This window comes from Cnephaeus nilssonii (assembly GCF_951640355.1).
Source record: "Cnephaeus nilssonii genome assembly, chromosome: 9".
Classification (NCBI taxonomy): Eukaryota; Metazoa; Chordata; class Mammalia; order Chiroptera; family Vespertilionidae; genus Cnephaeus; species Cnephaeus nilssonii.
Window position 1 is genome coordinate 79,491,806 of NC_137080.1, and position 72,089 is coordinate 79,563,894.

Sequence of the window (72,089 nt, forward strand, 5' to 3'; positions counted from 1 at the left end):
GGGTAGTAGGGGGTGAGCAGGCCAGCAGGGGGGGGTGGGGGCAGTTGGGGGCAAGCAGGCTGGCAAGGGGGACAGTTGGGGTGAGCAGGCCTGCAGGGAGGGGGGGCAGTTGGGATAGGCAGACTGGCAGGGGGGACAGTTGGGGGCAAGCAGGCTGATGAGGGGGGCAGTTGGGGCGAGCAGGCCAGCTAGGGGGTCATTTAGGGGTGATCAGGCCAGCAGGCAGGTCAGCGGTTAGAGCCAGTGGTCCCAGATTACGAGAGGGATTGGGCCTAAACTGGCAGTCAGACATGCCCCAAGGTTGTCTCAGATTGGAGAGGGTGCAGGCTGGGCTGAGGGACACCCTCCCCCATGCATGAATTTCATGCACTGGGCCACTAGTATATAAATAATATCTCAGTGAAATCTCCTTAGAACTCAGAGATAAGCCAATAGATGGAAGAGGAAGAAGAGAAGGAGGACGAAGAGGAGGGTACTATGATAGCTGATGTTATTGAACCCCCTATTTTGTGCTCCGTCCTAAGTGCTTTACACAAGTCACATCATTTCATTTTATCAACCTACCTTTTAAGGCAAATATCACAATTATCCCATTTTAAAAAATAGGAAAATGAAGTACAGAACTTTTCTCAAACCAGCTGCTAATTAATGCGGTTTCCCCATTCATAATAAGTTCCATAATCCATAAAGGGCTCAAATGACACAGTCTATTTCTATGTCAATGGGTCCACCAACTATTTTTTGTGAGTATGTAAAATTGATATTCTGGATGGGAGATGAAATTATGCAAACTGCTGAGCAACAAACTCTTAAAATGAAAATGAGTTCCTTTCAACAATATTTATGGTTATAGCATTTTGCTTGCCTTAAACAGCTATCTATCTATATATTTTTATAGGCCCATTAGCCCCAAATTATCTCATGTCTAACCACGTCAGACAGGTTTGGTAAGAACTAGTAAGTTCATGCAAACATCTTGCAATATTAAAGATATAAGGAAAGAAATCTAGGCCAAATGTATCAGATTTTCAGGTAGATATATACAATATAATTTTATTTAATAAGCTTTACTGATTTAGAATATAGGAAAAGCAAAGATGGGCCAAGTTTCCTCTTTACTTCAAACTACCACACAAGGCATTTAAGTACACAATTTGTCTTCTTAAGAAGCTATAATTTTATTATGTGTCCAAACTCCCATATACTTTTAAGAACATTTCTTCTTTTTTAAAAATCACATTTTGCCATTCTCAACCAATTTCTTTTTTAAAATTGAGATATAACTGCCATATAACGTTATGTAAGATTAAAATATACAACATACTTGACACATTTATATTGCAATGTGATTGTCATTGTAGACTTAGCTAACACCTTTATTGAGTCCCTTAATTATTCCTTCTAGTAATGGAAACAATTAAGATTTAGTCTCTTAGCTTAGTTTAATGTGTATAATACAGTTTTGTTGTCTAGAGTCACTGCACTGTGAATTAGTTCTTCAGGACTTATTTATCTACTAGTTGAAAGTAGGTATTCTTAAATAACATCTCTTCCATTCCCCATTCCTCAGTCCCTGATAACCATCATCCCACTCTTTGTTTTTTCAGATTCAGTTTTATTTAGATCCACATATAAGAGATATCACACAGAATTTGTCTTTCTCTGCCTTTTGACTTATCTCACTTAGCATAATGCCTTCAAGGTCCATACATGTTGTTGCAAATTACAGGATTTTCTCTTTGACTGAGTAGTATTCCACTGGACATACATACCCATCTTTTTTACCCACTCATCTATTGATGAACATGTCTTGGCTGTTGTCAACAATGCTGCAGTAAACATGGGAGTGCATATATCTCTTCAATGACCTGTTTTCATTTTGTTTCGATGTATACCCAGAAGTGGGTTTCCTGGATTGTGCGGTAGTTCTATTTCCAATGTTTTGAGAAACCTCCATACTGGTCTCCATAGTGGCAAAACCAGTTTGCAATCCCACCCACAGTGTAGCACATCTTCACCAACACTTGTTATTTTTTGTTTTTTTGGTGATAACTATTCTAACAAGTGTGAGCCCAGATATCTCACTATCCTTTTGATTTCATTTTCCTGGTGATTAGTGAAGTTGAGCACCTTTTCATGTACCTGTTGACCACATGGATGTCTTCTTTAGGACAATGTTGATTTAGCTTCTCTGCCCAATTTCTAATTGGATTGTTTGGGGTTTTTTGTTATTGGGTTGTATGGGTTATTTATCAATTTAGCATGTTAACCCTTATGAAATACATGGTTTGCAAATTTCTTTCAATTCCATAGGTTGTGTTTTCATGAAAGTTTGTTTCTTTTGCAGTGCAAAATTTTTAAGTTTGATGTAATCTCGCTTGTTGAATTTTTCTTTTGTGCTTTTGTGCTGTTGGTGATTTTGGCGAGCACCAATGTAAAGGAGATTTGTTCCTATGTTTTCACCTAGGAATTTTGTAATTTCAAGTCTTATGTTTAAGTCATTGATCCATTTTGAATTAACTATTGTGAGTAGTGTAAGATAAGGGTCCAATTTCATTTCTCTGTGTGTGGTTATCCACTTTTTCCAACCTTATTTGTTACAAAAACTATCCTTTGTCCATTGGCGCTCTTGGCCCTCTTATCAAATATTAGTTGAATCTATATGCTGAATGGATTGATTCTGGGCTTTCTATTCTTTTCCATTGGTCTATATGTCTATTTTATGCCAGTACCATACTGTTTTAATTACAATAGCTTTGCAGTATAATTTAAAATGGGGAACTGTGATGCCTCTGACTGTGTTTTTCTATTTTTCTTTTCTTTTTTTAAATTGTATCCCTTCATTTTCATTTTCTGCTATGCTACCTCCCTGAATTGTGCTTTCCTACCTGCATCCCAGTAGTTGCATGTTCAACTTCGTTTACCTGATGTCTTGATCTGCTGTTGAGACACTGCTGTAAATTCCTAATACTAGACTGTCCAACTATCTCCTGGGCCATGTTTTTCTACCTCATTATTGCTTTAGCTATTCAGGGTCTTTTGTGGTTTCATACAAGTTTTAGGATTGCTTTTTCTATTTGGGAGAAAAACGTCATTAGGATTCTGATAGGGATTGCATTGAATCTATAGCTTGCTTTGGGTTGCATGAACATTTTAATAGTAATAAATCTTTCAATCCATGAAAACAGAGTGTCTTTCCATTTGTGTCTTCAATTTTGTAGTTTTTATTGTACAGATCTTTTGTTTGTTAAATTTATTCCTGGGTATTTTATCATATTTGATGCTATTTTAAATGGGACAGTTTTATATCATTTTGATGTTTCATGTTTGATCATAGAAATACAACTGATTTCTTCTATTGATTTTATATCCTACAACTTTCCTGAATTCATTAACAGGATCCAACTGTTTTTATTTGAATCTTTGGGATTTTCAATATTTAAGATGTATTATCCAGAAATAGCAATGATTTTATTTCTTCCTTTCTGATTTGGATGCCTTTTATTTATCTTGCCTGATTCCTCTAGCTAGTATTTTCAGCACTATGTTGAATAAGAGGGGAGAGTGTGGTCACCCTGTCTTATTCTTGATCTTAGAACACAAGCTCCTAATTTTTCTGCATGAGTATAATAGCTATAAATTTGTTGTACGTGGTCTTCGTTGTGCTGAGATATGCTCTTTCTATACCCAACTCTTTAGGTTTTTTATTATGAAGGGATGTTGTACTTTGTCAAATGCTCTTTCTGTATTTTTTGAGAGGATCATGTGATTTTATTTTTTTATTATATTAATGTAGTGTATCACATTTATTGATTTGTTTATGTAGAAACATTCTTGCATCCCAGGGACAAATTCTACTTGGACATGGTGTATAATTCTTTTAATAAGTTCTTGAATTCAATTTTCTAATATTTTGTTAGAAATTTTTACATCTATGTTCATCAGGGACATTAGTCTAGAGTTTTCTTTGTTTATAGTGCCATTTTCTGAATTTGATATTATGATAATGCTGACCTTATAGAATGAGTTTGGAAATGTTTCCTCTTCAACTTTTCTTGGAAGATTTTGAGAAGGATTGGCATTAATTCTCCTTTAAATGTTTGGTTGAATTCACCAGTGAAATCATCTGGTCCTGGTTTTCCATGTTGGGAAGTTTTTGATTACTGATATAATTTCCTTATTATATCTTCTTCATGGGTTAATTCCTTTATGGCTATTATGCAAATTCCCCCTCGGTAGTTGAACTGGGAGACCTGGAGTTTGATCCCTTGCTATGATGTGTGCTGACCACCGGGGGGGGGGGGGGGGGGGGGGGGGGGGGGGTGGGTGGGAGGGGCGCGTGAAACAAAAGAAGGCCCGCCAGGGAAGGAAGGACCCTGTTGGCAGCTGAAAGGCCCTGATTGGCCCTGATTTCTGGCCAGGCCTAGGGACCCTACCCATGCATGAATATTGTGCACCAGGCCTCTAGTTATACACTGAGTGCCCAGATTATTATGATCTCTGAATGCATAATAATCTGGCCACTCAGTGTATATCCTATATAATAAAAAGCTAATATGCAAATTGTCCCCTCGACCCAGTGTTCGACCAGCAGGCAGGCCGGCCAACCGCCCATGTCCCCTTCCCCTGGCCAGGCTGGCTGGACCCCACCCATGCACAGATTCATGCATTGGGCCTCTAATATATATACATACTGAGTGGCCAGATTATTATGCGTTCAGAGATCATAATAATCTGGCCACTCAGTGTATAATAAACTCCTTTTTCTCTTCTTACTACTTTGGCTTAATGCTACCCCTGCTTTCTTTTGTTTTCTACTTGCATGGGATATCTTTTTTCATCCCTTCACCCACAGATGAGTCTATGTGCATCCTTAACTCTGAATGGGTCTCTTGTGGCAGCATATAGTTGATTCTTATTTTTATCGATCTAGCCACTCTGTGCCTTTTGATTGGTGAATTCAATCCATTTACATTTAGAGTAATTATTTATACCTATGAACTTATTAATGGCATCTTATTAATTGCTTTCTGATTCTTTTGTATTTCCAATGTGTTGTGTTTTTTTCCCCCCTCTGTTTCTGCCTATCTTTGTAGATTGGTTATTTTCTACTTCCCCACCCCATTTTTTTTTTTTTTTGATATCCTATAGGTTTTTGTTTTGTGGTTACCTTGGGGATTACATAAAACATCTTGTACTTCTATAGCTCTGGGTCTATTTTTGATCATCAGTTTATTTGGTTCATTAGATTCCACATATGAGTGAGATCATGTGGTACTTATCTTTTTCTTTTTTTAAATATATTTTATTGATTTTTTACAGAGAGGAAGGTAGAGGGATAGAGAGCTAGAAACATCGATGAGAGAGAAACATCGATCAGCTGCCTCCTGCACACCCCCCACTGGGGACGTGCCCGCTACCAATTTACATGCCCTTGACCGGAATCGAACCTGGGACCCTTTGGTCCGCAGGCTGACGCTCTATCCACTGAGCCAAACCGATTTTGGCAGGTACTTATCTTTTCTGACAGGCTTATTTTGCTCAGCATAATACTCTCCATGAACAGACTTTTGAACCTCAGAGGGAAGGCAGGGGAGTGTGGGTGGGAAGAGATCAACCAACGAACCTGTATGAATATATGCATAACTTGTGGACACAGACAATGGGGTGATGGTGGGGGGAGGATGAGAGCAGGCTGGAAGAGGTTAATGGGGGGCAAAGGAGGACCTATGTAATACTTTCAACAATAAAAATTTTTTAAAAAGAAAGAAAATGATTTCTTTTAGGCTCATAGCTATTTGGCCCCAGTGGAGTTGGTAGAAAAACTTTCCTGGTGCCACCCTTCCCTCAGGGAAATCCTGTACAGGGTTGACTTATCAAACAGAAACAATCTCTTCTACAAGGGAAAAGGATGACTGTGTGTGACAGCCTAGCTACCAGAGCTGGGCAGGATGTGGCTGGAGAAACCCATTTCTCCCCACCAGGACCTGGAGTTCTAAGGTGGAAGTTTTAGCCTGAGGGTAGGGTAGATACTGGGAAACAGGAGTTAAGAATTTCAAAAGGTGTTAAAGGGATTGTGCTCATCAGATAGTCTACCCATAAACCTCTGGGAGTGCCACACCTGGAAATGTCCCTACCAGGTCCATAAACACCTTCAAGGCACCAGTTCTTTTTTTTTTTTTTTTTAATCTTTATTGTTGAAAGTATTACATAGGTCCTTCTTTTCTCCCCATTAACTTCTTCCAGCCTGCTCCCATCTGCCTCTCCTCCCCCAGGCCTTCACCACCCCATTGTCTGTGTCCAAGAAAGCAGGCTACAGTTGGTGGGCAAAGGACAAACTATAAACCTGAGCTGTAGCACCACTTTCTCCAGGGGAATGCTGGAGTCTCCCTTCAGCTAGGCTGGACTTCTGCAAACTTTCCAGTGTCACGTTGGACATAAAGTCCCTGATTTTTTTTTGCCTGACAGTTGCAAGAGTGGTCTAGGAAGTTTCCCGGCTTCACTCTTTCCCCAGCTATTAACCTAAAAATAAAAGGCCAAAGTGAGAGGCAACAAGTGTTTGAAATTAAAAAGAGCAACTGCTGGGGAAGCACTGATTCAGGCAGAAACCAAATAGGGTTCCAAGAAGGAGGTGGAGTAGGGGGCATTCATGAGAGAAGGAAGAGGGATAATTACATGGATAGAAGGAAGGGGTTTCTATAGATGCAGATAACCTAACATAGCAATCCTAATTCTAAAGAATGTCTACACTTTTCAGTCTGGTAGTCAAAATGTCTGCTTTCCTCTTAGCTTTGCAAATAGTTGTTTGGAGTACAATGCTCCTTCAACCCAGTCCAAACGTTATTTCACCCACTTTTAACATTTTGAGGGTTTGAGGAATGAAATATGCATGGCAGTTCCCCTGAGATGGCAGCTCCGACTCCATTTTAAAGTGGCTTCATTTATATTATGTGTCACAGCTGATACGGAGGTTTATTGGTATCTTGCCAGCTGCACTGGTAGGTGAAATTCCTCACAGGACTGTTGGAATAAAGTACTAGCCCCCCCCCCCCAATACCCATAATGCTATTTTTGTTCAAGTATGGATGTCTAATCTATTGATTAAAAAGGAGGATATAAAGGAGAAACATCTGTGCTGCCCTGTTGCTATCACTCCTTCTGTGGTAGGCAGTTAAGACCTGAGCAGAGCAAGGATGATGGGCCAGATACAGAAAGTCACCAGGAAGGAAAGCCCTGGGTACCTACCAAAGGAGGATTGATTGTAAGGTGGGACCTTGCCCCCAGGGTGACCCTTCCTCCCCTAGCGTATCACTGGTCACATGGTTTAGGACCCCCTGACCTTTCCTCCCTAGAGATAACATCTAGGCCTCAGTTGTATTTCAGCTCCAGGCCCAGAAAAGCAACAAAACAGACATGGCTGACTTCAGGATGAACAACATTGAATAATGACACCTGCCCTGGTGCCCACCAATCTATCAGTGGAGAACTAGACCCTGAAAGTATACACCTGGAAAGCTGCTGAATTAAGATTTTCCCCTGTGATCTCCTCTGAAATCTTCACCCTTAAAACCCTCAAGACAAAGGATCCAGTGCACTCTCCCTCTCCTGGGAGCACACCCTTCCCTCTCCTTTCCCACTCTCACCCCTGCCCCAGGTGCATTACCATTACCCACTTCACTCCCAAGCTTTAAGGGCCCTTCCTTTATACTTATAACTTGTTTCCTAAGCCCATTCTTTCTACAAATTACTACCTGTAATTTACCCAATAAATGTTCTCTTATAGTTGGAGTCTTGGCTCTGAATTCTTTCCTAGCCAGAACTCAAGAACCAAGGTCCAGTCTGACCCCACTGGTCAGACACCAGGTGCCATTCCCGCCACTTACAGCACTTCCACATTCACTTCTTTATATTCTCCATAGTATCTTGCTTTGTCCAGTGTTATTAGCAAATTAATTAAAAAATTAGCAAAATATAATGATAACAACCATTAAGTGCTTATAACATTGCAAGCACTGGGTGTTTTAAATGAATTAAGTTATTTAATAATAATTTCAACATTTCATGGTTATTAATATTACCCATTTTACAAATGAGGAAATTGAGGCTTAAAGAGGATGATTAAGTTTTCTCAGTTAGTGAGTGGTGAAGCTGGGCTATGAACAAGGGTGGCTAGCTCTAAAGCCCACCCCCTAAAACACTATGTGGCTACTTTTCCAATTATATTAGCACAATCAGAAAGCATGAGGAATTAACAGTCATTAGAACAAATTTATTATTTTGTAAGGCTATTTTTTTTCCTTTTGGTATATTTGGGAGATATTTTACTAAATTATGACATTATACTTCTAAAAATTATTTGAACATTTTATTTTGATATTGTGGCATTTGATAATGAAAATTAGGTAAATTAATTTTCTGTTAATTAAATCTCCTATTAGAGAGTATAAACTAATTTTAATAATGGAAGATAGTGTTGGATGTTGTAATATGTATTATATAATTCTTAGACTACATAAAGGCAATTTACCGAAAGCTAATTATGAGCAATTCCATGGAAGGCTATTGAGAACAAAAATACAAATCACTACCTAGCTAAATAGTGTTACACTCTCCAGACCTTGTAGTAAAGCTTAGTCCTTCCCTAACCCATCATTACCAACATTATTAAACTAATTATAGAGAACAGCAATCAACTTAGTTCCTCTGTAGAATTAAATGATGGGCTTATTTAATACTGAAGCAGGTGATAAGATCTTTGAGGACATTTTCAGTATAACATATTTCAGTCCTGCATAATTTAGAGTAACCAATCAGGAAAGAGGAGTGATCTGTGTTCCTATATATACTGCCATGCTAAAGATCAAAATATGCTCATCTCCCTTTGGACTTAGGAACATCTTATCCCTCTCTCTGCTTATCTCAGGTAAAACACTTGTATTATTTAATGATAAGAGGTATCCTTGGGAGAAAAATCTTTTATAGCCTTTAATTTTATTATCAACATTACCACTAGTAAATGGGAGTGTATTATTATTAGGATTTATTTAAAATACTTTCTTAGCATTGCCTTGGTCTAATGCACCAAATAAACCAAAAGATGGCTCAATATTCTGTTTATAGTTGGCATACCACTTTGTAATGAGGTTGTAGATAAACTGGAGTACATTCAGGACAAAGCCACTAGGTGCTCAGGATACTCAAAAGCCCATGGTAAATAAGTTGAGGGAGGCAGGCTGTCCAATTTTGCAGACAGGAGCCCTAATGGGGCAGTGGTAGCCAACTTTCATAGTTGATGGTCATAAAGAAGATAAGATGTAGAACAAGATTTAATAGAAACAGAAGGTATTTCAAAAATAAACTTTTAATATAAAAGAGGGAATGATTATAAAAGTAACACTTGGCAATTGTTTAATAATCATAATAATGATAGGAGAAAATTATAGAAACTAAAAGTAAAATTGTAACTACACATCTATCACTCTTTAGAGGTATTTACTATTATTACTTTGGTGTATAACCTTGCATATCTGTGACTTACTTTTTCAGTGATGCATTAAAGGTTATGACCTAGAGAAAAAATTAAAAACACCCACACAGGATTTTAAACTAACTTCCTTGCAATTGGAAACACTCATCAGTGATATGAATCATTACAGATTGAAGTTTTACTCTTTTCCTTTGGTTAGGTCTCAAATTCTTGTCTTTCTAAAGTATTAAGAAAGATTGCTACTATGTTCCTGGTTTCCAATCTAGGAATGGGTAACACAAGAATAAAGCCTACATTTGCAGGTAAAGGATGACACTGATTTTTATTCCATATGACCAAGAAAATTTATTCTTATGGAAAGTTTCAATCTACAGAAAGTTATACTAGTCCATTCCTTAAAATTATCATCATGTTTTTTCATAAAGTAAGCTATTTTACCTACTCATAAATCTCATAAATGCTTCATTTTTTTTCCTCAGAGACAATGATGCTGGTGGGCATTTGCTTCTTGGTACTGCTGCAACAAGCGGCCAGCATGGTAAGAATTTCACTTATAAGATAGATTTTAAATTCTATTAAGAGGAGTATCTTACCCATAGTTCATGGTGAATGTGACATCAACAACATTGCAAATCTCCTGGGATGGGGACAAAAACCTCGGTTCTCACTAATGTGTATTTTTACAGAAATCGGTAACTTTTTTTACTCATTAACACTACTGAGCAATAAGACAGTAGGCCAGCAATTAAGGAATTCATTTTTATCATGAGTAGCTTTTTCAGTAGAAGGGTTTAACAACTGCTTGGAGATTTAGTTCCTAGACCCTCAAAAATATATTTGATATTACAATGTTCTAAACAAATATGAAACTATCATTTTGGCTTCCTAAGGCTAGCTTAACACATTTTAATTTCGTTCAATTCATCAACCACTTATTTAGTGTATACTATACGAGACATGGCGCCAGATGCTGGGAATAGCGCAATAAATTAGATTAGCATAGGACTGCCCACATAACACCTCAGAGTAGTAGAGGATTAATGAGTCAACAGGTAACTTGAAAAGTATGACAAGTGCACAGTGAAGGTTAAAATGGGGTTCTGAAGAATGTTATTACTGAACATTTGCTATTTAAAAAAAATTCTAAGCATTTTGTCTTTTTCACCTCATTTAGTCCTTGTGGTAATATAATTAGTAGGATTTAGACCAATAATGAGAGAAGATAGAGGTGGAGAAGGGAAAGTATTTGAGGAGAAGGTTGCATCTAGTTGAAGTGCAACAGATAAGAGAGCATGGGAATTTGGGCATAAGCCAGTTTGGAGTATGAAGAGGTAAGAGACAATATTTTTTGGTGCGGTTACAAGAGATGCAATAGGGGATGAGGCTGGAGTAGTAAGAGCAGGCCCAGGTCCCATTGGCCTTATTAGAAATTTTAAGTGCAATCAGGGAGTGTCTGAAGAGAGGGTGATAGAGAGATTTGCATTTCAGAAAGATCACTCCATCACATGGCAGGGGGCAAGACTGCAGGCAGAGAGACTAGTTGGGAACTTGTTCAGTAATGTAGGTGATAAACTATGATAGTGGCCTCTACTTAGTTCTGAGAATGAGGATCTAATTCCAAAACACGATGTGGCTACTTTTCCAATCTATGTTAGAAGCCACAGGACTTAGACATGGGTTAGACATGGAATGTGAGGAGAAGGTGGCAACATCTGGTCTGTATCGCTGGGAGATTGGTGGTTCCATGCACTGGAATGGGAAGCACCTGATGGTAAGCAGGCTCTGAGAGAAGCCAAGGATGAATTCCTCTGGGGCAGGTAGGTTTCAGGTGAGGCGTGGATAGGATCTGAGCTGGAGATAAGAGGTTTAGGGATCATTGGCATACACGTGGCATCGAAACTACAAAAGTGGGGATGGAAAGAAACCACAAAAGTGCAGAAACTGTAAAGTGAAAAGGAAAAGAATTGTGAAGAATACAAAAATTGAAGGGTGAACCACAGAAAGGGAAGCTGACAAGGAAGGAGGGTGAGAAGAAAGAGAAGAAATAGGAGCATCACAAAGCCAAGGGGAAAGTGATTCAAGAAGGTTGTATGCGACATTTCCCAGTGCCACCTAGACAGGTAGGTAAAGAATGAGAAGTTTCCATTATATTTACCGCCGATGAGGTTGTGATGATCTTGGCAAATGCCAGTGCAGTGGGGTGGTGAGGACAGAGGACAGAGTGCAGTAGGTTGAGAAGCAAGTGTAACGTGAGCAGGAGAAAGATACCAGCTTTGAGAGGAGAAAGCCATATCCCTCTCCTTACTAAGTGGGGAAATTCAATCAAGCAGCACAAAGTTTGGCTTATAAGGTTCCACTTCCTTTTATCCTCTTTGGGAGAGATGTCTTGGCATGTGGACTATAAGATCAAGCAGGAAAAAGGAAGGTAGAACATACCCTTGAAGCTGAGTGATTCTTGCAATTTGACTTTGTATTTATTTAAAGGGGTAGTGTTTTACTTCTAAAGAACTGAATCTTTTTACAGATTAGAAAGTTTTTGAGGAAACCAAAAAGAATAATGCAACTTCCATATTTCTCAAAAGAAGATAAGTAAAAAGTTCCATCGAGTTATATGCCTACAAAGCTTTCTTAGTACAGTCACCAACCACGGAGTGATTGGTATCAACACATGGGAAGAAGTTTAAAGTTTGGAAATGCTGTTTCCTAGTCCTAAGTTTAGAAGTGCAATTTCCTTAGTTTTAGCAGTGCATTCCATGGCCAGTTTGTCAACTTAGAAAGACCCTAAAATTTACTTAGTGTCAGAGAATTTGGTTCAAGTTCTGAGTTTTTGGCTCACATGATTTTATAAGTTTAATTTAAAATTAACATATTTAATTTTCAGGGTCCTAATCTGTAAAATAGCATACAGTTTTAGTCAACGTAGCCATTTATTCTGAGCAATACCTATTAAGGAGTGGTTTATCTGGTCTAGAATATCCCTGAACCTTGTTTTTTTATTTAAATTTTCAGTGGGGATAATAAATCTTACCACAATGCATTGCTTTGAGAACTGAGTTCTATAATAGTACTTCCATGAAGTGTAAAAATTGAAATTATTTTACATATTAAAAGATGCAAAGAAAGAAAATGTGATCTTCTTATGAGCATCACCAGGGTTGATTATAATGAATCAGCTACTTAGTACTCAGAGTGTGTTGACTTCCAGAAAATCCATTGCACCCTCCAAGAATCTTGGTTATTCTTTGTTTTGGCTTCTTTTCTCAATGGTGGGAGCTATATATTTAAAGGTATTTTTGGCACTCAGCTCTCACTGTCCACACAGCACTTGAAACCATAAATCACTGTTTTTACTGCTGAGTTTGGTAATGTTGTAATTGGAAAGGCAATATTAGTGCATATGAGAAGGTGAGTGCCAGGTGATGTCTAAGTTAAAGGTTGCAGTAAGCAACCAGTGGGTTAAAAAGATTATCAATAGATCCAAAAAGAAAGAAAGATACATGAGTGTACTAATAGTGAAATGCTTAATGTGGAAGCTATTTTCTAAAGAAATGATGGTAGCTTTCATATGTTGCTCTCATTATTAAAATAGAGCCTATAAGCACAAGGAATATGTTGTCTGTTTATTAACTTGCACTTCCAAATTTAAAGTAATAGGCGTTAGGATACAATGAAAAAAGAGATCCTTACATAATTCAGCTAACCTACCTGAATCTCGGTTTTATTAATGGGTAAAAATAAGAGAGCTTTTTTCACTCAGAGTCTAGACAGGGAATTCAACACAGATGTCTTGTTTGGTGTTGTTCCAGCGTTATTGATATACTAGAGGCCCGGTCCAAGAATTTATGCACCAATAGGGTCCCTTGGCCTGACCTGTGGGATTGGGCCAAAACCGGCTCTCTGACATCCCCCGAGGGATCCCAGATGGCAAGATGGTGCAGGCTAGGCCGAGGGACCCCACTGGTGCACAATCAGGCTGGGGAGGGATGCAGGAGGTTGGCCAGCTGGGGAGAGACCATGGGAAGGCTCCGATCATTTCTTGCTCATTCGCAATCAGCCTGACCCCAGCAGCAAGCTAACCTACCAGACAGAGAGTCTGCCCCCTGGTGGTCAGTGCATGTAATAGAAACTGATCAACCGGTCAATTGTCTGCCCCCGGTGGTCAGTGCACATCACAGTGAGTGGTTGAGCGGCCTTAGCATATCATTACCATATTACACTTGAATTGGTTGAATGGCCAACCAGACAACCAGACACTTAGCATACTAGGCTTTTATTATATAAGATAATTGACACATAACTGTGTGATTTAAAGTGTCTCAGTACTGATTTGATACACTTACATACTGCAAAATGATTACCACCATAGCTAATACCTCCATCATATCACATAATTACCATTTCTTTCTTCAACACAGATGTTTTGAATGAATGAGCTGTAACAAAGCAATATTTACAGAGGAAGGATCAGGGTTAAAGGAACAAAATAACTACTAGTGGCCATGGAAAGCCTTTTAATTGCTAGGCCTGCTGGACTAATGGAAGAAATAACAGGATTGAAATGGAGATATCTCCTCCCAGAGATGGAGTGTGGAAGTAGGAAGGGAGTGGGCAGGAAATGCTGTGACTTCTACTCCTTCCCATTCTCTGTTCTTCCTGTGCCTTTCATTGGATCAATCCATACAGAAAGCACAAGCCAAGGGAGCCCAGGTGGTGCAGGCCAGAGGGTCAGCACCAGGCCAGGGGATGGGGCAGAGAGGGGTAGACAGGGCACTAGTCCAGTAGCATAGGAAACAGAGAAGAGCCAGAGTAGCATTTATTAAATGATTTCCAGGGTTTCTTTCAGCATAATTTTTTCATGAAAAAAATACACTGTTTTCTAATTATGCTCTTATTAACACAGAAAAGCATAATTTTTGAGCTTGGCTTAAACATAAGTGTGCACACAATTCATAATATATATAAGATACTGAATATAGTTGACAGATACACTGCATATTTTTTATATAAATAATATCTCGATATACTACAATCATATATATAATATTATCATAATAATAAAAGGCCAAGAAGTGTCACAACCAAAATGACCAAATGACCAGTCGCCATGAGGAGACATTGACCACTTCTTGGTCCCTCCCCCGCTCCGCACCCGTGAGCGGAGGAGGGGCGAGACTAGGGACTGGCAACTGGCAAGCAGGCTGAACTGCTGACCTCTTGGTCCTCCTCACAGTGCGTAGGCTCTGATGGATCAGCGATGGTGAATGGGGAAATCAGGGTGGGTGGCGGGAGGACCAGGCTGGCTGTCAGGCCATTGGAATCACCAGCTCATCCCTGGCTGTTCGGGTGCTCAGGCCTGTGGGAAAGTGGTTGCCAGCAACTTCATCTCCATTCATGTGTGCCAGGCCAGCCGCTGATGGAACACGCTGCCCCCTTGGGGCCACTCACGCCAGGACGGGTAGGTCGTGGGATGCCCCGCAGCCTCCGTCAGTGCCTTAAGCCCTAGCAGTGGTGGCAGCAGTGGCGGCAGCGGTGGTGGCGCCTGCATCAGGGGCCCTGAACAGGTGTTACATTCCATCAGCAGCCGGCCCAGCGCACGTGCATGGAGGTGAAGTCTCCAGCGCCCGCTTTCCCGCAGGCCTGAGCCCTGGAGCAGCCAGGGATGGTGATCCCAACGGCCTGACACCCTGGAGGCAGAGGTGGAGTTCAGCCTGAGGACTGGCAAACAAGCAGAAGATGGCCCTGATTGCAGCAGGCTAGGCCTAGGGACCCTACCCGCATGATTTAATTGTGCACTGGGCCTCTAGTCTATATATATAAAAGCCTAAGCTACCGTTACGACTGATCGACCAAACAACCAATTGACCGGTCGCTATGATGCGTACTGACCACGAGGGGGCAGAAGCCCCCTGGTGGTCAGTGCATTCCCACAGCCAACCTCCCAAAGCCAGCCAACCTCTTCCAGTCCCTCCCCTCGGCTGACTGGCTGGCCCCAATTGGCCCCGATCGCTGGTCAGGCCGAGGGACCCCACCCGTGCATGAATTCCACAAATTCCAGCACCGGGCCTCTGATATTTATCCTATATAATAAAAGCCTAATATGCTAAGTGACCAGTCGTCCGGTCGTCTGTTCAACCAATCAAAGTGTAATCCTATCTAATAAAGAGGGAATATGCTAATTGACCCTCACACCATTGCAAAGATGGTGGTGCCCACAGCCAATAAGAAGGGAATATGCTAATTGACTGTCCTGCCCTCAAATATGGCAGTGCCCACAGCCACAAGATGGCAGCGCCCAGTCCCCTCATCCCTGCTGGGGCAGCAGGTGTGCGGCAAGGCCGGGGCCACCCCAAGGCAGGCCCAGCCGCTCTGCGCACCTACCTCCAGAGCCCCCCAGTTACCTCAGCCCCCCAGCTGCCCAGGGCTGGCCCGAGGCTCAGGTAACCAGGGCTGGCTGAGGCTTGTGCCAGGTCACCTTCCACCCCTGAGGGCTCCTGGACTATGAGAGGGGACAGGCCGGGCTGAGGGACCCCCCATCCAGTGCATGAATTTTCATGCACCGGGCATATATATACACACACACACTAACATTTTCTGAAGTGTAGTAAATATTTTTGCTGGATATAATTTAGCTCAAATTCTGGTTTTGCAGAATTCCAGATACTGTTGTTTTGTTCTATTGGAACTTTCTGATACTAATTAGGGTACTGATGTGGCTTTAAATTTTTTCAGGTTACCAGATAAGGTCATAAATAAGTGTGGGGTGTGGCTACAGTGTTTGGACAGGTTCAAGCCTTGGACTGATGAGAGGGCACAGTCCTCAAATGGCCACGTGCAAGTTCCAGCTTGGAGGGCAGAGCCCTCCCAGCACAATTATAGCCAACAGCTGTAGTTGTAAGCTTGAACCTATGGCCCCACATGCCTAAGTGATACAGGCTGCAAGTAAACAAAGTTTGATCAGGTGCATGTAATTGAGTAGGATTGAAACCCAGGAGACTGTTGTAAACATCTTGACCACGCCCTTACTTTGCCTCGTGGCATTGGCTATAAAATAAAGACACGGCTTGTGGGCGTTGGCACTGCTGGCTCCCCATCAGGGAAGCAGCGTCCCACCGAGTCCCAGCTTTCTTTCTCTTGTCTATCCTTTCTCAATCCTTCATTGCCCCCACTCAGGTTCACCCTTGGCCGTGCTGGCGTGGCACAAGTGGTGCCCAAACAGGGCCTGACTTCGGGGGAACTACAATTGTTAGGTGAAAGGAGGCTCCAGTAAGGCGTGCGCAGAAAGAAAACGTAGAAAAATAAAAGTAAAAGCTGAAAGCAAAAGTAAGGTGAGGAGCCGAGGTTTGGTAATAGCTTGATGTAAAACATGGGGCAATGCTTATTAAAGCATTTTTAAATTTCTTAAGGAGAAAATAAGATACAGATAAAGTGGAAAACTAGAATTAGAAGATAGTACAGGTAAAATTTTGGTAATTTGTTTGCTCATAGGCACTGGACCTCGTGGGGTTTTGCGGGTTAAGTTAAGGTGTGGAATTTATGAGGGTTGCAACCCAGGGATATTTGGGCAGGGGCAGCCAAGCCTACCTTATAATTCACAGGTAGAAAGTAAGTGGTAGAAAGTAAGGGCGTGGTCAAGGTGTTTACAACATTCTCATGGGTTTCGATCCTACTCAATTACATGCACCTGATCAAACTTTGTTTACTTGCAGCCTATATCACTTACACATGTGGGGCCACGTGTTTGGACCATAGGTTCAAGCTCAAAAACTATAGCTGTTGGCTATAATTGTGCTGGGAGGGCTCTGCCCTCCAAGCTGGGACTTGCACGTAGCCATGAGAGGACTGTGCCCTCTCATCAGTCCAAGGCTTAACCCTTTGCACTCAGATGTCGAGTGTGACTTGACACGGTTAGCAGTAGAATAAAGGAATCAAAAAAAGCAAGCGAGTGCAAAGGGTTAAACCTGTCCAAACACTGTAGCCTCGCCCCACAAAGCAGGTCTTATGGATCAAATTAATCTATTGTTAAAGGCAAAAAAAAAAAAATGTTGATATTCAAAAGGACACTTTCAAGTTTGCATAAAAATTCTATGACTTAGACTACCAAAGCATGGTCCCTGAGAACTTGTTGGCCCCTCCTAATCTTCTTGAATCAAAAACTCTGAGGGGTGGCCATAGCTGGTTTGGCTCAATGCATAGAGTGTTGGCCTGTGGACTGAAGGGTCCCAGGTTTGATTCCAATCAAGGGCACATGCCGGGGTTGTGGGCTTGATCCCCAGTGGGAGCTTGCAGGAGAAAGCCGATCAATGATTTCCTCTCATTATTGATATTCCTATCTCTCTCCCTCTCCCTTCCTCTCTGAAATCAATAAAAAAAATATTTTTAAAAAACAACAACAACTCTGCAGGGTGGAGCCCAGCAATCTGTATGTTAACAAGCCCTCTGGGTGAGTTTGATGGTAAAGTTGAAAAAACACAAAACTCAACATTTTTTTAACTTCCATGTTGAAATAAATCAGTTGTTTTGTTATCTTGATTTTCAGTATTGTAACATTGTTCTTACTTTTTGCTTCATTTTAAAGTCAAATACCTCAGTTTTATCTTTATTGACTCAATTTCCATCAATCCAAATGGAGATTATTAATAAGCACAATGACCTTAGAAGGATGGCAAGTCCCAGTGCCAGCAACATGCTTAAAATGGTAAGTCCTGTCTGATTGATAGATTGTTATCAATTAGCATCTAACCACTTAACAATGAATATTAAACTATGACATATATGTACAATACTCTGATCTCTTTATTTCCCTAGAAAAGTTACCATATTGGTTGGTAGTTAACACTGCATTTGAATTGGAAAACATATTGACTCTCTCAATATAGGATGAAAATATAATTAATGGGCAGTGAAAGAAACCTTGTAAATTATATTACTTGAGTAATTAGATGCTAAACAACAAATGAAAACTAAACTATATAATAAAATATGCTGTATAGGTCTAAACATTATATTCTTTCTGTTATTGGTGGGGTACCCTCTGTGTCCCACCTCTGTTACTGGTGGAAAGGGAATTCTTGTGATGTCATGAGAAAAGGAATTTTCTGAGACCCCTACAGGAAAATGAGTGATATTTACTTGCATGGAATTAAACCCCTGGGTTTCCAAGGTCCCATTTCTCTTCATCTCACCATGGAAAAAGTCCAGCCTTGTCTTCATCAGAGCTAGAATTTAAGCCACTGCCTAGAGTTTCTGCCCGGCATTAAAGCACAGTCCAGTGCAGTCCAGCATCTGGCTAGGTCAGCTTGTGTTCCCAGCTGTGGTCCATTGCCTGTAGGGTCCGTATGGCCATGGGCCATGCAGCTGCTAAATCTACATGGCTTTGGGGGTGCACAGATGAGTGATGGTCAAGGAGCAAGAGAAAGCAAGGGAGCAAGAGCACAAGGGCAAACAAGCAAGAGGAACAAGTAAGAGAGAATTCTTTGTCTGGGGATTATAACCAGAAGCTTAACCAATCAACCCTTCAGGATTTCACATGTTTGCAGTGTCTCTGCCTTTTTAGCATCTTTTCCTCAAGTTAGTACCTTCCTTAATTACAAGGAAGCATCTTACCATATGAGATCACAGATTAAATATTGAGGAATAATTATCTTTTCCCCAAGTTAGTACCTTCCCTACATCACCCCAACTTCACTGCACATGTGCCCAGCTTCATTCTCCCAGTGATTTGCAGGGAATGGACCGCTGGTTCCCTGGGGAGTGTAAAGTTGCAGCTTCCTGGTTAAGCTGCCCAGTTGACCATGCCTATTATGTCTGACCTTCCCTTTGCTTTCTTCCTACTATTAATATTAATAAACTAGTTAAGAGGGTAACACTGCTCTTCACCTATGGTCAGGTCATATGTTATAGAATGTGTATAGGTTTCAGCAATACACTAGTAAAAGGAGCTTACACAGAAGGTGTTGATTAACATGTTGGGGAGCCTGGAACCCAAAAGGTGAGGAAGTCTGAGATATTTAGACTAAATGCTATCCCAGGAGAATATAATCACTGACTCTAGGCTAATTACTTAATCTGAAGGAGCCTCAGTTTTCTTGGCTATTAGTGGAAATGATCATTAAACTTTGCTAACCTTTCTGAGCATCAGTATAGAAATGCTATCCTATCTAATAAAAGAGAAACATGCAAATTGACCGTACCTCCACTACACCCACAAGCCAATCAGGAGTGAGTATGCAAATTAACCCAACCAAGATGGTGGTTAATTTGCATATCCAGGTGCAGAGCGAAGACTGAAGACAGCATAGAAGGAAGCCAAGCATTGCAGAAGGGAGCGAAGCTGTGGAGAAGCAAGCGGGGCGGTGGGGAAGCAGGCAGGGCTGCGGAGAAGGAAGGGAAGCAGGCGGGGCTGCAGAGAAGGGAGGGAAGCAGGTGGGGTGGCAGAGAAGGCTACAGGAAGCCCTATTCTTGCAGAAATCTTCCTGCAATGGGCCTCTAGTTGTAAATAAAATGCCATTAACATATGAGATGTTCAGTAAAAAGTAGTTACTGTTTCTCTTCCCCATTCAAGTATTTAAAGTGCTATCATATGATGAATTAATTTTTTTCTGAATTTCCTCAAAGACCTGAGCTAGAATTAACAAATCATAGGTATTTGTAAGTTATACTGTATATACCTCAAGAGATTTAAAAAAAGTCTACTTAGTAATTAGCTGTCTTAGGACATATACTTCCATTACAGACAAAATGTATATTTTTTGGAAGAGAGTCCTATAATAAATGATAAATAGAATACATTATCTTTCTGGTTCATGCCATTTCTGAGACACTATGAAAGTTGTTGCTACATCTAGGCTATAGGAAAATAATGTTGACAAATAATGTTGCTACATTATTTGTCTGTAATGGAAGTATATGTCCTAAGACAGCTAATTACTAAGTAGACTTTTTTTTAAATCTCTTGAGGTATATACAGTATAACTTACAAATACCTATGATTTGTTAATTCTAGCTCAGGTCTTTGAGGAAATTCAGAAAAAATTTAATTCATCATATGATAGCACTTTAAATACTTGAATGGGGAAGAGAAACAGTAACTACTTTTTACTGAACATAGGAAGGAATTTTTCTACTGACCCATATGTTTAGATTTATTTCTGAGGAAGTGTGTTGTGCCCAATGTACAGGACAAATACCTCCTGACCATATTAGCTAATTGACATTACCTTCTCAAAGATACAGGCTGTCTGCTCTATTCTGAACACCTCTTCATCTTAGATTGGAACTTTTCCCACCTCTCTCTAGAAAGTAATGTATAGCAATTTTGGTTTAACTTATCTGAATTATGACAATACTCAATTCCTTTTTGGATTTATTTTCCTATATTTTTCCTTTTTTACATATGAGATAAGGGTAGACATTTATTTTTCCATATATTTTGTCCTTATATTTTATTTAGTACAGCACCAACTTATTAATGCTTGCTATAGCATCTGGCAATATATTAATGTATATGAAGACTGGGGCAAAGGCAACAGACATTTTGAAGAAAACAGCACATACTTAGTTCTCATTTCTAATTAAATATCCGTAGCCCCAATCTGTGCTTATCCACCTAATTGGGTTTAAAATATTTTTCCCTAAAATATTAATCTGTGATCCCATATAGTAAGATGCTTCCTTGTAATTAAGTGATTTAGAAAAGCAAGAAATGTTTCTTTAGGTAGAACAATAAGAAATACTAGAAAACAATTCATCATATAGGCATTTGTTTTAAATGTGATCGTATACATCATGATTGTCTCATGAAAACATCAGATTTTTATTTTCAAATGTTTGTCATTTATGTCCAGACGTGGAATGATGTAGTTGCGAGGAATGCTGCAAAGTGGGCAAACAAGTGTACCTTGTCTCACAGTCCTTCATCTGAACGACAAATCGACTGTAAGTCACTCTTCCCCAATCAATAAAAACCAAAAATTAAGTTAAAATTCACCAAAGTGGTGAGCTATGGCAGCTTGGGAATGGTGATGTAGATTTTGTCTGTTGGTTTTAACGTCATGACCTATCCTCTCACACACAAACCTTGCTTCCTTTTGCTTCCTTTCTTGTATTCCTTTGTTTTCTTCTTTTCTTTTTTTTTTTTTTAACTCTTTCCCTAAAATCTCATTATGCCTGCTACTCCAAGGGAAAAAAAAAAAAAAGGAAAATGACTCTAAGTTAGAGATCCAAGGCAAAAGCTATGGGGGAAGAAGGAAGAGACAACAAAAAACATTGTTTTAAATGTTTTTTTCTGAACTTGAGTTCATTTAGACACTTATCATTCTTATTTAGTCACATGCCAAGTTTATTCCTGAAACCTTCTCATTTACTACATTGTAGTCAAAGTTACAAGACCACAAATTCCTGATGAAAAGAATTATTTCTTTTAATATAACTTTCCACGGCATAAGTGTAAATTATATTAATGAAGAATTAACTCTCTCCCTTACTTCTGAGGTCCTCAGTTTGCTTCACTCTGCAAGCCCACCATATCCAAACCTGTCTTATACTTTTTTGCTAAAATCTGATGGGCCTCCTCATCACCACTCTTGCATTCATGGCTTTGATTTCATTTTCCCACAGGATATACCATCTTATGTCTGATCTATTTGCTGTCTGCTTCACACGTGCTCCTCTTAATTCTCTAGCTAAAGAGCAGAAGGTCAAAATCATGTCCCCTATATGCATACACTGAAGGCATAACAGATAATGATATATACTTGTTGTTTCTTAATTCATTTACTAGTGTTGCCAAAATGGTATCTGTGACTGTGTTAACACATACAATCAGCTTGAAAATGAATCATTATTTATATATTTTTATAAAGCTATTCATATGTGGGGGGGGGGTGGGGGCGGAGGGAGTGATTCCAATTCACAGAACTGAGCTTTGGAAATTGAAATTAGATTTCTCCAATCAGTCAGTGAGAGATTTGGAAGGTGATTTTGATCACAAAACTATAATACAATAGTCTAATAGTTTTCGATGAGAATTATTTGAAACTACCTGTTTAACTATTGTTTCATTGTCTTTTCTAAATTTTAGTCACTGACTGTGGAGAGAATTTATACATGTCCACTAGTCCCACATCATGGTCAGATGCAATCCAATCTCTTTACGATGAAGTTAAAGATTTCAAATATGGATTTGGAAGTACTCGCGCAAATACTGGCCATTACACCCAGGTAAAAATGAAATGACAAAAGTTTAATGTTTTTTGTCCACTGTCCTCCCAGAATTATTTTTTTCTGAGCAGTTAATTCAGGAGATGCTAATCATACATCTTAGCTATGCAACCTATATGTGAGTGTAAAAGTTGCCCTACTTTACAAAATATGTGCTACCCATTAATGTACATAAACATCAACCCATTATCTCTTGGGGATACCCACCAACTCCATCTGCTTATTGTGATCATTGGATTTTTTAAATGATAGCTCTGAGAATAAAGTGATGAATGACCCTAATTATATTTAAGCAACTCTTTGAACAAGTCTCAAGCTATTTTCTCTAGACCATCACAGGATGAAACACTGAAGAGAAAAATAATAAAAATAATAATATAAAAAAATAATAAAAAAAATAATATAAAAAAATAACATATATGCAAGTTATTTTTAGTCGTTAAATAAGTATTTTTGTATTATATATATTGGGCCCCTAAGATTATCTGCACACACACACACACACACACACACACACACACGGCAAGATCAATAAAGGTTCTTCTTTTTTCCTGCAAAAATCAAATTGCCCTTAGGTGACTATCTCCTTATTGCCCAGCATCCCATTGTCCATATATTTATGAATTTGAGTGTGATTCATTGTTATAACAAAGGTATCATGCATATATAAAGCTTGTTTGATGTTAAATGAAGCCCTATAGCTGGAAGAGAGATTTAAAAAGAGTAATCATCAAGTTTATAAATTTAAAAAATCTGAAGCAAACATTTTTCAGTTTTTAAAATTCCCTTCATTGGTAACTTCTAATAAGCAATTAAGAAACAAGCCAGACAATGTGAACAGCATGAATTTAATTAAAATGACTATTTTAAACTTTTCTCTTACAGCTCGTTTGGGCCACTTCCCACCAACTTGGCTGTGCATCGGCCCACTGTCCTCACAACAAATTTCAGTATTTCTATGTTTGCCATTATTGCCCTGCGTAAGTACAGCCCAAAGGGCCACTTTTGGCATATGGTAGGCCAAATGGCCTGCACCTTGAACTATAATCCAAACCCCTTTCATCAATCTGAGGTTGTAAGGTAGCTTCATGGAGAGCTTTGAGGGTGGTTTTGAAGAAAGGAGAAAATTGGAAAAGACTGGAAAGGCCAAGCAGTGCATTCTAAGGGATGAAAGAGCCATGGGGATATTGGTAGCAAAGTGCAGAAAGGATGGGCTCCGTGGTCCACAAGGTTCAAGGACAAATGTTGGCTCTGTCACTTACTAGTTGTGTGACCTTCAGTTCACCAATAACTTAACAACTTGGAGCTCCTTCTTCCTTATCTATAAAGAGACAACAGCAATACATTTCTTGCAGTGTTTTTCTGAGGATTAGACATAATAAGCTATTTAAGTGCTTAGCATAGCTCATGCCACCTATTAGAATCTTAATGAAATAAAAATTCATCCAGTAAAGAAGTAAGAAATACTCTGTGAGATGGAAGATCCCAAAATACTTAGGAACCTTGTTACAAACCTGGTGGCATACCTTTGGTCTACTGTGAAGATGGTGGAACCCCATCTCCTTTTTTCTGTATATATTTAAATCCTACCAATTTACCTTGAAATTGTCTTTGTGGACCCAACCTTCATAAATCTCTCCCTTTGCTGACATGTGACTCTTGCTATGTATTCTTCTCCCATGGCACAATCCTATATTTCTTCATGTTGTCACTGATTTTGTCCTTCAACTATTCTATCGCCAGCGGAAACGTGTTGAATACCATCAGGACCCCATATAAAAGAGGAAGACCATGTGAAGACTGCCCTCATCATTGTGATAATGGGCTTTGCAGTAAGTACTATTCATTCTGCATCTTTATGTGGTGATGTCTACATGGGCATGGCCTTGCTGAGTATAACAGTCTCAGAATCTGCCCTGTTATATGAATGACCTCATTCTATTTCTGCCCGCCCCTCCCCACTTTCCTACTTCAGTCGTTTTGATCTTAGCAATAAAATGGAGCTAAAGCCCAGCTGGTGTAGCTCAGTGATTGAGCATTGACCCATGAACCAGGAGGTCATGGTTCAATTCCCGGTCAGGGCATATGCCCAGGTTACAGGCTTGATCCCCAATAAGGGGTGTGCAGGAGGCAGCTAATCAATGATTCTCTCTCATAATTGATGCTTCTCTCTCACCCTCTCCTTTCCTCTCTCTGAAATCAATAAAAATATATTTTTTAAAAAGAGAGCTAAAAATCAAAGTGGTACATTCAGCTGCCACTTGAGAGTGGTGATACTAAATTTAGACTTTGAAGTAGTCATGCAAAGCAAAATAAACTATGCCAATGTGGAGATGAAATTGCCCTTTAAGCCCTTCTGGTAGTCAGTTCTCAGTTAGGGTGGTGAAAGGCAAAAGTACCGAAGCTCTTTATACAACCTCAGAGAGGCTCAGGCTTGATTTGCTGTTGCTCCTAAATAAAAGCCTGGGACTAAAATAAAAGGAAACTTGATGTTGTTCTCCTCAGTATGGCCACCCCTATGCACACACACACACAGTCACACTCACACACTAGCATACACTCACATATTCTGCCAACTACATCACTTGCTTCCTTCCTCACAGCTGCATTTCCTGGGAAGCAGGCACCTACAAAAGAACTTTAAGCACATGCATTGAATGTTCCTGCCAGTCTTCTAGGAATCCCCAGACACTACATACACGTATAATTGTATGCACACCAGAGCTACTGCTAGTATAGGATACTAATCATTTTCATGGCTTGGTAAATGAGGTCTGAGTGGGATTTGTCTTCCATTTGCTGCCCTTGCCCCTTTGTACAATCTATTCATTGCACAAGTAGATATGGCAGCACTCATACCCACAGGGCTAAATAAGTAGCACCTGAAATATATTGGTAATTATTTTATTTCTGTTACTATGCACCTTGTAGGAACATGGTAGTGAAATTTGTTTGATTTCATGAAGTTCTGAGTGTGTGAACTCTCTATCTGCTACATCAGGTATATTGATTAAGCAGTTTAAGATTATTACCTCCCATGTGTGTGGTGAGCTTTGAATAATCTTACCTAATAATAGACAAACATGTAAATTGACCGTACCTTTGCTATGCCCATAGCCAATCAGAGTGACTATGCAAATTAACTCAAAAAAGATGGCGGTTAATTTACATACATAGGCGCCCAGCGTCTGTGTCCCAGGAATATCCTGGCACCCAGGTCACTGTGAGGTAAGGCCTGGGCAGGAGTGGACCCCCTGCAATCAATCGCAGGGAGCTGAGGGTCTGCTTTTGGCCTGGGCAGGAGCGGAACCTGTGATGATCGCAGGGAGCTGGGGGTCTGCTTTCGGCCTGGGCAGGAGCAAACCCCCTGCAATCAATCGCAGGGAGCTGGGGGTCTGCTTTTGGCCTGGGCAGGAGCGGAACCTGCGATGATTGCAGGGAGCTGGGGGTCCGCTCCTGATCGCAGGGAGCTGGGGGTCCGCTCCTGCCCAAGAGGCTTTCGGCCTGGGCAGGCCTGGGCAGGGGTGGAGCCAGTGATCAGAGGGAGCTCAAGGGCCCCTGCCCAGGCCTAAAGCTTCAGCCAGAGGCTTTAGGCCTGGGCAGGGCCCAGCCCGCGATTGGTGTGAACTATAGGGGAAACACCTTTTGTAACTGCACATTGGCTAAGCTTCCTGTATGCCACTGGTAATATTCTTAGTAACTTGGGTAATAAGAATCCAAAAAGGTCATCTAGGGTTTTTCCACCACAATTCTGGAGAAAAAAACGAAGGTCCATGCTGGAGGGCTAAGAAATGTCATATCCTTCCCTAGCCGGTTTGACTCAGTGGATAATGCCTCGGCCTGCCGACAGCAGGGTCTGGGTTTGATTCTGATCAAGGGCATGTACCTAGGTTGCAGGCTCCTTGCTGGCCGGGGCCCAGATCAGGGCTCATGCAGGAGGCAACCAATCAAAGTGTTAATCTCGCTTTGATGTTTCTCTCTGTCTTTCCCTTTCTCTTCCACATTCTCTAAAAGTCAATGGAAACATATCCTCAGGTGAGGATAAAAAAAAATAAAGAAAGAAATGCATATCCTATGAAAGACATCTTGAAAATGCCTAAAGAAAGTTGTCATTTTTTCTTGGTGAAGGGACTGGAGTCCTTGTTGATGAAAACACCTTGGTGGCTGTGGTGACTGGCAGTGGCTGCAGCAGCGGGGTGATGGAGCTGATGCCTTCCCCTGATCAGCCCAATTGCCTCCCACAAAGGGAGGCCAGACTGCGGCTTAGGTCCTCTCCCAACAGGGAGCGGGCCTAAGCCATCAGTAGGACATCCCCTGAGGGCTTCCAGTATGTGAGAGGGGGCAGGTTGGGCTGAGGGACCCCCCACCCCCCAGTGCACGAATTTCGTGCACCAGGCCCCTAGTAGAATATATAAAGAATAAATGGATTTTCCCTAAGATAATATAGTTTTGGATAACTAATACTTTAATCCAAGAAGCAGCATTTAATTTACTTTTTATTTCATTTTAGCCAATTCCTGCATGAAGGTGGATAAGATAACGAATTGTGACTATTTGGTCAGAAAAGTAGGGTGTGATGCACAAATCACAAAAGAAAAATGCCGGGCCACCTGTGAATGCCCTTCTTCAATAAAATAAAACACGTTTTAAGGCTGATTCTTCATCTCAAGAGCAAAGTGACTCCACGTAAAAACAACTGTAAAAATGTCATTGTCTTTTTCTAAATGATCAAACAAATTTTGAAAAAGTCTTCTATTGACTATGTCCTCTTTCGCCCATTCAATTGTATGATATATGAATAAAGAAAACCAGGTAACAAAAACAGTACATTTAGTATCTGTGAACTATAAATTAAAAATGTAATGCTGAATCTATTAAAATTTCTTTAGTCATAATTGGTAACATGTGCTAAAAGCTTTTGCGCAACTTATGAATAAATGTATTCAAAGCTTTTAAAACAAACTCTTTCCTTCACTAAGGCATTAAGCAGTCCATTGATGAGCATATGCACTTGTATCCTTGAAGAGCTCTGTTTTGGCTGGTGTCCATAGGACAAAGATGGCAGGGGAAGATGCCGATCCCAATGATAATTTAAAATACATACATATCTAAGTCTGTTGGCAGCAACATGAAAGAATCTGCTAAAGTGATAATTCACAAACACTTACCCAGTCACTAGACCTAAATTAATTCATAATTGGCTCACCCAGTTCAGGGGGAGGCCATGGCCATGTCCTAAGAGAAAGGACTCAGCAATGCCATCATAACACATTCCATGAACCTTTTGTTAAGCCTTCACTCAAAGGAACCCAGGCTATCTATCAAGGTAACTGGCAGGAGTGGAAAAAAAAATTTTTGTGGTTTATTAGATCTGGACTTAAAACTAATGCTGATCTCCAAAGACTTCAAATACCACCACAGCACATAGATCAGAATAAATCTTAGAAAGGTCAAGACAATAAAGTCCTGGCCCAAGTGCATCTCAGAGTAGCAGCAGTAGAACTGCAGACTGATCCCATGGGTAATTCTCCAGTTCCAAAAGATGGAGTAAAAACCAATACACTTAGCCTGGCCAGTGTGGCTCAATGGTTGAGCATGGACCATGAACCAAGAGGTCATGCTTTCAATTCCCAGTCAGGGCACATGCCCGGGTTGCAGGCTCTATCCCCAGTGGGGTGCATGCAGGAGGCAGCCAATTGGTGTTTTACTCTTATCAAGGTTTCTCTATCCCTCTTCTTTCCTCTCCCTCTAAAAAATTCAATAAAAACACATTTTTTTAAAAAATCAATACACTTAGAAAGTCTCAAATTCACTACATTGGTTTTCTGACCCAAAGATTAAGGGCTATCATGGTAGCAAGGGCCAAGTGAAAGTCCATGGAACTAGCAAGATAATAAGCCAAAAAGAAATTTAAGTGACTGGGATACTACAGAAATTTATGTTACAATCAATACAAAATTCAGTGGTGGTAATTGTGACCCCATCCCTATTTAACTTGTCTATTTAGCTAGTGTAAAGGATAAATGGCTTATGGATAATAACTGTAGACCAGTGAGCAATTCTCAACCTTTTTCATCTCATGGCACACATAAACCAATTACTAAAATTCTGCAGAACACCAAAAAATATATTTTTCCCAATCTGACAAAGAATAGGTATGCTTTTGATTCATTCACATTGGATGGCTACTATTGTATTGGTTGTTGTCATTTTTTTATTTGACCATCTAAGGAGAAAGTGGTTAGTGCCTCTGACTAAATAGGTATTGCATGTTTTAAAAATTCTTGCAACACACTGGTTGAAAATCGCTGTTGCAGTGGACTATTGCAAACTTAACCACACAGTGGTACCACTCACAATGGTGATTCTATATGTCAAATCTTTATTACAGAAAATCAACAGATTCCCTGGCACCAGGAATACATCTATAATCTCACAGTTGCTCTTATTCTATTACAATCAGCAAAGATAATCACACACAGTCTCCCTCTATATAACAAGGCAAATAGTACATACTATACCTTAGTACATAGTATACCGTTGTTATCCATCTACTCTACCAATAGTGCTTCTATTAGATTCACAAGGCATCCTATTTAGTGCCACAGTACTCCATACTTCTGTTTTAATAGCTCTGGCAAAGAGATAAGGTTTTGTGTATATTGTGTATATTTCAGAGACCAATATAATGAACACCCGTGTGTTCACCTGCCAGCTCATGCAACAAAATATTGTGAAGTTGAAACTCACTGTAACCACCATGACCCCTTACTCTTCCTGCTTCTATCTTGAATTTGTTGCTTCTCATGCCCATGACTTAGTCACTACATAGTTTTCCCATATCTGTATTCTATATGTGTATTAAGTATTGTTTTTCATATTTTTAAATTTTATGTAAATGCTGCCCATACTGTACATACCATCTACAGCTTGTCTTTTTATCTCAAAACTAGAGGCCTGGTGCTGACTGGGGCTTTCCTTCATTCCGCACCGCTCCCAGGTGGTCAGTGTATGTCATAGCAAGCGACAGAACTCCCGGTCTCCCAGTCAAACTCCCGAGGGGACGATTTGCATATTAGCCTTTTATATATATAGATTGCTTAGGAGGTTTATTTATTCTTATGCTATCAAGTTGTTCACACTCATTTTCACTTTTGTATAAACATTTAATTGTGTTCTCCAACACTAGATATTCATCCTTTTTTTCATGTACACTTAAATTGTCTCCAGGTTTTTACCCTGATATATAAGTTTACACTGAATATTTTTACACATGTTCTTGTAAACATGCTCCAGCATTCTCTGGGACTAAAATTGACAGGACAAAGTAATTTGCATCTTCCTCTTTACTGGAACTTGCCTAATTATTCTCTGAACTAGCAGGACCAGTTTACACTCCCCATAGCCAAAAATAGGATTTCCAGTTTCTCCATGTCCATAAAACACGTGGTTTATTGTATTTTTTAAATTGGCAAATATAATACCCTATTATGGTTTAAAGTTTTATTTCTTTAACTATTAGTAAGATGGCAAATATTTTTATGTTGGACTTTTGGCAATTCCTCTGCAGTGCACTGCCTGTTTTCAAAGTGTTAATATTTTTCTTTTTTTTAGCCCACACAGAGCTGAGATTAAGAAATAGTTATATAAGGAGATTTAACCTGAGCTTCTCTTTTAGTTGATGAGAAGCTGGGTTTGAATTGAGTCAGAAGGAAAGAGCCTTGTAGGCTAATGGTATTGCTTCAGGCAGAAGCCGTTGTTGATAGACAGACTGTTCTATGCAGAATAATCCAATGTCATTTTGATGGGGAGTTTCCATAGAAACTCATACAGAAAATGCCATGTTATTACTCCTGAACAACACCTGTTTATATGGTTTTCCTACATGCAAAATTATTTCATTAGATTAAAAACAAATGACAAAGCTCTTTTTAAAATATTGATACTACCAAATAGCCATTTAACTTCCCATTTACCTTCAAATTGACTTTTCTCCCAAAGCGTGTGTGTAAATATGCAGCCTCATGATTCCAACTCATAAAAATGCCCTAAATCCAGTGACAGGTCTAAAAACTCATTGCAGTTGTGTCAGGGTATTCTAGTGTGAATGTATACATATAATCCTTGAATTTGTTAAAGAGGAACAATATCACAGGCTCTACCGTTCCTGTCAGACATAGACAGTCCCCAATAAATATTTTGAGTGAATAGTGAGATTAAAGAAGGATACAGAGGGGATATTGCATCATCAAGTTCCTTAGTTGCAAACTACAGAAACCAAATTTTCTTCTTAAAGAGAAAATGGGATTTGTTGGACGGGTACCAGGCCGCTCAGAGAATCAACCCAAATGTCGGGAAACAAGTCCAACCAAGGCAAGCTGATGTCACAGGTAGAGGGCACCACAGGAACCTTCCAGTTAGAAGCCCTTCTGCTGTTTACAAGCAACCCCCACGTGTCAACTCCTGTGTATTTTGCATAACTGATCTCTAAATTCCAGATGTGAGGATACAATTGACCAATCCCAGGTCACAGGCTTGAACTGCCAAAGTGAGGTGGGGGAGGGCCGGAAATATCCACCCAACTTGAGTTTCCACAATGGAAAGCAAGATTTTTTATTTAAAAACTCTCTCAAAATAGAAAGTGTTTGAATGTGGGTAGGCAAAAATGACAGTAAGAATAATAGTTACATTTACCGTGTCCCTACTATGTCCCAGGCTTTGTCTTTCATATGCACTGTGATTAGGAACCTCATTATGACGTCTGAAGTAAACAGTACCCACATCTATTAGAGAGCAAAACCAACCACAGAATTTGACTTACTCAAGTTTATCAGTAAGCATTGCACCTGGGATGAGAAGCCAAACAGTTTAAATTCAAGACTGAGGTACTAAACATTGAACTGCACTATATACCCCAGTTGCTTCCAAACACCTCCTTTCCTTGCTTATCCTAAGGCCTGAAGCTTCCAACTACAGTTTGGGTTGTAATCCTCTAATCAGAATCATTAGTGATCCTCTGCTAAAAACTTCAAAACCTATGGTTCATCTACAGTATGAAACATTTTGCCATCTTTAAAAATCAAGAGGTAAAACTGATATTCTAAGACATATGGTTAAACTGTAATTGAAAAATAAAAAAATACGGAAGTCAAATAAATAAGATATATGGTTAAGTTTTTAATGAAAGGGTATTATAATATGATGTTACTGACATTAAAATATAAGACATATGTAGCTCTCAAAACATATTTACATATAAATATATAGAGAAAGCCCAGAAAGATGAACACCAAACTATTGGTATGGGAGCGGCAATAAATGGTTACAACGTTTCGCCAAAACCGGTTTGGCTCAGTGGATAGAGCATCGGCCTGCGGACTGAAAGGTCCCAGGTTTGATTCCGGTTGGGATCGATGTTTCTCTCTCATCGATGTTTCTAACTCTCTATCTCTCTCTCTTCCTCTCTGTAAAAAATCAATAAAATATATTTTAAAAAAATGGTTACAACGTTTCAAGTGCTATGAATGATTTAAAAAAGACAAATTTGCTTATAGCTTTCATCATTTGAAAACTGAAACTAAACCTAAATATACATATGTGTGTCTGTATACATATACAATTATTATATTCCTATGAAGGGGAGGACTTTTTCTAGGATGTGAATAATCCCCAAACAACTTGGCAGAAGAGTGCCAAAACCAATTAGTCAAATACAGAGAACAAGCAGTTTTAGAGTTAGACAGACTTGCATTTTACTTCGGGGTTCTGAAATTTTCAAATTGTTTTAGACTTTGGAAGTCATTTGGTGTCTGGCTTTCCCGCTTGTAACATGACATTAAGAAATGAACCCCCCTGGCTGGGCTGTTTTAAGGATTATAATTAGCACGTGAAAGAGCCTAGTAGGTATCGGGTGGCCGGGGATGTTAAGGCCACCAAACACTTACTCTAGTACATGGGTGCCTGAGGCTCAACAAGCTGAGGCACATTGATAAAATGCTATGGGGAAAAGACCAAGTTCTGGAAAGAAAAAAAAAATAAATAAATAAAGGTCTGTCATATTTTCTGGGAGGTCCTCGGTTCCAGCCTTATCTTTGAACAGCAGCTTGCCTGGCTTCTGTGACTTCCTTTCACTTAAGCTGTCTACTCCCTTGGGTGCAACGGCCACTGTACTAATCGGGCGGGATCTCTCTGGAACTGAGGTGCAAGTTTCTGTCCCCTGCCCTCCTCCACTACCTCCTTCTCTTTTGTTCTTTATTTTAATTGTTACGGTGGGATAGCAGCTACTGCATACATATTCATTACTAGTGAAGCAAGGGAAGCATGTTTGGGACATATCTTTTCTTGGAAACACTGTGGAGAGTGACTCCCCCCCCACCCAGTTACAACTAACATTCAATAATGTATTAGTTTTGGGTGTATAGCATAGTTGTTAGACAATTATATGATTTACAAAGTGATCCCCCCAATAATTCTAGTAGCCACTTAGCCTAACACACAGTTATTACAATATTATTGACTTTATTCCCTACGCTGTACTTCACATCCCTGTGACTATTTTGTAACTACCAAGTTGTACTTCTTAATCACTTCACCTTTTTCACCCAGCTCCCCAACTCCCCTCCCACCTGGCAACCCTCAGTTTGTTCTCTGTTTCTATGAGTCTCTATTTTGTTCATTTATTTTGTTCTTTATATTCCACATATAGGTGAAATCATATGGTGTTTGTCTTTTCTCTGTCTGAGTTATTTCACTCAACATAATACCCTCTAGGTACATCTATGTTGTTGAAAATAGTAACATTTCATTATTTCATTATATTTGGTTGAATATATTCCATCGTTTACATGTACCACTACTTCTTTATTCAGTTTATAGATGGGCACTTAGGTTGTTTCCATATCTTGGCTATTGTAAACACCACTGTAATGAACATAGGGATGCATGTATTCCTTCAAATTTGTGTTTTGGATTTCTTCATATATATACACAGAAGTAGAATCGTTGGATCATCAGGCAGTTTCATTTTTAAAATTTTCAAGAATCTCGATATTGTTTTCCATAGTGGCCGCTCCAATCTGCATTCCCACCAACAATCCGTGAAGGTTCCCTTTGAGAGAGAGGCAGGAGTAGGTGAGTAGGAAGGAAGAGATCAACCAAAGAACTTGTATGCATATATGCATAACCTATAGGCAACAGGGTGGTGGAGGCCTGGGGCAAGGGATGGGGGCAGACTATAGGGGGTCAATGGGAGAAAAAAAGTGGACATATGTAATACTTTCAACAATAAAGATTTAATAAAAAAAGATTTAATAAATAAAGAGAAACAAAGCAGTAGTGGTCTTATTTTGATCAGTCATTGATATCAAAATAAGCAACTCGAATGAAAGTTTATAATAACAACTGTTATCCAAATGTACATATATTCAGAAATTGAGATAAAGAAATTGTGTCACTTACTTGAAGCCACACAGCAAGTTAAGGATCAACGTAGGATGAGAACATGGCTTACTCATTCTTGATCAGTTCACATTTACCTCACCCACTGAAAGGCTCTGAAGCGCAAGAAGAGAGCTGTCTGCAGTCATTGACACTTCTGAACCGCCCTGCTCTCCAGCCTCTTCCTTTTGTGGTTAGAACTGTCAGGAGAACTTTCATCATACAACTGTTTAACATCTGCCAGATCTTTGGTTCTTCCAAGCTTTGTAATTTGAGCTTGATCCTCAGCTTTACTCAAGCCCAAGAGATCCTGATGATAAGCATTTGCTGACTGGAGTAATGAGAGAGTGAACAGCACTATTAAAGTTACGGTTGGGATTCTATATGTTTGTCATTTAAATGCAGTTCATTACAGTAAGGCTGTCCCTATTTCCCTGCATGACATGATTGGATTGCCTTGTGAGCTGTTTTTTTTTTCTTCTTCGAGACTGCCCTTAATTTAATTCACTCAAATAATATTTATCAATTGTCCACTGTGTGCTAAACGCAGTATTGATTCTAGATAACAAAGATTTGCTAGTGAAAAAGGGGATGGGATCACCAAGTACAAATTGGTAATTATAAAATAGTCATGGGGATGTAAAGTATAGCTTAGGGAATATAGTCAGTAATCCTATATAAAAAGAGGTAATATGCAAATTGAACATCACTCCAACACAAGATGGCTGCCCCCATGTGGACACAAGATGGCCACCACAAGATGGCCAGCAGGGGAGGACAGTTGGGAGGGACCAGGCCTGAAAGAAAGGGCAGTTGGGGGCAATCAGGCCTGCAGGGGAGGGCAGTTGGGGGCGACCAGCCTGCAGGGGATGACAGTTGGGGGGGACCCAGGCCTGCAGGGGAGGGCAGTTGGGGGTAACCAGGCCTGCAGGGGAGGGCAGTTGGGGGCAACGAGGCCAGCAGGGGAGGGCAGTTGGGGGGGACAAGGCTGGCAAGGGAGGGTAGTTAGGGGTGACCAGGACAGCAGTGGAGGGCAGTGGGGGCGACCAGGTCTGCAGGGGAGGACAGTTAGGGGCGACCAGGTCAGCAGGGGAGGGCATTTAGGGGTGAACAGGCCGGCAGGAGAGGGCAGTTGGGGGGACAAGGCCTGCAGGGGAGGGCAGTTGGTGGCAACCAGGCCTGCAGGGGAGGGCAGTTGGGTGGGAACAGGCCTGTAGGGGAGGGCAGTTGGGGGTGACTAGGCCAGCAAGGGAGGGCTATTTGGGGCAACCAGGCCGGTAGGGAAGTGCAGTTAGGGGTGACCAGGCTGGCAAGGGAGGGCAGTTAGGGGTGACTGGGCCAGCAGTGGATGACAGTTGGGGGCAACCAGGCCTGCAGGGGAGGACATTTGGTGGGGACCAGGCCTGCAGCGGAAGGCAGTTAGGGGCAACCAGGCTGGCAAGGGATGGTAGTTAGGGGTTACTGGGCCAGCAGGGGAGGGCAGTTAGGGGGGACCAGCCCTGCAGGGGAGGACAGTTGGGGGCAACCAGGCCTGCAGGGGAGTGCAGTTAGGGGCAATCAGGTCAGCAGGGGAGCAGTTAGGTGTTGATCAGGCTGACAGGCAGAAGCAGTTAGGGGCAATCAGGCAGGCAGGCAGGTGAGAGGTTGGGAGCAAGCAGTCCTGGATTGTGAGAGGGATGTCCCATATTGGAGAGGGTGCAGGCTGGGCTGAGGGACATACACCACCACCACCCCCACACCGTGCATGAATTTTGTACACCGTGCATGAATTTTGTGCACCGGGCCTCTAGTATTGTAATAACTATGTATGGTGTCAGGTGGGTGCAAGACTTACCGAGGGAACACTTCATGAGTAATATAAACCATTATATAAACCAGTCTAACCAATATGCTGTACACCTAAAATTAATATAATATTGAACATCAACTATAATTTCAAAATTTTAGAAATTTAAATGCTGTGCTAAAGAGACACAGCCGCTATCCTCAGGAGCAACAAGCCAGTGAGGGAGACAGCCATTTAAAAAATGTCAGATAAATAACAAGCACCACATAAACACACACACCACCAACTATGGGAAGTGCTATGGCAGAAAAGGTCCTTATCCAAGGAGAGGTGATAGTGAGAAGCTGGGTTAAGATGGGAGGTCAAGGAAGGCTGCTGCGGACATCACCTTTTATCTGAGAACTGAAGGATGATGTGTGTCTGGTGCCAGGTGTGGGGAGAGAATGCGTGGAAACAATGCCCCATTTACAAAGAACAGCTGGAGGGAAGAGCTAAAGAGAGAAATAATTATTTTCCCAGATTGTCCATGACTCAGCTTATTTCAATACGAAGTTCTATGCTCAGAGGAAGGGCAACAAATGTGAACTACTCAACCAGTCTAATACTGCAATATATGTAGTATACTTTATTATTTTGTTCAATTTGATTACAGAGCCTAATTCCCACCAGTGGGTGGGACATTTTAACCAGTCTTGCCCATGTGTTTTTTTCTTGCAATGTCATTGGTATACCTTTAACATGCAGTCCACACACAGAGCAGTCCCTCTGTTTTTATCAATCTCCCACAGCCTGTGAAACCCACAGTGTGCCTCCATCCTTGGCCACAAACATGAGGTTCAAATTCCCTCTCATGGCCATTGGCCTGGAGGTTGCCATGATTGTCTTATTTGGATTATTTGTTCAGTATGAAACGGATCAGAATATTCGCCAGCCACCCAGCAGCTCCAATTCAACAGATGTGAACAGATTCTTTGAATTATACCCTCGTGAGTAGGCAATCTACTTCTTATACATTTTAAATTCTTCAGGTTCTCAGAATGTGAAATTTTTGAATACTGTAGCCACTTGAGCTCCACATTGGAGCCCCTTATAGAATTATGTGATAGTTGTAAGTACTAAGGGTATTATAAGTCTATGCTGTGGCATCTGGTCTCTGTAATTACAGTGTTTGGATAGAATATGTGTCTATTAAAATATCAGAACAAGAAGCTCCAAGTTAAAATAATTGATAAACTTTTTGTGTTGCCTACCTGTGGCTAAATGACCTTATTTTTCCTTTGAATTATTCATTAGTTCTGCAATGAATTATTCATCACTTCCCACCAAAAAAATAAAATAAAAAGGAACTTTGGAGGAGAGAGAGTAGAAACAAATTGGAGTATTTAGAAGAGCAGCCAGGATTTCATGTGGGGTCCCTCAGATATAAGTAGTCATTTAGGGTCATATAGGATGAAAATAGAGCTTTAATTGAAATGAATGCGCTCATGGTTTTATAATATCCTGAAAGGAAGGAAGTTTGTTTCTTTGAGATGAAAATTGTGAACACCTAACATTTTAAAAGCAGAATCCTTCCCTGAAAATGGTGACAGAGGAAAGAATGAATTTAATCTCAAGTTTGGAAGAGAAAGCTATGAAATAATTAATATGACAATTACTACCATACAGACACTGATGGCCTTTGACAAAGCAGGCCTGTTTGATACCTCAGTAACCATGAAAGGCAGTAGCAATATATTTCTCTTATCTAGATTGTTTATTTTTTAAATGAGGTTCAAACAATTTTAAACAGTTAAAATTATTTAAAATGGTAGCAATGCCTATTGTAGTTTTACAAAAAATGTGTAAGCTTTTAAGAAACAATTTGACATTTGTTTCCTCATTTATATACATTTTGGGGAGTATTCTCATGTAGAAATGATCTAAAGCTATATGACTCAGCTGAAATGCACAATTGCAAGTTAAGAGTTAGAACCATAAGTTGGAGAGTCAAACTCCAAGTCTAGTTCTATGTACATTACATAGATGTCCAAGAAGGTTCTTGATTAAATAATTTAATAATTTTCAAGCTAGAAAATAAACACAAATCAGAAGTCTGTTAAAATCTATATGCTTTTGTACATTTCACTTATTCATCTAATAAATGTTTTTATTTCATACCAAGCATGTGCTGCAGCAAACTTATTCAAAGATAAAAGGAATATGATCTCTTTATTCTAAAACTCTGCTATCTGGTCCACATGTAAACAAAATATAAGAGATAAAATGCCAAACTATGATCTAAGATGAGTGTTATTGAAATAAGGTTATTTTGAGAGCCTCATAATTTGCATAATTCAAGTTGAATTCTCTAAGTTCCAGTGTCAAAATTTCCTAGGTAAAACAAATTTGAGGGGAAAAAGCAAGTTGGAGAGAATTACTAAACATGTTCATTTTGTCAGTTGCTTAGCAATCATATCACCCTTATACTCTCCTTGTAAGAAACATGAAAATTAATTCCTTTCATGATTTATTAAGAAAATATTAAGCTCCCAATTCTTGTAAAACAATCTTCAGAGCTCTCGGCTCTAGGAAGTGAAGAAAACAAAACAGACAAAGTAGGCAACATTCATGCCCTTATGAAGTTTATATTCCAGGAAGACCGACTACAAACATACAAACATATATGTATATTAATATTTATAAAAATACTTATTTTAATTTATATATGTACACATAGATACGCTCACATTAAATTGTAATAAAATGCCACAGCAATAAATGAAGCGATATTAATGAAATAGATACATCTGGACAAGGAAGGATGTCTTTTCAGCCTTTTACAACCAGGGTAATGTGAAAGAAATAAGTCTTAATAGGCCAAGCTACAATTGCTTGCATTTAATTAACTTCTATCATATGCATCTAGAATGATACCAATCCTGTACTGTCCTTGAGAGAATGATAAAAGTCACTTAAATTGCCTTATTGTTCTGTGGTTTAAATGAGAAATCTGGTTGAGACCGGCAGTTAATGTATAGTCTAGATCAGCGATTTTCAACGGGTGTGCCACTGCACACTGGTGTACCACAATAATTTTTAAAGTATGCAATACCTGACCTCATTTTCCTTTAGATTGTTAAATTTTAAAAGTGACAATAGTCAACAGAACAGGGTCTGTCAGGTGTAAATGCCCTGTCTTGAACCATAAATATATCAGTCATATAATAGAGTGCATCTTATTGATCATGATATGTAATAAGATTGCATCTGGTTCTTGGTACCAGAAATTCTTAAATACAATTATAGATACTTGATTTTTTTTAAAGTTACTTTGGATCAAAAGGATATGTAATTACTATTATTTTGTAAATCAATCAAAATTATACCTATTATATCTATTTTTTGTCACATTGGAAAAACATGTATGTTTTGGTGTGCCGCGGAATTTTAGTAATTAGTTATGTGTGATGAGATGAAAAGGGTTGAAAATCACTGGTCTAGATAGTACTTTCTGCTTTGAAGTGACAGTAAATAAAACTAAAATAAACAAGAGAGTAAGCCATATAGATATTGGGACAAGGACATTTTATGTGAAAGAAATAGCAAGTGAAAAGGCACTGGGGTATTTAATATATGTAGTGAGCAAGTGGAGAGAATTAAGTCAGAGGTGTGAGAGCGTGGGTGCTGCTTGAGCATTGTGGGCACTTTGTTTTTATTCTGAGTGAGTTGAGAAGCCACTGGAGGACTTTGAGAGGAAGAACTGATGTGACTTAAGTTTTAAAAGCTTTCTTCCGGCTGTTAAGTAGAGAAGAGATTGCAGGGGGTGACAGAGATGAGTAGAAAGACATATTAGGAAACCAGTCCAGTCACCCGGCAGAGAAATGTTAGCAGGCTTCACCAAGGTGTTAGCGGAGGAAGTACTGAGAAATGGTCAAATGCTAGCTATAAATGAAAGCGTAGCAGACAGGATTTTCTGATATATCAGCTGTGTCAAACATGGAAAAAAAAAGAGAGGAATCTAAATTATATCAAAGATAGGATTCCTTTTCACTCTTTAAAGGAAACATCAAATTACAGTTGCTAATAATAGTGATGATTAACAATCATTGTGTTGTCCTTGAAACCAACAAAAGTTCCTTACTTACAAACAGCTGCCCCCCCCTCCCCCCGCCACACACACACACACACACACACACACACCACCATGACGGTGACCTCTTCCCCACTTACAACGCAGTGAGGCCAGGATATGGACAGGGGGTGGGGGACAGGAGGGATACTTCAATCAGAGGCTGCTGGACATTAAGCAGAACACAAAGTGAAATTTTACATGGGAGGCATCTTCACTCCTTCAAAATGCTGTCCATCACCCAATCTATACTCAATTAAACATTCTCTCTTCTATGAAGTGGAAACAAGGCCTGAAACTATGGCTAATTCTAATCTTCCAGGTCAGCTATATTATTCCTGGTTAAAATATTGTGTAGAATAGCCCTAGGAACTACATGATTGTGGTTTTACATGTATATATTTTTCCTACATTTTAAACAATGGATTTGCATAAAACTTGTAGAACAGCATGTCATTGGAGAGAAGATTATTAAATATTAACTCATGAAAAAGCAATGTTCAAGTCAACACATGCTTTGGGGTGCCTCCTGGAGCCATACACTGTGCCAGGTGCAGGGATTCAAACAGAAGCTCACAGTGTATTTCAACAGTTCTCAATTGTAATGTGGTAGAACTTATGAGTTTTTCACAAATAAGGTATTTATATTTTAAACAAATTCAATCAGATCTCTCTCTCTCTCTCTCTCTCTCTCTCTCTCTCTCTCTCTCTCTCTCTCTCTCATTTCCTTACATACTGCTCTGCTTTTGTGAATAATAAAAAAGAAAGAATGATATTACTTACACAGGCCTGGGATTAGCACACATCCCAGGCACAACCATGGAATGTGTGGCACTCCTGAATGGCATGTTTCATATCGTGAATAACCCCAGAGATACGCATTTGAGAAATTAGCTCCACTGGATGTTTTTTGGCTGCCATGGCATCTAGCAAAGTGTTGGTCACTCTGTTGAGGCAAATAATTTGACAAGGAATAAAGCTTGACCATGACTGTCAGCTAATCCTTGCTAACACGTACACAGACTAGAGAAAAGTGAAGTTTAAGAAGAAAGCCCTTTGAGGACTGTTACATTTTATTAGAGATTCCACAAACACAGTGATGCCTATAAGACAATAAAACTATATTAATGATCTTTTGGTACTTCATTACATTAAAATTCACTGGTCTATCTTGTGCTTGGAAAGGATCTTTTACCTATGGGTGATCTTATAGCATTCTAGATTGTTCATAAGAAAAATATTAATTCATGGCTATGCTGATATACCAAACATTGACATATTTCCATCCATAATATTTTTTAAATATACTTATTAATGTCATCAATAATCCCCACAGGAAACCCTTGGGAAGTATTAAAAAGCGAATGAGTTTGTAGTGACAGACACAAACTTTCCAAAACTCTAAATGTTTAAAAATTCAGTCAGTATTCCTGGCAACAAATACTGTCATTTTTTTTCATTGACATGATAGCCTTATTTCATTAATTTTTCAGGAAACATCAATACATATCTGAAAAACCATAGTTTATGTCAGTCTTTGTTCTAAGTAAAAATGGAATTCCATGAAAAAAGGTGCTCATTTCATTTGTAACTCCAACAATAATAAAAGTGCCTTTTTTTTTCTGAGAAAACCATCATGTTTCAGTAGTGTGTAACTCCATTACATTGTGTGTAACTCCATTTCAGCATACAGATTCAGAGATAATATTAAAAAGACATGCATGAGAAAGTCAATAATTAAAATGAACAATTTTTACTTCTTCATCGAGGAATTATTAAGAAAAACTGGATTTTTTTTCCCTGCAAATGTGTGGTGGTAAAAAAATCCCATGATTACTTGTACAGTTTGGTGGCACTTCTTTTATTCATGCTAAAATGCTAGTAGTTTTACATGCCATCATGTTTCGCCCTCTGTGGAAATACCAATACACTGAAAAAGGCAAATAACATCTTAGAATTACATGCAATAATTTTAATCTATCAGACCCCCAATACCTGCAAATTACATTTTGATAACCATGTTAGATATAGGTAAATTGGAAAAGGGTGTACATAGCAATAGAAATTATTTTGTGAATTTTATACTAACAATGGATTAAATACAATGATTTATTTTTAAGTCTACACCTAAGAATTTGTTCCTATATTTATTCAGATATCATTCAGTTCATTTGTTACCAAAAAATTTATCAAATCTAGATGTATGTTTCAGGCAAAGGGTAACTCATTTGTGCAGTGAAAAAAATTCCTAGGAAATTTCTGCCATTTTAAATATTACCTAGAATTGTTACAGTGCCTGAATTAACATATTATATGTGGTTTATGGCTTTACAATAAGATACCAGCCTCCACTAGATCCCTGTGTATTGCCTTTGAATTGAATAGTTTTGTCTACTTAAAAAAAAAGCAAAAGGCACAAATAGAACCCAAATTTTGGTTTTTACATACCGTTTCCCACTCAGCAGCTCTTTGGAGAAACTGCTAGTTCCACGTCAGGGCAAAGAAAGCACAAGGTAAGCCAAGTGTATAAAGGCTAATGGGATGGGAATATGTTGAAAGAAAACAGTGTCCTGCTTGAAGGAGTGCCAACTAGAAATTAGGAATAAACAGGATATTAAAAATAATATTGGAGAATACATGGTCTGAAAGAATTAACCTAGAGATTACTTTTTTCTTGTTTTAAATATATATTTTTATTGATTTCAGAGAGGAAGGGAGAGGGAAAGAGAAATAGGAACATCAATGATGAGAGAGAATCATTGATTGGCTGCCTCCTGCATGCCTCTCACAGGGGATCAAGCCTGCAACATTGGCTGCCTCCTGCATGCCCCTCACAGGGGATCAAGCCTGCAACATGGGCATGTGCCCTGACCGGGAATCGAACCATAATCTCCTGGTTCATAGGTCAATGCTCGACTACTAAACCATGCCCCGGCAGGCCAGAGATTACATATTGATTAGAGGGCAAAAAGTTTATTCATAAGAAAGTGATCTCCCAAAACAATCTTAACCAACTGCTCAAACTTACCATCACAGTAATAGGATAAAAGAATTATGTGTCACCTGGTGTGATAAAATGGGAAGTACATAATACCACTAGTATCACATTCCTACCAAAATATTTTGTTGAATTCTAATTATAGTGAAACAATCAAACAAATGCAAACTGTGAGACATCCTATATAATAAAAGCCCAATATGTTAAGTGTCTGACCATTCATTCAGTTGTTCAACCAGTTGCTATGATGTGCACTGACCACCAGGGGACAGACACTCTGACCAGTAGGTTAGCTTCCTGCTGGGGTCCAGCCGATCGGGACTGGGTGAGAAGGGCCTGACACGCCCTGGAGCCCTCCCATGGCCCCTCTCAGCCTGGCCTGCAGGGATTGGGCTAAAACCAGCTCTCTGACATACCCCTAAGGGTCCCGGATTACAAGAGGGCACAGGCCAGGTAGAGGGACCCCACCGGTGCATGAATCCATGCACTGGGCTTCTAGTCTATATATATATAAGGCTAATATGCTAAGTGTCCATCCGGGTAATGATGTCACGTAGCAACACACAGCTTCCTCTGCCTAGCAACTAGCCTCCTTGCAGTTTCTTCAGCCCAGGAATATGACTTGCTTTATAGCCAGGTGGAAACATTTACCCTTTAACTAAATGTCTGTGAAGCGTTTTCCCATGCCTCATCTCATTTGATCTTCACAGAAGTCCTAGACTAGGAAGATAGGAGACTCAGTGGAATCCTATTTTCTTTTCATTAGCCGGAAAACAGATTTAGATAGCTTAGAAACTTGACCCAACTGAAAAGAAGTAAGAAATGGTGGACTTTGAAAATGACTTCAGGTTTTCTTACTGCGTAGAATATAGTCAAACACTACTGCAGTTAAATATTTTACCCTTTGTTCTCCCTGAGTGTTCTATAATAATAGTCTGTTCCATGTTGATATTTATTGCTGTGTTGCTGACAATTACCTGAAAGAGAAGTTGGGGTGCTTCCCTGGGCTGGAAAAAATTTAGCTACATCAGAAAGCAGGTCTAATTAAACAAGTTTATTCTATATATATATAAGGCTAAGTTGACTCATGCATGTGCGATACATATAGAGCTCTCACTGGTGCCAATCATATGCGTGTGTTTCAATCTGTCATTGTAGATTGTGAATTTGGTTGACACTTCTACTATAGAGAAAGGGCAAATAGTGATGTTAAAATATTTCTTCTAATTAATTTCCTTTCAATGTGCACGAATTTATGCACTGGGCCACTAGTACTACATAAAAGACAAAACTCCATGACCAATAAAAAGCATGTGAGAAAACTGATCTAAATTAAGAGTCTAAAGACACATGACAAAGAATATGAAATTTGAATGGATAATGGGTCAAAAAAATCCTATAAAAGGACAAGTTGGGACAGCTGGAGAAATTTAAATATAGATCCTATATTAGATAATATAATTGTATCAATATGGTATTTCTTGGATGTGAAGATAATATTGTGGTTATTTATGAGAATGTCCTTTTGCTTAAGAGATTCATGTTGCTTGTTTGGAGCAAAATGACTTTCAAATGGCTTATAAGAATACATACATGTAAACCTGAAGAAAATATTTACAATTGATAAATCTAGATGAATAGTATAGTGTTCATTATATTATTTTTCTAAATATTTGAAATATGTGAAATTAAAATATTTGGAAGGCGGAGTAGGAAAGATTTTATCCTCAGGATACTATTCTCTGAGAAAAGAGTTCAGAATACAATCCCAATGGCCCAAAGACTAAGAGCAAAAAGCTATGTGTATGCAAACACCTTGTTGACCCTCAACCACTGAAAAACAAAATATAACAAGAAAGTTAACAAATGCTTTACTGGAAAATGGGCTGGACAGTTTTAAACACTTGATCCAGAAAAACAATATTTCTGAATAAGAGTCCTATAGTCCCAATTAGATGAATTCTCAGTGGTCCATTTATTCACACATAACTGGCAGTGCTGGCTCAGTTGTCTATCTGAATAAATGGTAGGTGAGCAAATAATGGTAGGTGAGCATAGAGTAACAAAACAGGTAAATGCATAAACAAATGACATAAAATAAAAGGACATGCACAGTGTTACAGCAGGGTCTGGTAATACTGTGTAGAGTATTTGGTTGGCCCGGTAAAGGGGTGTTGGGTGTGGAATGGAGAGGATACCGAGGCAGTGGGCAAACACAGGAAATAGAGGAAAAGAAGGGTTCCATTTCATTTTGTCTGGCTGTCAGTGATGGCAGAGTTGGAATAATCAGTTGCATTTTAAACATGTTGAGTTATCAGGGCTTGTAAGATATCCTATTGCAAAACAAACGTGGAAATAAAGTAGAATAGGAATACCCGACATTGCCAAATTTATTTTGGAGGGTAAAATCACCCCTGATTGAGAATATCTGATGTAGTTACGTCTTGGAAATTCTTGAGACCTGTCAGAAGACTTCACAATTCAAACCACTAAGGAAATTCCTTTTTTCCTCTAAGAAGAAGATTCTTTATTCCTTTAATAGAAGTCTTGCACCAGAAAACTAAACTTGTGGCCCTATTCTTAGTCCCTACCCACAAAATCTTAGAGCAAAATGAAAGATAATACATTATCATAGTTATTTATAAACCTTTTAATCCATATATTTTATACAGAATCATTATCTGTCAAGAGCTTTCACAACTTTGTTAGCTCTCTTTAGCAACAAAATAGATGAGGTCTTAAGCCCCCTAGTAGCAGAAAGCAGTAACAAGAATTAGATCAGAGTGGGGGAAATATTGGAGAACAGTTAATATGAGAAATTCCTCCCTCCATAGAAAAGGTCTGGTTTTCCATCAAAGGGGCGTGGGGACAGAATCTGAAAAATTATTGCTACCAGTGTGAGCCATTACAAAATCATATAAAACAAATTTTTTCAATAGTTATTTACGGACTGCTTTAAAATCATGCCCTGGACTGTGTGGCTCAGTTGGCTGAGCATCATCTTGTGCACCAAAAGATTGCCGGTCTGATTCCTACTCAGGACACATGCCCCAGTCACAGGCTTGGTCCTCTGGTGGGGAGCATGCAGGAGGCAGCCAATCCATGTTCCGCTCTCACATAGATGCTTATCTCTCCCTCTCCCTCTCCCTTCCTTACTCTCCAGAAATCAATAAAAATATTTTTAAAATAAAAGAAAATCAGTAGATCACAGGAAGAACAAGAGCAGTCTAATTAAAAAAAAAGCAAAGGATATTCAGGAAAATAACTTTGTCTAATTAAAAAACAACAATGAAGTCGATAGAACTGTGTCCTTATTTTTGTTCTATCTCCATGGCTGTAAACAAATTGTGGAGCTGAAAGAGACTTTGGACTTCATGTAATCTAAACCTTCCTTTAAGGAGGAAAAGTTGTCCAAGAAAGACTTAGTAAAGCCAGAGAATAAGCCATGGATATTCACTAAGTTTGTTCTCCAACTTAGTTGATGATCTATATTAAATGTCTACATATATAAAATAAATGGTGGAAAAACAACTTGTAAAGAAAGGTGAATGTATATGGTCTCCCACATACTTCAAAAATCAAACAAGTTGATATTAAGTGACAGATGTCCAGCAGCAGGTAAAATCTACAGCATTCTCCTCTGTGACTTCCCTGGAAGCTGCTGACCAGGGACGATTCCCAGAGACCGATTGTTTCCTTTCTCACCCTCCTCATCCTGTCTCTCTAAGGAGGGGGATCCAAGGAACAATGACATGGCCAAAGTCTCAATGTGTGCGTAGGGTCGAAAGCATGAGTGACACTAAAGTGTGCCTGAATCATGAAAGACTGGTCTGGTTTTCTCAGTCTCTTTATGTGAACATTTGCTGCACTCATACAAAACAGACTAGCTGCTAGACCAGCAAAGGACCCTAGTGACTTAATCTGTGATGTCTATTCTGTTATTTGCAATAGAGTAATACTTGATATTAAGTTCCCAGGCCTCCAGGGGCCCCTTTTAAATGGGAACCTTTGGAAAGCCAGGCTCTTCCTCCACATCTGGGTATGATCAACACCACAGGTTAGTTTATTGGACTTAATTGGGCAACGTTTCAAATAAATATGGTATACAAGTTGTGTAGGAGAGAAAGTCAGGAAAGTTCTGTGGAGTTGGGGGTTGGAAGTGAAGTCCATAGGGAAGATGCTGCAGATTGGGTTTCTCAAGAAATAAATTCAAAGACAGATGATAGCCTGAAAGAGGTTTATTAGGAAATGCCTTAAGGATCCACACCTGTAGCAGAAGGGTTTGGGCAGAGAGAGGTGCGACTTCAACTGACCCCACAGGAAACTCTGAGACTAGGATTAGCTAACAGTAGGTGTACAGGTGGTCCTTTCCTGAGGCAGGCGATGCTCATGTGAATTAGTCATTGGACACAGGCTACCCTAGATTAGGACTGTGACATTGACAAGGCAAGAGCATTTCCCAAGAGAATTGAGAGCTTAGGGCTATCATCTAGCAGCACTTCCTACGGCGAGGGGAAAAGGAAGGAATAAATCTTTCAGTTCTAAGTGGGGGGATCTGCCCAGTGCATCAGAGCCTCTCCTGCAGGAGACAGACCCCAGGGGTATGGTCTCCCACCCTAAGCTCACCGTGGGCTAAGCCTGATGGGAGAACAGAGGTAGAGAGAGGCAAGAGGTAGTAGCATGTTTCTGAGTGCCGGCGAGGCCAAGACTCTGCCTTGGTTACCCTTACACCCCACAGTGCTCCATGCATGGAGGAGTTGGTGTCATCAGGCCTGAATTGAAATCCTGTCTACACCATTTGGGTAAATTAATTGGATCCGAATGTCAGGTTCCTCTGAGATATAGCTTCTAGGCATGTCCTCCCTCGTGCCTATTTGCACTTAAACATCTGTCCACAGTAGTTAATATTAATTCAACACTTACATGTTTAATTTAGCTCTGGTTTTATATTTGTTCCCAGTTTGGTCTTAATTTGCTTTGTCTATCTATTGGGTTGAACCATAAGAAATTGCCAATAGTCGAACTTTCATTGGTAAATTCAATGCAAACATGTCAATTTCATATGGTTCTACCAAATATATGTCTCACCGACTAAGCTGTAAATTTCTGGAGGAAAGGGGCTGTGTTTTGACAATCTCACATTTAGTCATGTGTTTCATTTATATAGTGCATTACTGATACTCCCTCCCACAGAGGGTTATCCCACTCAGACTCACTCTGTGAAACAGGATCTTTTCAGTATTGCAGATGAGAATACTGACGCTCACAGAAAATAAATGATTTGCCCAAGGTCACACAATCATGTGATAGAATTTGGGAACCTGAGCCTACATCTCCAGATACCAAGTCCAGAATTTGCTCCCCAAAAAGATACAGCCTTCCTTCTATCAGTTTAGAAATTGCTAACAAACATATTCTCTCATTTGACATGAATAGTGATTTGGTAAGATTTCCAGGGCTGATACTATTATTTATACCATTTGACATAGGGAGACTGTAGCTCATTCATTTAATCATTATTGCCTTTTTTATTATATGCAGGCATTTATACCAAACTCTGGGGAGTAATGCGTGAATATGTCCTAATCTCTTCAATAAGGAAACTCGTTATATAGTGCAGAAAGATACCTCATTGACCACCTATTACAGTGTGATGCACGCTAAATAAATGCCAATACAACGTGATTGATGCTAAAGCTGAAGTATATACAGAAAGCTGCGTGAGAGACATGAGGGAATATTAATTTTCCCTTGTAGTATTGGGAAAACCTATAAGAGGGGGTGATGCTTGCACTGTGCTTTGTAAAGATTTCTTCAGGGGAAAGGTAAAGGGAAAATCTTCATGGAGAGGATGAAGAACACACTGTGATACTACACAATGTTCCAAGAAAAGGCTCAAACACTGAATAACTTGCCCATGGCCTCCTGGTTGTCATTGGAACCCAGCCTTTGGCTGCCCAGTTAATGCTCTCCCTTTACAGTGTCTTGCACAAAGGCTGTCGCATTAAATAAATGGGATATACTATGACATAACACTTTGTTTGTGCTCCCCTAATGCAGATTTACCCCCTTTGCTTTTTTTGCAGTGTTCCAAGATGTGCATGTTATGATATTTGTTGGATTTGGCTTCCTCATGACTTTCCTGAAGAAATATGGCTTCAGTAGTGTGGGCATCAACCTACTGATTGCTGCTCTGGGCCTCCAATGGGGCACTCTTGTACAGGGGATCCTGCACAGCCATGGACAGAAAATCCACATTGGAATAAAAAAGTAAGCATTTCTTCCTTTTCAAACATTGTGTTTTCAGAGCAATAGTTTCTCTGCTTAGTCTCTTGACAGCCAGTCTCAGCTAGCAGGAAAATTGTCTGCTTTACCCAATAGAAGGTTGTTGGGATCCAAGGAGGCAAAGCTATGTCTTGCTCTACTAAGCTGGATCACACATGAATGTCTATGTCTTCTCTGGTCTGACTTTAAGGGCATAAAATTATTATTCTGTTAATCTCAGCTACAGGGAACACAAATCTACCATTGGTCATTTTCCTAGGGTTATTTTTGAAATGCAAACACTCTAGAAAATAGGTCATTTATCAGATCAACAAAAATAAAGTAAAACCCTAAATGAGATAAAGAACAGGTAGGTTAAAATAAAGGAAATGTTAGAGCGACTAAGGAGTGTACAGTGAATGGAAGAGAGGAGGGGTTAGGAAGTGGGAGGGGCCAAAAGCAGGCCTGGGACAAGTGACTGATGGGGACTGGCGTGGAGAAGCGCCTTGCACTCTGGGTAAGGTGATGCTATAGTTTATTACCACTCACAGTTTTATTTGGGATTTGCATTATTCTTTAATGTATTCTTTCTCTTCCCCTTAGCATGATAAATGCAGATTTCAGTACAGCCACAGTTCTGATTTCTTTTGGAGCTGTCCTGGGGAAAATAAGTCCACTCCAAATGCTGATCATGACAATCATAGAAATTGCTGTCTTTGCTGGTAATGAACATCTGGTTGCTGAGATACTTATGGTACGTGTTAGAGGATTTATACTTACCCAACTTTGGACGTGGTTTGTGGTCACAACACATAATGGATGCCCACTCTATGCAGGGACAGACCCTGGCAAGAGTAATAACAGTTCTCGTTTATTTGAGTGCCTACTGTGAACCAGGAGTTTTATAGACATTATCTCATTTTTTCATCACGATGCTATAAGGTAGGTGTTATTTATGTTAATATTTACACAAGAAGAAAAACAAAAAATCATGAGCACAGATACTAAATGACTTGCTGGATGGAATCTGGATTCAAACCCAGATTTTTCTAACTCCAAAACTCTTCTTATTACATTATATTTCATATCAATGATAAATGATCAATTTCTATTTCTTTCTCAACTACTAGGTGAATAGTCTTTCCTAAGTCTTCTGTTAAGGTCTAGGTCAAATTTCTTCTTCTTCATAAAAATATCATTTAGTAGCCCAAGAATTATAAATAGAATATTTCTGGGCACTCTCCAACAGGCTGTGTATGCTTCTGTTGGACATTTAATTTAACAGCAATTATTTTGACAACTTTTTAGGTGTCATGAGTTGGTGCTTCAGTGACAAGCAAAATAGTTAAGGTCCGTGTCATTATAGAATTTACAATATAATTGGGAGACAGACATCAAACAAATAAGCATACATTCCCTGACTCACTCATAGGCATGTGCATATGTGTGCATGTGTGCATGCAAACACACACACATATGACTATAAATTATAATACATAGGATGAAAAAATAAGTAGAGGGGGTTATGAGAGAATGTAACTGAAAGACCTCATTTAGACTGGGGAGACCAGGAAAGGCTTTCTGAGGAAATGACAGTTAAGCTGGACCTGAATGGCACATAGGAGTTTACTGAGGAGGAAAATCTTAAGTAAATTAATATAGTATCATATTCCTGTCTTCATAAGGACAGAACAATGCCTCGGGTTTGGTACTCTGAACTTTCCCTCTAGGGGCAGGAAATACAGAAAACTGGATTAAATCTATACAGTATGCTAAAAGGGACCTAAAATATATTCCAATGAATCTTGGACCTCTGGCTGGTTTTCATGTCATCATATAGCAAAGTGAAAAACATGGGAAAGACCCAGGCTTTTTATTTTTTTATTTTATTTATTTTTTATTTTTTAAATATATTTTATTGATTTTTTTACAGAGAGGAATTGAGAGGGATAGAGAGTTAGAAACATCAATGAGAGAGAAACATCAATCAGCTGCCTCCTGCACACCCCCACTGGGGATGTGCCCGCAACCCAGGTACATGCCCTTGACCAGAATCAAACCTGGGACCTCTCAGACCGCAGGCAGACGCTCTATCCACTGAGCCAAACCGGTTTCGGCGACCCAGGCTTTTTAAAAAAATACCTATTTTTATTTATTTCAGAGAGAAAAAGGGAGAAGGAGAGAGAGAAACATCAATAATGAGAGAGAATCATCGATCGGCTGCCTTCTGCATGCCCCCTGCACACCCCCTCACTGGGGATCAAGCCTGCAACCTGGGGATGTGCCCTGACTGGGAATTCAACCCAGACCTCCTGGTTCATGGATTAGTGCTCAACCACTGAGCCACACTGGTCAGGCTACCTAGGCTTTACGAAGCTTCACATCTTTAAATTGCAATTAAGTGAATTTTATCTGTCATGTCACGTAAATGCAAAAATTATGTTTGTTTTGTATCACATGCAAGCATAATATTTCACGGAGACTCACCCTAACCTGGAAACATAACCTAAACTATATCGAGTGCCCACTTAGGACCATAGCACGTTATGAACATGGTCTCATTTATGTAGCTGGTTAATGTTTTCCCATTTAACAGAACCTGAGATTCAGAGAAGTATGGTAATTTGTCTCAAGTCACATCACAAGGAAGTATCTGACCTAGGATTAAAAGTCAGTTTTATGTGGCTCCAAAGCCTTTGTAGTTTTTCTATTTAACTGTCTTGCTTTATCCCTCTTTCTCTGACAAATTCTTTCTCTCTTGATCTACTTTTTTTTATTATTATTGCTAAGCCAATAAAGCAGTCCTTTCATTGACTTTCCTCCTGTAGTGAGATTCAGTTTCACCTTTTGCATGAATGTTTTGCCCCTTCAGGCCACTGATATTGGAGCATCAATGACGATTCATGCCTTTGGGGCCTACTTTGGCTTGGCTGTAGCAGGCGTATTATATCGACCAGGCTTGAGACGGGGACATGACAATGAGGAGTCAGTGTACCACTCGGACTTGTTTGCAATGATTGGTGAGTAGGGATGAACTTGCTTGGTTCTTGTCTATTTGGTCAGGTTCGAGGGAAGGTTAACTCCAGCACAGCTGTGAAGATCTTCAAGAAGGAACATCTTCTGAATACTACTTTTGTTTATGCTGGCTCTCCTCCTAACTCTTAGATAACTAAGTCTAAAAGTAGAGACATTATCAGACTCCAAGGCAAATTGGAGTCTCCAAGGCCTCCCCTAGATTGTCTTTCATATTAAGAACTAATATCTCTTTTTGTGGTTTACTTCAGGGACTCTTTTCTTATGGATATTTTGGCCCAGCTTTAATTCGGCCATTGCTGAAGCTGGAGACAAACAATACAGGGCCGTGGTAAACACATACTTCTCTCTTGCTGCCTGCGTGCTCACAGCCTATGCATTCTCCAGCCTCGTTGAGCACCGAGGCAAGCTCGATATGGTGAGTGTCATGAACCCTTGTGGGGAGGGAAAACGTTTTCTTCTTTTCCCTCTTAGCTCTTCTGGCTGGCCTGAGAATTAAATTGACACGAGATAGATTAACAGGAGAAAACAACTAGGCTTAATTATGTATGTACACATGGGGATCCATACGACTATGTGATCTGAGGACAAATGGGACAGCTAAGTCTTATATGTCATTTTGAACTAAGGGGAAAAGTGCATAGTGGTTTGAACTTCAAAGGGGAAGAAAGCAATTCACGTGGAGACGGAGAAGCAAATGTTTGCTAAACAAATGTTTATTGGACCACCTTTAAGAATAGGACACAGAAAAGACTGAGCAAAAGGGCCTTGCTAGGCTTCTCCCTATCTATCACCCCTAGTTCATGATGAAAGTATAGTTATCAATGATCATAGTTTCCTTCCTGGACCAGATTCTCTATCTAAATTCTTTCGGGAAGATTCAAGGTTCTTCTTGAGCCTTTTATTTCTTAAAACGAGCCAACTTAAAATAAACAATATCCCAAGGAAAAGCACATGGTGGAGTGGCAAAGGCTCCCCTTTACCCCATGGAAGTTTCACTCGGTGACGCGAATGGTTTGGTCATTTCTGCGTCTCTGCTAAGCTGCCAGAACTGATCTCAACACTGCAGACCTTGAAGAACATTTTGAAGAGAACAGTGTTCATTCCTTTCTTCATCAAATTGGTACTCTGGAAAATTAAAGTGTTACCAAGAAACTTACAGTCTAGGAGCAAATATAATCGTACAAAAATAAAAGATTTGAGGCATTTTTCTCTACTACTAAAGCTAACTGTTAATAAAGCTATCTCCAAGTTCTTAGAAAATCTAAAACAGGACATGACAAGAGAAGCAAAAGAGAGTGGAGAAAGAAAGTTGTTTCTCTTTTCCTAACTGCAAATATTCCTCTCAAAGAAGTAACAATTCAATGCAATGTGGGATCCTGAGTAAAATTCTGAAAAAGAAAAAGGACATTAGTGGGAAAACTAGTGGAGTTCAAATAAGGTCTTTAAGAGTATTATAGCAATGCTAATTTTCTAGTGCTATGATTATGTATGATATTAACATCTGGAGAAACCGGGTGAGGGATATATGGAAATTCTCTGCAGTATTTTTGCAACTTTTAAATAGTCTAAAATTATTTCAAAATAAAACATTTTTGCCCTGGCCCATGTGGCTCAGTTGGCCAGCGCCATCCAAAAGGTTGCTAGTTCAATTCCTGGACAAGGCACATGCCTAGGTTGCAGACTAAATCTCTGGTAGGGGACATGCAGGAGGGAGCCAATTGATGTTCCACTCTCACATAGATATTTCTCTTTCTCTCTTCCTCCTGTTTCCTCTCTCTCTAAAAATCAATAAAAATATTTTAAAAAGTAAATAAATAAAACTTGTTTTCAATGCCCCAAGTTGGTTCTTTGTCTTTGTTGCCTGTGAGCTAGAGAAATGGCAGTGAAGGAGTGGTCCTCAGAACAGTCACTCTTCTTTTCCAGCTGGAGGGAGGAAAACAATATTGTCCCTTTATCAAGCATAGCTAAGGATGTATTTCAATGCTCTACAAATTGCTTCATGAAGGAAAATTGGGGGGAAATTATGCGCAAGTGGTTCTCTTTTTTAAAATATGTTTTTATTGATTTCAGAGAGGAAAGAAGAGGGAGAGATAGAAACGTCAATGATGAGAGAGAATCATCAATCGGCTGCCTCCTGCACGCCCCCTGCTGGGGATCAAGCCCACAAACTGGGCATGTGCCCTGACGGGGAATGGAACTTGACCTCCTGGTTTATGGGTCAATGCTCAAACACTAACCCACACTGGCCGGGCTGGTTCTCTTTCAAAAGTACTGCTGACCTTCCTCCTTGGCCAGGCAGCAAGAATAAGATTTTCCTGAGGAATTCTGGTAAACAGAAATTGGAGACTCTCCTCCATCCTCAAATGTCCTCTGTACAATGACACTTGTGAAAGCTGTCGTCTTTCATGTGGAATGCGTGCCTTTTAAGGTCTCTCTATTCCCTCTTTGAATACTGGAATAGCAGAGACTCAGAAAGCACACAACAGCCACAGGCCTCTGTTGGCTCATGACAACCACGAATGTGTCCCAAACAGCACCAGCAGGCAAATCCTGGAGAGAATAATTGCTTTTCTTACTCCCCACCCTTCCACTACAAATTCTTTTATTTCCGCAGTCCCTCCCCACTCTGGTCTCTGATCACTCCTACACTCCCAAGAAACCCTGGCAAGAAAGATATCATGTCAACTGCTTGGAAGAAAGGCTTTCTGCAATTATAAAAAAACACTCATTTTAAAAATAATTACTAGTCTTTTCAACTGAATATTGTGCCCTGGGGACCATGAGTCCTCGATTCATTCAGTCCTGAACTTTGCCTGTTCAGTTCACTTCACTCATGTTTCCGGCTCCCTATAGGTACACATTCAGAATGCAACCCTGGCTGGAGGCGTTGCTGTGGGCACTTGTGCGGACATGGCGATCCACCCATACATTTCTATGATCATCGGGAGCATCGCAGGAATGGTCTCCGTACTTGGATTTAAGTTTCTGACTGTAAGTATGACAGATGCTGAGTGAAACTTTGATTCTGCGCCATCATCTTCTCACATCCCACCAGCAGAGAAAAGCTATGAAAATTGCTTTCATAAGCACCTTTCCTTGTTGCGAGTCATTTGCCTTCCTGTCAGAGGTCCCATTCACATCTTAGTGTCCAGTGTTTATACTCTTTCCTGACTTATTTTGGGTAGCAGGGAAGAATCCAATATTGGTTATTTATCACTTGGTATGATTGAATGTCAAGTACTGTGTTACTTTACAAAATACCATTAATTTTTTTAAATTTATATTCTTTATTGTTTAAAGTATTACATAAGTCTCCTCTTTCCCCATTGACCTTTCCCTGGCCACCCCCACCCCCCAGCACGTATCCTCACCACTCCCCTCCCTGTCTATGTGTCCATTGGTTATGCTCATATGCATGCATGCAAGTCCTTTTGTTGATCTCTTGTCCTCTCACCACCGTCCCCCCCCCCCGCCCCCCACCTTCCCTCATAGGTTGGACAGTCTGTTCGATGCTTCTATGACCCTGGTTCTATTTTGGTTGATGATGTTTGTTTTGTATAATTAAGAACTCTGTGCTTTTTAAAGGGGGATTTAGGATAAGATCAGTAAGTAAGAAGGAGTAGGAGTTCAAATCACTTGCCTTCAAATCCATCCACCAAACACTAAAAGGAACAGTTCTGTCACCAATGTTTTCAGATTCTTTGACTTGAGTAGGTTTTAGATCTGGATGGAGGAGTGGACTGTAAGTGGGTTTTAGATCTGGATGGAGAAATGGACTGTAGATAAAATGTTTCCCGCATGATCTTTTATTTCAATTATAGAGTCCTATATATCTAATGAAATAAGCTTTACTCTGTTTTACCATTTCAGCCAGTTTTAGCTACTAAACTGAGGATCCACGATACATGTGGGGTCCATAACCTGCATGGCTTACCTGGTGTGGTCGGAGGCCTCGCAGGCATTGTGGCAGTGGCCTTGGGAGCATCTGACATGTGAGTGAAACGATGGGTTTTCCTGCCTCCCCTCCCACCATCCAATGTTTTCTCACACTCTGTGAAATCCAGTGATGAGAAAGCCTGTTCTTTAGCAGTCCAAAGCTGTAAGTATTGTCCTTACTGCAGAGAATAGAATTTATTGGCAGATGTGTCTTAATATTATTAATGTTTTGGTTTTGTTTTGTGGTGTATTTCTTTGTGTGTAAATTAACAGTGCTAATTTAAATTTATATACCATAGACATTGTCTTCTAGTTGATAGGACAATTTGATCATCACCATCAGATTACAGTAGGCTTACTCTTTTACTTGATCCCAGCAAAATGGGGCATATAGGACATAAGTGATGAGCTCAGCAGTCGTTTCCATCCAACTCACAAATAAGAATGAGTTAGCATAACATGGGAAGCAGTTGGATCTGGAGAAGCAGGAACACTGGCGTGAGGCTCCAACTTGTCTACTAACTCGTTATGTGGCCTCTGACAAGTTACTCAACCTGTATCCTCTTCTGGCTCTGTATCCTCTTCTGTAAAATGAGAGAATTGTACTATTTGTTCTCCAAAATCCTAGCAGACTTAGATTCTTCCCAAAGGGGGCTTAGGTGTTTAAATAAAGAAAATGCCTCAAGATTACTACTAGCTAGAGTTGCATAATTTGAAAAAAAAAAAAAAAAACCTCTTCAATTTTAACAGATTAAAATTTAACCCTGTTGAGACCAGTAATAATAAATATTTGAAAAACTTGCTATTTCACATTTCCTACCGGATAAAAAGTTTCCTTCTTCCATTTGTATATTTGACTGAGTTTTCTGTATGTTTTATTTTTTTACCCCTTTTACAAATTTGGAAGACATCTCCAAAAACATATGCTAGTACATATTATTTCAGTTCTCTCCAGCACCCAACAGGCTGTTAAGACCAAAACTAAAGTGTTTCATGCTTTAAATCAAGCATGATAAAAGCATGTATCAATGAACCCAACTCCTATGGTTATAGTGTATAAACACTGCAAACACTCTAAAGAGGTGCCTCATGGTTAAGAATAGAGGAATTATTGAGCATCATTCCTAGACCAGTTCCACAGATGCAGTAAAACAGTCTGTCTATCTGGCTTTTGAGCTGGGTCTGACTGGGTGGCCACATTTGGGGTAGGTTTCAAGGTTGAGAGTCTAGTCCTTGGGTCTAGGTTTAGCAACAACTTCTCAATTTACTCAAGAGGAGTTGTGGTAGGGCGGAAAATTATGGAAGGCCCATTCAGGTAGGTAAAATTCACATGTCCTATGCACCAGTTAAAATAGTCCAAGAACCAAGACTATTAACCCACATTGTGTCTCTTCAGAATATACTAAAATGCAAATCTGGTTTCTTGGTAAGCGTAGGACAATGAGAAGTTAATAATGCTGTTAATTTCTTTTTAAACAATTGTTTTCCAAGTCTATTTTTATCATGGAACACTTTTCATCAAATATATCTTTTAATACCTTGTAAAAGATCTTGGCAAATTCTGGTAAAATTAATAGTAAACTTACAATAAAAGAAAATCAAACAAATAAATATATATTAAATGTTAACTATCATTAGCAATCAAAGAAATGCAAATGGAAATGTTACCAATTCTTCAATTATTAAATTGACAAGATTAAGTGAATAACAATACAGAATGGTAGCTAGCTAAAGTAGAGAAATGGGGACATAAATTTTGAATTAGCCCATGTGTAGTTTATTACCTTTTATCAATAATCTCATTTCTAGATAGGTTTCATTTTAGAGAAATTATTGGCAAGTTCACAATGTTCATAAGAGGATGTATTCTCACAGCATTTAAAAAAATATATAAAACACTGAAAGCAATCCGAATATCCCACCTATAGTTGGATAATTATAGGAAATTTGTACAGTGTAATACTCTATAGCAACTAAAATTATGATCCAGATTGACGTTTACTGACATAAAAAAGACATTGAGATCTAATAGGAACATTAGTATTATAATATGATTGCATTTTATAAAACTACATGTTTTATATTTTATACTGGTAAAATTTGAGAAAAATTAGTTTCCCTTATTTTTTAATTAGTGTTTTTTAAAAGTATTTTTACAATGATCATGTGTTATTTCTATAATTTTTATATAGTAGAGATTTTAAACCCTTTAAATAAAAAGAAATAAATAAAAAGACATCTGAATTTAGTGCATCTTTCCCTTGAATGATGAAGATGAAACACCAACACACTCTCATTTTCCAATTGTTTGCTTTCATATTATCACTCCTTCAATCTTTCAAAAACTGTTTAGTGATTGCCTGCTAAGAGAGAGGAATGTGCTAAGGAGATTCCTACATTCCTAGTACATTTGTCATTCATGTAACAACAACCTATGCATTCCAATAGATTACTATTACAATCTTTAATTTCCAAAGTTGACGTGTTTTTTTTACACATTTCATTTTAAGGTAACTACTTCTAAAATGACATATAGATATATACTTTAGTGTCTTCAATGACACTACAAAGTTTTTTCTACAATATTTGCTAAAATGAGCTTTTTGGACCTTACTGACTTTTTAATTTCATTATAATTGTTGCTATTGGGATGGAGTGAGGGGAGATAGAAGCTCATATTTGTTACATTACTCCATCCTCAGTGCCTAGAAGAGAAACTGGCATGAGAAGCTCAATAAACACTTGTTGAATGAATCAGATCACGTATCAAAACCCGATACCAAGTTTTTCAGAGAAAGAGAGAGAGAGAGAGAGAGAGAGAGAGAGAGAGAGAGAGATAACTCATGGACATGGAAAACAATGTGGTGACTGCAGGCTGGAGAGGTATAGGTGGAAAAAGTCATAGAGGGGATAAATGGTGATGGAAAAGCTAAAATAAAATATAAAAAATAAAATCAATAATCATAATAACAGAAAGCAAGATTTTTTTTTTCTTCCTAGGTCTACCCCAGTCATGCAAGCAGCTGCTCTGGGTTCTTCCATCGGAACAGCCATTGTTGGAGGGCTGATCGCAGGTCAGCATAAAAATAAACACTTCCCCGTAGCTCATGCTCTCAGCATGATAGATTATTCATAAACATATTGATTGGTAAATTTGAAAATGTACTAAACTTCTGACAACAATCATGTAAGTGCAAGTGGATGCTTTTATAACAGTAATTATTTTAATGTAGGTAAGTTTTCCTCATCAGCATCAGTGTTATAACGTGACTTATTTTCTCCCCACCTTCACAGGTTTAATTCTAAAGTTACCTATCTGGGGACAGCCATCTGACCAGAACTGCTACGATGATTCTGTCTTCTGGGAGGTACTGTGCACTGTTCTAAATAAGGATGTAAATGATGACTCCACTAGTGAGTTTTGCTCACCTCAAGCCTAGATGTGTGTGTGTATTTGTGTGATGAAATGAAATGAAATCCCTTTGTATAGAGAGAAACTAAGGCAATGTGTGCAGACAGATAAAATCAGAAGTTATGTCATTTTCCAAAGCAGATATTAGATGAAGAAAAGACTGAAGCAAGTGTCCTTTCATTCCTCTGAGAATTATTTTAAAATCTACTCATTAAAATAATAGGGACCCTGGGCTTGAAATTTCATACCATACAGAAAAATAGGCAAAAGCTGGGGGAACATAAAATGTTGGAGAATCTCAGTGAGTTCACAATAAGAGGTTCTATGAATAACAAAATATCAGCCTCTTTCTATCCCCCAGTTTCTACCTCTTTATTCCATTGTAAATAATTTTCTCCCAAATTATTTCCTGCAAAGCTTAAGAGTGAGAGACGTTTGGGTGTGTTCAGCAAGATTTCCAAGGAGAACAGGCTTGGGAAAAGGGAATGTAGTTAGGGTGCGTGTGGTAAATATTTTTGTTCTTTTCTTTTTTCCCCCAACAATTTTTATAACCAATTCTTTCTAAGCATGGAAAATGGTTACAGAAAATACCTTTGTTTCAGTAGTAATCTCTGACAGGCCCAGTAAAGAAGCTATAAATTGTCCTAACCTTGTTTTCTCTCAAGGTCCCTAGGTGGAGAGAACATGACCATCATTTCCATGAACATAACGGCCACAACCACTTGGAACCTGAACTCTAAGTTTCATTCCTCTGCCTCCGCTTCCTTTCCCTTCATCTAGAATCAAGTTTAAATAGACAAAAAGCATCCAACGAAAATATGGACCAGAATGGAACATCCTGACCTGCAATTGTTCAGTGTAAAAATGTCTTAGCATAATGTTGTGTTTTCTCTTGATATTCACTGATTGTTTAGTTGAGGGCATATGACTCATAAAGCAGATGGTCAAGCCTGGCCAGTGTGGTCAGTGGTTGAGCATCAACCCAGGAACCAAGAGGTCACTGGTTCAATTCCTGGTCAGGGCACATGCCCAGGTTGCTGGCTCGATCCCCAGTAGGGGATGTGCAGGAGACAGCTAGTCAATGATTCTCTCTCATCAATATTTCTATCTCTCTCTCCCTCTCTCTTCCTCTCTGAAATCAATATATATATATATATATATATATATATATATATATATATATATATATATATCAAGACTACTCTTGACCAGTGGGTAGATACAGGGTGAATATTTGATGCATATTCATATATATTCCCAATGGAAGTAGATTTACATAGAATCAACACGTTCTAATCATATCACTTCCTTAAATGTAGTTACTTTGTCTTCAGTCCCAAAGATTATACAACTGAAGCCAATGAAACAATAATTAATACATGAATCTATTTAAGAAATATGTATTGAGAGACTAGTTTGAATTGCAAATACTCTTATCTAATGAAAAAGGATACCAAAAAAGAACTACCTACTATCATTATTTCATCTTAAGGTAAAAATAAGCCTTACATCACAAAAATGGTATGGACATATTCAGAATAAAAGACAATTATTTAAATTAAATTAAATTAAATTTAGCCTTCATAAAAAAACTAATAAATTCTCAAATGTACTTAAAAAACAAAAAAAGACTGTAAGGAAGCTCCATATATTTTACTCATTGATTTGGTATTTACATACCTAGCTAATTGGTTCTCTCTTGCTCTCCTTCTCCCTCAAATCTCCAGAGAAACATGTACATACATGCAAACACACATGATGTATTGATCACTGTATCTGTACATAGTACAGATTCAAAAAACTAGAAATGCATAGAGCAGTAATATGATTCTTTTTTTGTAGTGCTTTCTTGATTTAAAAAATGGTAGAGTTAGTAATGTTACATCTTTGCTTGAATATTCTTATGCTTAATTTCTTTTGTATGTTTACTATTTGCCAAAAGAACTCACATGCTGTCTGACCAAAGTCTATTTTGTATAAAATTTCAATTAATTAAATATTATTATAAAATATAGCATTAGTCTTTGGCTCTCCTTTCTTCCTCTCTTTCTTTTTTATTTATTTATTTATTTATTTTGGTTATAGGAATTCATTTTAATAAAAACCACATACACACACATGCACGCACACACACACAGACACACACAGAGATACTCATCATATTTATTCCATACTCAAACCAAATAAATTGTTACATTATTATGTATTCACTATAAAAATTAAATTAATGTCTTATAGGATAAGTTTTAAAGGACTGAGTTTTAGAAAAGGTAACTCATTATTATATTTAGTCATATAAAATCATTTCTAGGAAAATAAAATAAATTTTTCTTCTTTCTGAAAGCTCTTAATATTTTTCTTCTATTTCTGATATCCTGGAATCTTACCAGGATGTACCTAAGCATCACTAAGGAAAGCAGCCCTGCTGTAATTAATAGAACTTCATTTCCTGAATGCTAGAAATTAAAAATTACAATAGCAAATTATTAAACACTAGAGGCCCAGTGCACAAAATCCGTGCACTCGGGGAGGCGGTCCCTCAGCCTGGCCTGCACCCTCTGGTAGTCTGGGAGCTCTCAGGGGATGTCTGACTGATGGATTAGGCTTGCTACCCACAGGGAGCAGGCCTAAGCTGGCAGTGGAACATCCTTAGCGCTGCTGCAGATGCGGGAAAGGCTCCCGCTACCACCACTGTGCTCGCCAGCTGTGACATTGGCTCAGGGCTTCTGGCTGAGCGGCACGCCACCTGTTGGAGCACACTGACCACCAAGAGGAAGCTCCTGCATTGAGCATCTGCCCCCTGGTGGTCAGTGTGCATCATAGTGACCAGTTGTGGTCGATTTGCATATTAGCCTTTTATTATATAGGATTTTATTCCTCTGGACAAATCATTTATTTATAGTATTTCCCTAGACAAATAGATGATTTCTCTTACATGTACATCAGTTTCTCTTTCCTATGAGCTTTTGGAAGTGTGCTTATTTATAAATATGAAACCCACTGTCCCCTCCTTGCTGAGCATCACAAAGAATCATTTTTGCTACCAGGATGTCCCAACACCCTTCCTTCTGTGCTGATCGTAATGCAAAACTTAAGTTTACTCAGGTACTTTAAAAGGTTATAATTTGATGTGCTAAGGAAGTGGGTTGTGATGATCATCACCTCTGACTTGTGAACACTCCCTCCTATCTTCCTACAATGCTGTTCTTAGAAACAGTAACATTTTATTTTTTTAAATTCTGAGTTAGTGGTCTTTATTTCCCAATAGTGTATATACTTTTCTTAAATCTGTGTCGCCTGGAATTCAATGATGCATTTTAATCTGAAGATTTAAGTCTGCTTCTGCTCAGATAAGCTCTCATACTATTTAATAACTTCCTCTGCTTCATCTCTTCATTCTTATTCTTTTAGCACTGGTTTTATTCACCCGGAAAGTAAACTGCATTTGTTATCCAAATCTATTATTTTCCCACCTTATCTCATTGGTTTTAACAGAGAATCTCTGTTCCTTTTATTCATCTATTGCGTGTGTGTGTGCGCACACAAATTATGGTCCATTTTTAGAGATCCAGCAAAGTTTTCTTTTTTTGTCTGTGTGTGTGGGCATGCATGCCTGTGTGTGCTATGCTTGAATCTCCTTGTTTTTATGATTTTGCATATTGAGGAGCAGGGTTTTCTTTTTGTTCAAGTTCAAAATCAAAATCTAATCCAGCTCTGTCAACACTTAAATAACATCTATATGCTATCTGTTAAAAAAAAAAAAGCAACAATAGCATTTAAGATGTCCAGTAGGGTGCAAAACTACCATCCTCTGGAGCATTTTCTCAATCCATTGAGATTTTGGCTTCCGGGCAATTGTCATCAGTTTGGCTCAAATAAACTCACAAAAATTCTCTGTAGGTTTGGACATTTCTTTTCTTTTTTTTTTAAGTATATTTTATTGATTTTTTACAGAGAGGAAGGGAGAGGGATAGAGAGTTAGAAACATCGATGAGAGAGAAACATCAGTCAACCACCTCCTGCACACCCCCTACTGGGGATGTGCCCACAACCAAGGTACATGCCCTTGACCAGAATCGAACCTAGGACCTTTCAGTCAGCAGGCCGACGCTCTATCCACTGAGCCAAACCGGTTTCGGCTGGACATTTCTTATATTGAAAGGGCAATTAACAAACATGGTAATTTTTATACTGGATATATTAGAAAGACTATAAAGACAATTTGCTAAAACTACAACAATAAGGAAAACAGAAATCGCCTTTGCATAAGGTATAAACCAGACAATAATGAAGACTGGAAAGTATACAACATGATCTAGAATGACTCTTCATTCAGATTGTTTGTCAAGTTTTTTCATGTTATTTAAAGAGCCTGAAGCTGAGCATCTTAGACATCCGAACATCTTAGCTAAACTACTTTTTGTGTAATTTATGCCAGGAAGAAGATGGAAAATTTTTATCAGCAGACTCAAAGGAGAGCCCTTGGCCTTACAACAAGAATTAGTGAATAAATATATACGTATGGATTTTTTATTCTCTAGTGCCTTTTTCTAGTTTTAAACAAGTTTTTAAATAACATGCCAATCATTAGATAACAGGGATTTGACAATGATGACTTTTACCTCAACTCTGTGCTCGGGGAAAGATCAAAAGTTAATAGAAACCACCCTTTTATGTTTCACAAAATAGCTTATTGAAAAAACAACCCTTCCCCATATAATTTAGATAAAACTCACACAAGCCCTATGATGATGTCAGGCACAAACCCTCCAAATTCCCATTGAGGAGGAGCAAAGTCTGTCACCCCAAAATATGCCTTTTGAGGGTATTGATTAAGCTGGTGATTTTTAAGAACAAAAGACACACAAAAAAAAGCCTTTTACCTCCTCCTCACTTGTGAATTCAGATAGAAAAATCTGCTCCAGGAAGAGAGATCACCTCAGCATAAGTGTAGCAGACAAGGAGCAACCTGGCCAAGTCTGTTAGATTCCCTTCTGCGTCCCATTGTTTCTGGGGGACCCAGAAATAATTTGTTTACCAAATGTTTGCTCCTTCTTATCTACCTGTGAATTACCTATCTTCTCCTTAAAGTCCCAGACCATTACCCCCTATTCCTTAGCTCAAGATGGCATTTAAGCCCCAACTGTCCGATATGTCCTCAGATTTCATTTAAGTCAACTCATCACCTGATTTGAGTCATTCTTATGGAACACTTGCATGTAAATATGTAATAAATTTGGTTTTCTGTCTTGTTTATCTGTCTCATGTCAATTTGTTTATTAACCAGCCAGAAGAACTAAGAGGGAAAACACAATAAGATGCTGGCCTTAAGGTAAAATATTCTCTGAGCTACTATCCCATCAAGCTGCCCTTTCATCCTACTTGCACACCCCCTAGTCTTTCAGGTTGTGCTCACTCCTTTCAATATATTTTTATATTGATTTCAGAGAGGGAGAGAGAGGGAGAGATAGAAACATCAATGATGAGAGAGAATTATTGATTGGCTGCCTCCTGTGTGCCCTACTGGGGATTGAGCTCACAACCCAGGCCAGTCACGGTACAGGAACCTCCTGGTTCATAGGTTGATGCTCAACCACTTAGCCACGCCAGCTGGGCTCTATACTGTTAAGATACTTGCAGACTTTATTACGATCACAACCTTCTCATTATCACAATAGTCCCTTTCGCTCCTTTGCAATAATTATTTTGAATTAACTCTGTGTACTAAATCTGTTGTGTGTTTTTTATTTGACAAATTTTGTTGATCGTTGAGATAATAGATTTTTTTATTACATTGATATACATAAAGTTAGGTTTGTTTCACACTAAGGAAGAACATGGGGGGAGGGGAAATCAAGTTTGTTAAATTAATTAAACAAGGAGGTCATTAGACCAAGGTGGCTCTAATGCCGAGAGGCCTATGTAATCAAACCAAAATCTAAGCCTGTGAACACCTCAAGGTTACAAAACCAAATGCTAAGCATAAACAATTACAGACAGACAGCTAGGCTTTAGTCTATAGATAATTAAATAATTACCTTATTTTGCTATTGCCATTTCTGTATAAAAGTCTCTCTCCAACTTCCTGTGTGTGGAGCCCTCCTAACCACTTCTGATTTAGCATTACCTAATTTGAATCAGTTTTTGTCCAAAAACTCTTAAAAGGTTTAATATGCCCCAGTTGATCTTTTAATAAATTCAAGGGTAAATGTGAAAATGTAGATAGAGACTTCTACTCATTTACTTTAAAGATTCTGAGGTGATGTTTATGTAAATATTCATAATCAAATGTCTATCCATAAACCCCAAATATATTGTATTTCTGTCTCTTTTTTAAAATTTCTTTCTAATTTCCTTTTTACTGTTTCCTTTAACCTTTCATTGCACTAGAAGGCATCCCTTTCTCATCTCTATGGCTTCTTTGTGTCACTGCCCCTCCTTAACCCCATCTCACCCTTCCCACACCCTCCTGGTCTCAGGCTCCTCTACCTGAGGGAGATCCCCAAGGCCTAGCCCAACTCCAAGGCACTGAAACAATGATTTGGGGATGTTTATGCCTTATCTGTTCCAAAATTATATAAAGTGGAAAATAATGTTACAGAAGACCGGAGAAACACCAAGCAACGCGTAGAGAAATGGAGTTATACTTTATTATTATTATGCGCGGGCCCAGAGAAAAATGTCTTTCAAATTCTGAGCCAAAAACATGGAGGAAGCTTTCCCTATTTATCCTTTTTCCAGTTCTTTGTCTCCCAAATAAGGGTTTTCCCGGTCCCGTTTTCAAGTTCTTAAATAGCCCCATGTGCTGTGGCATTGAGATCACAACTAAAGGCCTGGCCTGGCACCAGCACTGATAACTCTGTCTGGGGATGGTTTATGGCCTTTCTATAATGGGAGTAAACAGGTCTTGCAGGACCAGACAATTAAAGGAGCAGAGACTAGACTATAGGCTAATAAGAATGTGTATTAGGTTAATGGCACAGGTTCAGATTGCTAGACCCCAAAAATGTCTCATTTTCCCCATCAATAACACTACTTAGATTCATTGGATGATTTAAAAATCTCAAACTCTACTCAAATGGCCTCTTTCTGGAAGTTTTTGGTTTTTTTGGTTCACATTTTAAATCTGAGTCATTAGTTTATAAATTACTGACTATAATTAAAGAGAGTTGGTGAAATTTTACCTATTTTTAGACTTTATCAATCTTTGTTTCCACCAATAATCTTAAACCCTTTATTTTACAATTTGAGAAGGCTTTGCCTAGGGAGGGAAGGATATGAGAGTATGCTTTATTCACCTGGGGATTTTATCAGAACTGAACAAGTATATTCAAGAGCCATAATTTACTGATTAGGTAGCCACTTTCATCAATAACTGGTTACATTTTTGTATATATGTATATATTCATTCACTTTTAGCTTCTTACCCAGGATGACACTGTTGTACCTGTTTGTTTGCAGTGCTGATTATATTCTGGGCGATGTAATAGGAGTTTTCTAGCTGTATCCAGATTACTCACCCATGCATATAGTAGTATCTAATGAATTAATCAAAATAATTTTTTTCTGCTTTTAGAATATTTCATATTGCTTGCACTATAGGATTTATAAAAGGAATTTAGTTAAGATATATTGGATTGTTAAATATATTTGGGAAAATGTGAGCTATATTTTAAATTTGTTGGGTCTAAGAACTAAAAATGTCAGTTTACATAAAGTACCTTATAGAGTGCTTGGCATGGAGTAGATTTTTTTTAAATGGAAGCTTCTCTTTTCCTCTTCTCAAACGCATTTTACAGAGATGGATATGATTAAGAGAAAGGAGGCCTAGTACTGCCTTTCTTTCGGGGAGATACCCCTTTCATTTGTTTTATATTCACAACAGAGCTGCTTCCGTCTCACTCAGTGATTGGCAGAAGGGAGAGTAGGTTGTCCAAATGGTGTTATTAACGTTAGAGACTGAGATTTTAAAAATTTGAAACACAAAGAGCTAGACTCAGCCTGGGAGCTCTCTGCAGTTACATTCTGCCACCTGGAAAAAGCTGATTTGAAAGAACCTGCTTAATAAAGCATACAGAGATGCAAACAATCCACAAGGATTTTTAAACTGATTACAAATCATTCCTGAGCCCCAGCTACCCATGCATTGCTAGGTTCCCTAAGCATAAACATGCTCATCAACGTGGATTTCTGAACTTACAACTGGAAATCCTGGTAAATACGATACAGGGAGAGTCCGGAAGACTTTAGGACTATGTACTCTTGTTGAAAATATGCCACGTACATGGCTCCAGGCTTTCTAGAAATGCACTGTGAGACCTGAATCTCAGAAAAGGAGTAAGACGCCACTGTGAAGCTCCCAGGCCTTGGTGCAACACAGTTCAGCTCAGTGTGGAAAATAAATAAAATACAGTTCATTGGTCCAGCTGGCTGGAAGGGGTCGCTGTGGAGGCAGGATGGCTGACCCAGGACGGGTGCGCGGGTGCGCGGGAGCGCGGGAGCGCGGGTGCGCGGGAGCGCGGGTGCGCGGGAGCGCGGGTGCGCGGGTGCGCGGGTGCGCGGGAGCGCGGGTGCGCGGGTGCGCGGGTGCGCGGTGGAAGTGGTGGTCCCAGGAGCGAACGCCAGGTGGCAGTGGTGTGCCTGCGCTAGTAAGTGCTCAGCGCCAGCGCCAGAGGCAAAGTTGTCAGCAAGGTGACCCTGGCGCCTTCTCTGTTCCCAGTGACTGCGCCGCATCCTGGCGCTGTGTGCAGACTCCCACCCCTGCTGCGCGCCTGGCTCGTGCCCCGCGCCTCACCGCCTCGTCCCCTCTCCCCAAGCGCCGCCTCTCGCGCCTGGGCACCCGCCAGTCGCACCGTTGCCACAACCATTGCCAGCCACCGCTGTGATGCAGTGCCTCTAACCTGTGGTCCTCGCTGCAGGCCGCCTCTGGAAAGTACTTCTCGTCCCTTTAGGTGCAAGTCAGCCTCTGGACGGTGCCAGGGTCCTATGCGCACACTGTCAAGGCCACCGTGCCCCTCTGGGTGGTCCTCCCTTCCGATCCTCATGAAGGAGAAGCAGAGGACCAGGTCACTCCTCAGCATCATGAGGGGCTGCCTGCTGGCCGCTGTCTCCAAGCTGTAGTTTGACAAGCTGGGCTTCTTGGTGCTTTCTCATCCACACTGCGCTTCTACCTTCAGAATATTTTCTCCATAAAGGTACTGAGAGAGTTGTGGAGCCACCATTTCCAGCTGCTGCACATCTTGGGCTGCCACACCTTCTTCTTTATGATCCCCACTTGGGTCCTGGTGGACCCACTGCTTTGCTGGTCAGCAGTGACCTGACCTAGTGTCCCAGTGGCCCTGGACACCCTGCTCCTGGCTGTCAGCACCTCCTCCCATCAGGACAGGGGACACGAGCAGTCGGGAGCACTATCAGAGCCCCCAGGAGGTGTCCCACCACAGCGTCCAATTCCCCCGGCAGGGGGACTGTCCAAATGACCTCAGTAACATCGTAACTGACCACTTCCCACACTCAGACAATTTGAACCACTCTGACGTACAGAGCCTAGCAGTGATTTTCAACCACAAGAATTTTGAAAACATGCAATACCTATTTAGTCAGGGGCACTGCCCTCTTTTCCCTTAGAGCAGTGGTCGGCAAACTGCGGCTCGCGAGCCACATGCGGCTCTTTGGCCCCTTGAGTGTGGCTCTTCCACAAAATACCACGTGCAGGCGCGCACATACAGTGCGATTGAAACTTCGTGGCCCATGCGCAGAAGTCGGTTTTCAGCTCTCAAAAGAAATTTCAATCGTTCTGTTGATATTTGGCTCTGTTGACTAATGAGTTTGCCTACCACTGTCTTAGAGTGTCACATTTAAAAATGACAACAACCAACACAACAATAGCCGTCTGGTGTGAATGAATCAAAATTATACCTATTTTTTTTGTCAGATCGACAAAATTTTTGTTGTTGTTGTGCTGTAGAATTTTAGAGTTAGTTTATGTGCCATGAGAGGAAAAGGGTTGAAAATCCCTGGCCTAGAGGAAAGGGTCAGCCATTCTGTGACTCCTCCCCCACCCCCAGCAAGACCAGAAACTAATGACAACCAGTGAATGGAAGCCCAGTCTTGGGGTCCTGCACAGCCACCAGAGGTCTCTGGGGCCCCTGGCCCGGGTCAGCAGGAGGCCCTCCCTGCAGTGAGGACCACTGCCTTGTGGCTCAGGTGTTTCCTGCCTTCTTCCTGCAGCGGCCATCTGTGGGCGGTGGCGCTATGGACATCTTGGCCAGGTTTGACCCTCCTGTGAGCACTGACTGCCCAAGTATGTATTTCAGAGTTCCTGTTCTGCTTCCCAAATAGCATTTCCAGATAACACCCTGGAAAGGCGGGATTGCTGGGGATACAGACCTTGGAGTGGGCAAGAGATGGACACAGTTTCCCCATCAGTCCCTTGGCCATTCGCAGCTACTGGCAAGTGCTCCCAGGAGAACAGCTATTGCCGCGAGCATGGAATTCTTGGAGGCTGATTTCTTTGACCTGCAAGTCAGAGTCCTGTGTTTTGGGATCCAGAGGGAAGGGCTGAGCTGGCCAGGGTTCCTCTGTGGGGCTGAGAGAGGGGTCATTAGGAAATCTTATTCAGTGTTTCAAGCTCTATTTCTATCTTTTTTTTTTCTTTTTTCTTTTCTGGTGGGTTTTCACTGCTGTGGCGACCTAGCAGGATGTTGATTTCATGAGGATCTCTCATTTTTGTAGGGACTATTTTATAGTCGTGTGTATATAAATTCACACATCCCCAGGAGGGGATGCATGAGAACTGGCTTATAGACTAGAAACCCTTTTGTTTTTAAATGTCTCAAGTCAAGAAAGCTAATACTGGTGATGCCTGCCTTGACACATTTCAGCACTGGGTAGGAAGCAATGAGGTGTTGAGAAGCACCTTCCAAATGACCACAGTCGCTGAAAGGGGAAGGAATCAAGAATGCCATCTCCACGGTTGGTGTGACAGACAAGAGCACAGTGCTTTGATTCCATGGCCTGTTCTTGTGGTGTTTACATTGGAATCTGAATCGTGTCCTGGTGAAGGGGAGAAGGGGCGAGCACCACACTAGGATCTGGTTGGCCAATTCAGATCCTTTGGTCAAGAAAAAGTTTGGGTTTTGGCAAGTTCACATCATCAGGAGGATTATGTGAGCCCAGCGGGTACCCCTGTGTGCTGAAGTCCAGGTCAGGGACTCAGTCCCGGCATCACCAAGGACTGCGTCCTTCCTCCCGGAGGAGACCACTGGCTGGGCTGGAGGTCTCTAGGGTGACGGCTGCTTTCTTCCTTTAGCACAGCCCCCAGTAGATGGATGGGGTCACCATTTACCTCCTGGGGAGTGAGGCATTTCCATCCAGAGAGGAAGTGACATAGTTTATGCTTGACTCCTCATTGGTTTGCTTTTGATAACTGGTATGTTGTATTTAAGAGGTTCTGTTTTGCCAGAGCATGAATGGGCTGCTCCTGAGAGGTCTCAGATGCCTTCTGGCCTGTCAGTTTATGAGCCACCAGCCTCAGGAGTCCCTGTTGGTTGTCCTCGTGCTTTACGATGATAAGGTTTGAGATGATTGCTGTGCGGAACCTCCACAGGGTGTGATGGGTGCCAAGAGCTGGCTGCGTGCCCTCAGCAGAGGCAGTCGAATCTACAGTGAGTTTTTCTCTCAGGTGAATGACAAATGGAGGTGATTTTGCACAGCAAAGATATTACGGTGGTTGTCTTTATGATTACAGTAGCTGACTCCTTGAACATATACTTGAACTCCAATATGGATTAGGCCTCCATTCAGGTTTCCTGAAATTTCTGTGTTGCTGAAAGTTGTATATTTGTGTGTTTGTTTTCTAAGGCAAGATTGCTGGTGAGGGGGAAATGACTGACTGGTTTTATTAATAAATGGGATATTTAATTCCATTAAAAACATAAAATGAAGATCCATGTGTGTGGCTCACTTAGGGCATTTATTATTGGAGGTACCAAACTCAAATGCCTTTTCATCTGTGACAATCTGTAATACATAGACTCTGAGGTGAGAGTCGTGGCATGACTGTACTGAATTTTATATTTAATGTGCCTTCCAAAAAGAAAACAATTCTTATCTCCAATGTTCTACAAAGAACATTTTAATATTTGTAATATATCACTCCAGTTTGAACCTAAGCATAATCCTGACCTCTTAAGAAGTAGTAAATAATATTCTTAATTTTTCCCCTTACCTGAAACAGACTTAACCAAATGTTAAACATGCCATAACATAAAATCAATTAGTATGTATGCGTCAGGCAACTGGCTTCTGGTAGCTATTAGGAAGTTATTTGTTTTTCATTTTTCAAAAGTATATTTTGACAATTGCCAGATAAATAGTTATTATGCATAAATAATGAGGTGCTTTATGAAG

The 72,089-nt window shown here is 39.7% G+C and overlaps 2 protein-coding genes across 2 annotated transcripts; both read left to right on the top strand.

The window, feature by feature from the left end:
- Nucleotides 1-11,114: 11,114 nt before the first annotated feature.
- On the top strand, nt 11,115-29,537 carry LOC307105730 (serotriflin-like; the record flags this gene model as incomplete). Its single annotated transcript, XM_079781626.1, has 7 exons — nt 11,115-11,258; nt 18,063-18,182; nt 21,331-21,421; nt 22,566-22,705; nt 23,591-23,685; nt 24,449-24,537; nt 29,383-29,537. The coding sequence occupies 7 exons, from the start codon at nt 11,115-11,117 to the stop codon at nt 29,535-29,537; spliced, it is 834 nt and encodes a 277-aa protein (XP_079637752.1).
- Nucleotides 29,538-36,756: 7,219 nt separating this feature from the next.
- On the top strand, nt 36,757-60,429 carry RHAG (Rh associated glycoprotein; the record flags this gene model as incomplete). The annotated part of the gene is made up of 10 exons (XM_079781581.1): nt 36,757-36,913; nt 49,120-49,303; nt 49,901-50,051; nt 52,170-52,317; nt 52,582-52,748; nt 55,187-55,324; nt 56,204-56,325; nt 59,270-59,343; nt 59,564-59,637; nt 60,347-60,429. 10 exons carry the CDS (start codon nt 36,757-36,759, stop codon nt 60,419-60,421), a joined length of 1,290 nt encoding a protein of 429 aa, XP_079637707.1. The 3' UTR covers nt 60,422-60,429.
- Nucleotides 60,430-72,089: the final 11,660 nt, after the last annotated feature.